At 29.0% G+C, this 72,089-nt stretch overlaps 5 protein-coding genes and 1 long non-coding RNA gene across 7 annotated transcripts; 3 read left to right on the top strand and 3 right to left on the bottom strand.

Moving 5' to 3' along the window:
• Window positions 1-19,513: 19,513 nt before the first annotated feature.
• On the top strand, window positions 19,514-26,863 carry HA1 (H[+]-ATPase 1). Its single transcript, XM_020680253.2, has 16 exons — window positions 19,514-19,797; window positions 22,045-22,164; window positions 22,263-22,499; window positions 22,816-23,577; window positions 23,659-23,781; window positions 23,873-23,977; window positions 24,076-24,220; window positions 24,328-24,492; window positions 24,591-24,829; window positions 24,928-24,960; window positions 25,054-25,135; window positions 25,225-25,385; window positions 25,501-25,674; window positions 25,790-25,972; window positions 26,062-26,243; window positions 26,487-26,863. The coding sequence occupies exons 1-16, from the start codon at window positions 19,747-19,749 to the stop codon at window positions 26,581-26,583; spliced, it is 2,859 nt and encodes a 952-aa protein (XP_020535912.2). The 5' UTR covers window positions 19,514-19,746; the 3' UTR covers window positions 26,584-26,863.
• A 1,104-nt stretch (window positions 26,864-27,967) lies between these two features.
• LOC105636462 (Tetratricopeptide repeat (TPR)-like superfamily protein) lies at window positions 27,968-30,043 on the bottom strand. Its single transcript, XM_012219739.4, has one exon. The coding sequence runs from the start codon at window positions 29,972-29,974 to the stop codon at window positions 28,025-28,027; it is 1,950 nt and encodes a 649-aa protein (XP_012075129.1). The 5' UTR covers window positions 29,975-30,043; the 3' UTR covers window positions 27,968-28,024.
• A 2,827-nt stretch (window positions 30,044-32,870) lies between these two features.
• On the top strand, window positions 32,871-33,677 carry LOC110009773 (uncharacterized). The gene is made up of 2 exons (XR_002284652.3): window positions 32,871-33,083; window positions 33,335-33,677. It is a non-coding gene; the product is annotated as an uncharacterized LOC110009773 (long non-coding RNA).
• A 4,584-nt stretch (window positions 33,678-38,261) lies between these two features.
• LOC105636463 (uncharacterized) lies at window positions 38,262-40,412 on the top strand. The gene is made up of 3 exons (XM_012219740.4): window positions 38,262-38,516; window positions 38,654-38,827; window positions 40,007-40,412. Exons 1-3 carry the CDS (start codon window positions 38,371-38,373, stop codon window positions 40,248-40,250), a joined length of 564 nt encoding a protein of 187 aa, XP_012075130.1. The 5' UTR covers window positions 38,262-38,370; the 3' UTR covers window positions 40,251-40,412.
• A 996-nt stretch (window positions 40,413-41,408) lies between these two features.
• On the bottom strand, window positions 41,409-44,489 carry LOC105636464 (nifU-like protein 3, chloroplastic). 2 transcript variants are annotated; one of them, XM_037637768.2, is made up of 4 exons: window positions 44,065-44,489; window positions 43,876-43,954; window positions 42,613-42,911; window positions 41,409-41,805 (listed from the first exon to the last, which is right to left on the bottom strand). In XM_037637768.2, the coding sequence occupies exons 1-4, from the start codon at window positions 44,122-44,124 to the stop codon at window positions 41,647-41,649; spliced, it is 597 nt and encodes a 198-aa protein (XP_037493696.1). In that variant the 5' UTR covers window positions 44,125-44,489; the 3' UTR covers window positions 41,409-41,646. The 2 variants fall into 2 exon arrangements, with proteins under 2 accessions (XP_037493696.1, XP_012075132.1); XM_012219742.4 differs by having other exon boundaries at window positions 41,409-41,761; window positions 44,065-44,486.
• Window positions 44,490-56,693: 12,204 nt separating this feature from the next.
• Window positions 56,694-59,934, bottom strand: LOC105636465 (CAX-interacting protein 4). The gene is made up of 3 exons (XM_012219744.4): window positions 59,800-59,934; window positions 58,181-59,158; window positions 56,694-56,985 (listed from the first exon to the last, which is right to left on the bottom strand). Exon 2 carries the CDS (start codon window positions 59,136-59,138, stop codon window positions 58,197-58,199), a length of 942 nt encoding a protein of 313 aa, XP_012075134.1. The 5' UTR covers window positions 59,139-59,158; window positions 59,800-59,934; the 3' UTR covers window positions 56,694-56,985; window positions 58,181-58,196.
• Between the last annotated feature and the right edge of the window lie 12,155 nt (window positions 59,935-72,089).

The raw sequence follows: 72,089 nt of genomic DNA, 5'->3' as shown, positions 1-72,089 counted from the left end.
TATCTGGATTCAATTATTGATGTGTTGAATAGATTGGCTGGATTCAATTCAGTTTGATATTAAAAGAAATTTTATTTTATTTTGATTTTAATAAAAAAAGTAAAATTTTGTAGGTTTGATTTTGGTTTTTCAGAAATTTTATAAATTTAACTTGTTTAATTGAAAATACAAGTCAAAATAGATATATCAAACTAAATCAATTTGGTTCAATTTTATAGAATAAACACGTCACTTTGATTTTTTCTATATAAAGTTTGAATTATTTATTTCACACTAATTCAATTTAATTTGATTCTGACATAATATAAATATTTATCAAAGATCAAGTTATGATTTACACACGCATGAGATTCCAATAACTATAGGGATCAATGCCGATATTTGGCACATAATTCTACATATAAATATATATGATCTTCTAAAGTGATACTAATTTTATCCGAAGGAGTGAAATGAAATGACGAAAATCGATTCTATCATTATCAATCAATGATCACCTTATTCATAGGCATTTTCGTACTTCATATCACTACTTGATCATAATTCATTTTTAACATTTACTCAATTTTCAAGCAATTTGCGTAATTTCTCCAAATTTTTATACTAAAAAATTCATGCATCAACAATATATTATTTTAACAATTAACCTTGAATTAAATATCAATATCCTTGCACCGTATCACTATCGAAATCCATGCCATCGAGCTTACATGGATTATCCAAGCAACACTAAAACTTGCAATATGTTTATCAAATCGTCCAAACCGATTTAAAATCACTATTTTAAAAGATTGATGATTTGATTTGATTTTATAAAATTTAAAAACTGAATTTGTAGTTCGGTTTATAGTCTTAGAGTCAAAACCGTCCATATCGAACCAAACCGTTTATATATATTCAATTCAATTTTTTAAATGAAAATTTTCTTCATATTGATTAATTTATATTGGATAGTAAATTATGAGATTAGTTATATTAATAATTAAATAATAATTTCATATTAATTAGATTAATTATAGATTAATTTATAAAATGTTCAAATGTTAAAGATTCACATAAAATTAGATTAATATATATGTATAAACTACATGCGTATAAAACTATATAATTTATATAACATTTTTCTATACTATACTAAGAATATACATGTAAAAAATTAATTTAAAAACTTTTAATAGCTATTAGAATTCATGTTAATTTTATGGCATAATTTTTATTAATTCAATTTTAATATTTAGTATAATGTTAATCTTTTTTTTTTTTTTTTGGTTAACTAGATGAATAAGGAAGTTTAATTTCTGTTATTTCAAACCGCACAAACCGCCAAACTAAATTAAACTACCACCAAATATTTGGTTTGATTTGAAACTTTTATAGTCTGGTTAAGATTTAATTTTTTTCAAATCGCCACTTTGGATTTGGTTCAATTATTATATTTAAACCAACCCAAATCGACCAACGAAACCATAATCAATTTTAAGCCTTATTTCTCTAATAACAATAATTATTTATGAGGATTACGCAATTAAAAACTAATGATACATAAATTAGAATTTAACTCTCTCTTTCATTTACTTAACTATAATGATAGCCTATATGATTTTTAATCTCATAATAATTAATCAATAATAGATATATTTTTTCATAATTTACTACAAAAGGATAAGACTTCTAAACGGTTTTGACACATCAAGAATTACTAAAAATCATAATTGTTTGCCCCTCAAATACAATTCACAATAGGCTACCCTGAGAATGCAAGATACTACTAGCCTGTAAAAACGATCTTCAAATAAAATTGTTCACACCTCAAAAAGAAAATTAGTACAATACCAAAATACCCTTCTTGAGCAATTAAGGGTTACCGCTGATAAACAGCGGGCAACGCCCAAACAAAACTAGAGTTAGAAGGAGAGAAAAAGGAAAAGAAAAAAGAAAGAAGATTGACTATGGTTATAAAGCTATATATGCTAATTCATCTACAACATAGGCGTAACTTAATTTGGTATTATTTAATGTAAATAATTTCTAAAACAAACTTATTCATTTGACATTTTATAATTATATTCAATATGAAAAATTTATTCATTTTACTCCCAAAGATTTAATTATATAAAACAAAATTTTATTAGTCGTATGGCATCTAAATTTGAATTTATTTTTATAAAAGAATTTATATTCAATACACATAAATTTTCAATTACAAGTATTTAATACGTGTAATTTTATAAATTAAAATATCTAAATTATCAAATTGAAAGTTGAGGATTTTTAATATAAATTTTGTCAAAATTTATGTGTCAGTTTATATATATAGAGAGAGAGAGAGAGAGAGAGAATTAAACCTAGTACGTACAGTTAAGTTGGTTAAAGAAGGATACGGACAACAAAATCCAAAAATGATCATGTCTATCTCAGAACCGACTATTCATAACCAAAGTAATTTATTTAATTTAGTTTTGAATATTTTATTACTTTTTATTTATGGAAGGCTGTTGAAAGAATTAAAAATAAACCCTTCTTAATAACTCTCACAAAATTAATGAAAACTAAAAAGAAAAATATGTTGGGCCAGACACAGTTAGGTAAAACCAACTGAACCAATCTTTTTGATTTGATTCAATAAAGCTGATTAAATCAATTCGATTTTATTCGGTTGGATTTTAGCATAGTCAGTTTGACTTTCCTTAACTTAAATAGGTTCAAATCCGTTTTAAAAAATAGCTAAAATTGACACGAACTTATCAAAATAAATCGATTGGGTTCTATGTAGATATCAATTTGTTTCGATTTCCATCTTAACAAATTTCGGGTTATTTAGTTTGAACATAACCGACCAAATTGACACCACAAGAGATATGTATTACAGTATACATGTTCGAAGTTTCATCTATCATATTAAATTTACTGAAAAAACATTTTTAATATATCAATGATTAAACAATATGTAGACCTTGTATTTGTTAATTAAAGCAACGTTGCAAATCCATATATAAGGTCTGTTCGGTATAATTAGTTATTTTGATAGTTAGTTATTTTAGTAGTTATTTTGATAGTTATATGAGTTAATTTTTCACGAAACGCTATTTTAATATTTAAAAATTAATCTAAATGCTATGTACCGAATAACTTTAAACGTCGTCTTAACCTCTAAAAGTTAGTCCAAACGCTATGTTACTTTGATACCCCGACTGTGGGACACGTGAATGAATCGAATCACATCCAGTATGGGATGGATTCAACTTGATCCAAAACGGACAATTCCTTTAATGATTAGAGTCCGACGTGACAGTTATCGAATAACTTTTTAAATAAATTTTAGTGTTTTGACTAGCTATTTAAAAAATTGTTGCGGAGCACAATCATAAATCTTGTTTCCAAACGCAATGACCATGACTATATATAATTGAAATTATTTAAAAGGTTTAATAATTAGTTAAGACAGGTGTGATTGCAAGCTCATCATCCACGCCATGGATAAAGAGGAAATTCAGTGAAGCTTTTTTAATTGCCTTTTACTATATATGATTACGTATAAGACCACATGAAGTGGTCAAATTTTTTTTTTTTAAGTTTTAAAATGAATGAAATTAAATATATAGTCCTAAATTTAAAATTTAAAATTTAAAAATTTCGTTTTTAAAATTTTTTTTACATATAGTAGTTTATTAATCTTGCGACCATTATTGGGGCAGGGTCTTTAATCAATAATCATCAATTTGATAACATAAATTTTTACTGGGAAGCATCAATTTATTACTTATTAATTTATCATTTCTCTAATTTAATTAATAAAACCCCAAATTATTTACACCTAAACCCTAATAATCCCAAACTTCAATTAAATCGTCCAAATATATTATGCACTCTAAAGTAATTTAGCCAAAACTCTAATTTTCTTATCTCCATAAGTAATTCAAGGTTTTACGAACTTCTCATAATGATTTCACATCACAGTTATTCAATTTGAACTTTGAAACCCTAATGTACTATAATTAAAATCTACATTTAAAATTTAATTAAATTCTTAAACTATTTTAAATAAACCCTAATTTCACCTTTAACTCCATAAGTAATTAAGACTTCTCTAAATCCACATAAAATAAATCCTACGACTTCTCATAATACTTGTCGTATTTCGAATTTCACGTCCCTTAAGAAAATTATTAAATTTGTCTAAATTATAATAAATTATTGAATAAATTGATTATATTTAATTTAATACTAATTCTCTAAGAAAATCATTAAATTGAAGTAATAATTATTGGTTATATGTAAAGAGTAAACATGGAAGAAAAAAGATTTATTACTCCTTGAAACCACAAATATTACAAGTATTTTGGAACAAACTATTTTCTCAAATATGATAAGTATTAAGGAACGGAGGTAGTAATTTTCATATTTAGTGATTAGTTCTCGTAAAATATATTTTATCAAAACCCATGTTTAATTTCTTTTACTCCAGTAATAAATGATAATGTCTGCAAGATTCCCACACCAAAATATCCAAATTGAACCATTCATAGGGACCTGAGAGCTATCCTCCAAACAGCCTTTTTCTCTTCTATTTGTATGTTTTCTTTCTCCAAAATGGTTGCATGCATTTTAAGACCCATCTTATATATTTATAGTTTCTCCCAAACCCTAAAAAAGAAAAAACAGTTTAAAATTGTTATAAAGTCCCCTAGTTTCTTAATTTAATTAAAATAGCCCAACAAAAACCTTATTTCTTCAATATCCATAAATTCATATCTTTTAGTCTTTAATTAGTCCCAATTCTCTAATTTTACTTATCCTTGTGAAATGACCAAAATACCTTCTAGAAATAAATTTTAATTACTTCCAAAAGTTTCAAAATAATTATGAAATCACTATACCAAATTGGCCTCCAAGACCTAAACCGTAAAATTCACATCTAAATAATTGTATTATTAGAATTAGAGTTTGGATACAGAAACTATAGACATTATAAGAAATTCGATCTTTAACGATGATTTTTTTTGGTTTTGGCCAAAGGTTTACATTAATTATTAATAATTTAGGGAGTAGTGCAAAATATACATATTTCTATTTTCTCTTGCTTGGGATGTTTGTGGAGTAGGTTTACATTGGTAATGTTTTTAGATTTGGTTTCTTGCTTTTGTTCCATATGTTTTTAGAAAATATATTTGTTTTTTTCTTCTTTCCTTTTTTTCCAATTCTTTACATTCGTTCATATTATGTGGAATTTCTTTTCTATTAATTCTAATTAAATTGAAATGCACATTATGTTAAATTGGTTTACAAAAAGTGGTGATATTATTTGAAAATTGTTGATTCGGATTTACAGTAAAGGTGTTGAAGTTTTTCGTGTGCTTATTTGCTCTTTGGTCTGCTGATAACCTTTTTCTTTTCTTTGTTAAATTATGTTTTTTAATATATATATATTATTGAGACTTCAATTTAAAAAAAAAAAAATTATACGTGGTCTCATCTATATCTATCTATGAATTTGAGAATTATCTTCCACCAATACCGTTTACTCATTTATCATATAAATATTGCACATTAAAATAATTGAGGTTAATGTCAAAATTAAATTAAAATTTTTTAGCTATTTTATATAATTAATTAATAACAAAATCATTTTTTTATTAATGACATAATTTTTAAAATTATATTTAATATTTTTTATGTTATCTAGAGAGTATAGGGATATAAGAGAATAATGGGATTAAAATTTTTTTTTTAGCAAAAAATATATATATATATATATCTTGAACCAATTGGAGTAAGAGGAGTTGCATGTTGTATATAAAATCAAATATTGTAAATTTTCATTTACTATTAAAAATATTGTTAATATCACGAGTAACAATAGCCTTTTTTTTCAATAATTTTAATTTTTTTCTCTCTCTTTTTAAAATATCATTCCTTTTGTTTTTTTTCTTTTAATAAAATGTATTGATAAAAAGGAGATGTTTTATATGTTTAATCTTTAAATGAAAAAAATATATGTTAATTATTAATATTATTAATAAAAATAAAAAATAATAAAATTTAATATTATTATTTAAAAAGTATTTATATCCGCGCGCGACTACTAAATTATAGTAAATGGAACTACAATAGAGGAAAGGAATGATATCCTTTTATCCTTTCATTCTTAAATGAAGTTTTTAAATTTGATTTATCTTTTAATAACACTATATTTATTAATCTGATCAGTGAAATGAGATGACAGAAATCTCTTCTTCTTCGATCTAAAATTTCAAATTTGAGAAGTTTTTTTAAACACTCAAAATAGTATTTTGCCTTTCTTGATATACTTACCCGTGCGAATCCGAATTAAACACTTCTTAAAAATTATTTCAAGTTAAAAAATAAATATATGAACAATAAGAAGAACACCTGTCCAATCTATACCACGATAAAAATGCCTTTTTCTCAAATCCTTTCTCTCCCAAAATAGACTAAGTCTCTTTCTTAATTGATTAGACATGGAGAGAGAGAATTATTAGCGAAAAGGAAATAAAGTCAAGATTTGAGGCTTTTGCAAGATTTTATGCTTTTCAATAGAATGTAATATGTTATAATTAAATGAATTTCTAATATAACAATATACTAAAAATCCATTTGATTACATAAAATTACTTTCGATTATAAAATATAATTAAGAATTTACACTTTTTTTAATAAGCTGTAATGAAATACAGTGACAGACCAAGATCTGGTTATGACAGTTACAAGATAAAATTTAAAAAGTACATTATTTGAATTGAGAAATTTCAAAAAATAGGAGATGATTTTAAAAAATGGCTAGATTTGGGGAGCCACCGTTGGCCCTCCTCTTCGTGAATATAATAATACAATGTAATCAAACTAAATATATTTAAGACTATGTTCGGTAAAACTAAGACTGTGTCAATAAATTTTTAAATAATTTTTAATGTTTTGACCAGACGCGATTTCTTATAGTGTTTGTTCAGTAACAGTTTTTCTTTTAAATTAATTTTTAGATATTGAGATAACATTTTATAAAATATTAACTTAATATTTTATGAAAATCTATTCAAACAATTAAATATTAGTAAAATAACTAATAACTATTAAAACATCTAATTTTATTTAAAATCTCCTAAACTTAGAAATTTCTAACCTTTCAGGTTTTGTAAAACCATAACCTCAACCAAGTTATGTAAACACATAAGGCTATAGGGACAACAACAATTAGTGGGCACAATTTAATTTATAATAATTATAATATTCTATAGAAAGTACCTTTTAAGGGAATCCAACGGTCAGGAGGTGACCTGGCCTAGTCGGTAGCTCCCTCCATTTGATGTGCTAAACGGGTAACAGAGTGAGATACATAGGACCTGTGAGTGGATCACGTTCAATTATTTGTATAAAAAAATACAAAAGAATTATGAGTCTTCTATATATTATTTTATCTTATTTCGAGAGTTTGTTTTCATTATTAGGTTGTAGCAAGTAGGCGGTGACTTCTCAAAATAAAGGGACCCACCTAAATTAAGTCAATCTCTCATTTAAATAAAACATCACTACCTTAGTTATTTATTGTTTAAGATTGCCAAAATAAATTTTTTGTGGGATAAAATAATTCTGGTCCCTCACAAGTGCCCTCCCTTGATGTTTTTTTTTTTTTTTAAATATAATATATATTAAGATTTCATTGATTATTCAAATAATGTAGGGTGGACAAAGCCTCTCTTCTGAATATCAGGCATCAAAAGAAATATCATAATTAAAATAGTATAATAAAATTTATTGATCTAATTAAAAATTTAAATGAAAAAATAATATGTCTTCAAAATGACTGGCTAAACAAAACTCTTTGAATTTTCTATACATGGTCTGATTATCTATAAACTAGTTGTTTATGATGAATATAAAGAATTTAAACTACTAAATTAAATGAAAATATAGACCACGATACTAGGTTTCAAAGGATGAATTCCAAAAAATGAAGATCATCATTTACTGAATAGTTCTCTATAAATTGCATATCTATCCTAATAAAAATAAATCAAATATAAAAAATGAACTAAATATTTAATATAAAATGGAAAGATCACAAACTCTATACAATAAGGAGAAAAAACCACAAGAGAAAATTGAAAAAATAAATAAAAATATAATTAAATTTATTTATGCCAAATATACATTGATATGAAATTTATTTAATTAAAAATATAAAAAGTTTGCAAAAGGAAGAGAAAAAGGAACGATAATATTATGTTAACGCCATAAATTGAAAATTATAATTCAATAAAAAAAAAGAAATATATATCTTGCTTTTTGACTGATACTTTATTTTTATTGGGTTACTATTTCAATCAAAATATTATTTTTCAAGTTTTTGAATACTGACTATTTGACCGTGTTTTTCTTTCACATTAATTCTTAATAGTATTTGTAAGAAAGAAGTTATCAATAGACCTTCGACATTAAGCATGTGTATGTTTCGAGGGTTATATATATATATATATATAATTAAATATTAAAACACAGCAATTTGCTTCAAATATGTTCACATTCAATTCAATTTGATTCGATTTTAAACCGAACCAAACGTATAATCACCCTAATTATATGGTTAGATTTATGTTATTTTCTTTAGTACAATATATCTTGTTCGAATCTCTAATTCCATTGAAAGTTGGTTATTATTAGGGCTTTGCAAAAACCAGTTAAGTCTACAAAATCGAATTGACCCATAAATTTAAAACTTTTTGTTATTTGTTTCGGTTTTTATAATGTAAAATCAAAACTAATCATAGATATTAGTTAAAACCAAAAATATTGTCAAATCGAATTGGTTTGGTTCCTTACTCATTTTAAAAAGTTTGATTTATTGGGGAGGGCTTTTCTTTTTTTTTTTTTTTTTTTTTTTATTATTAAATGTGTCCTTCCACTTTCCGTTTAACGGTTAGATAAGAGATTAATTTCTTTCAGACAAGGTGTAATTATGTTTAAAAATTCTTTTTAAAATGTTGATTTTAGCACTCAATTATGCGGTCTAACGGGTTAAAATATAGTAGGCTTTAATCACTAGATGAAATATTTTACACTAGCAAAAATGCTTTTTAGATAGAGAATAATAAGCACTAAACACTATAATCCAAAAACAAAATTGCAAGAAAAAGATTCAGTGTGACTCCCAAAGCCGACAAACATTTTTGATACATTCTATATATTAATCACGAGACAGATATTAGTCACGGGATTATTTGGTAATAGCAAGTTTAACATTTTTTTTTTTTTTTGGAAACTTTCACTATTTTCCCCTGAATCCTGAAGTAGTTACTTGCTTAGAACCAGCAAACAAACAAGAATGATAAAACAAATAAAAGGTAAAAGGAAATAAAAGAAAAGCATTCCATAAATATAAAAGACAAAATAGGAAGACAGAAAATAAAATTTAGAATTAGAAATGTCAATAAATAAGTGTCTCCGCTGAATGTACGGTAGTTAGACGTTAGTTGTGATTGCTTGTCAAAATAGATGCGTTTTGTCATATTTATTTTTTTTTTTTTGAAGATCTATCGGTTTGACGCTTAGTCAGAGTTAAAATTTTTTATTCTCTTATAAATGCGATCAGTGGATTGAATTTGAGAACTCTTCTCATATGCTCAGCTTGCATTATTCCAAAAACATCTAAAAAGTAAAACATATCCAGTTTGTCATATTTATTATTTCTAATAATAATAACATTTTGTAATTAGATTTTGAGAATTTGATATTGATATTTAATATTTATTAGCCTAGGTAAGTGACTAATTTTTTGATAGGCCTATCTAACCTTCCTAATATGCCTATTATCTTCTTTGAATCATAAATTGGAAGTCAAATTCATTCTTTAAGGAAAAAAAAAAAAAAAAAACTCATTTTATGTCATTGGATTACTAATTTGTTTTAGTTTTTTTTTCCTTCTATATGGTTAAGTATTCTCAAATTATTTTCTGAAATCTATAATTAAGTCTTTTTAAGAATGTATTTCCTTACAAATAATAGTGCATACAAAAATAATATTAATATTATTTCCAACGTACTCTCCAATAATGTCATGTCTGATTAATAAAGAAGGAAATTGTATTTTTATCATAATTTAATTAACTGTAATTAGTATTTTAAAGAGTTATTCCTAAAATGAAAAATTGAAATTGAATAGTAGACACAACTTCAATTATAGTGTGAAACTGCAGACAATTTGTTTATGGCTTGATGTAAAATTTATGGCTGAAGCATAATTTTTCCCCTGAACTTTTTTTTATTGATTTGTGCCCCTTAACTTTGCGAGGGATCACTTGTACCCCTTAATTAGTATTTATTTTTGTAGCTTTTTTACCCCTTACCACACTAGATCAGTGAAGCATGGAGGAAATCGCTGTACATAGCATAAACAGTAATCTTTCTATTTGACGTGTAAGAGACAACGCATATTGAACTTTATTTGCTTAAATCCAGCGCCTTTAATAAACTAATCCATCCCTAATCTTCTATCTTTTCTCTCTCATCATTCTCCATTCTCATCTCCACTCTTCTATCTTTTCTCTCTCTTCGTTCTCCATTTCTCCCAAGAACAGAAATAAAATCTTCTCGCGAAACAAACAAATACAAAACCAAAAGTAAAAACTTTTCCAACAACCTTACCGGTAAAACCAAAACTGATAATTGTTAGTGGTGGTGTGCCCACTCAAGTGGGACTCACACAGTTTGAAAAGAAAAAAAAATAATAAAGAGAGCAAAACGTGTTATTTAAAAATGTCAAAAAGTTGGCAGAAGGTTGGCAACCAATCATTACCTAAATGGAGAGCCGTGTGTAACTTACACACGGCTCTCACATTACCTCTCCTATAAATAGGAGAGGAGTTGCCTCGTTTGATACATAGCCACAAATTAATTTTTATCTGTGAAGAAAAGATTTGAGAGTATTTAGTTTTAAGAAAGGGATCTTAAAACTAAGGGTTTAGAAAAATAGTGAAGATTATTGGGGTGTTTTTGGAAAACACTTGTGAGTGCCACTATTTTGTATTACTCTCTTTGTACGTCTACTATTTTTTAACAGTGGAAGAAATATTCGGAGTTTGTCCCGTGGACGTAGCCCTAAACAATTGATGGTGAACCACGTTAATTTCTGTGTGTCACAATTTTACTTTTCCGTTGCCGGCGTTAATTTTCTCTTAATTGATTGAAAGGGCCCAACAACTGGTATCAAAGCTGATGCTCAACAACTGGTATCAGAGCCAATGCCTAACAATAATTTACCTTAATCCATTACTTAAAAACTTCCCATTCCAAATATGAAAGGATAATCATGAAGTTGAGAAGAAAATCCCAAATATTTAAAGAAATAAAAATAAAAATTAGAGATTTGAAGAGTTACTAAAGTTGGAAGTTTTATTTTAGAAATACAAATGCATGCAAACCCATTTGCGATTTTGATTTTGAGGCTGAAAAAGAAGAACCTTGAAAACTATTCAATGCAAATAACCGAGTCGGAGAAAGAGGGCGAAACAAAAAAGAATCTAGTTCAGAGATAAAAGAGAAACTGAAGTCGGGGTTAGAGAAGAAAGAGAGAAAATGAAAATAGTAGGAGGTGCAGGTCTTCAAATCTCTATTGCAAAGGCGTTAAATTCTTTTAGCTTATTCATTTAATTTTTTTGTCTTTCTCTTTTCTATTATTTCTTGGAAACTTCATTTTTTTAATTCATAAAATCTATCATTTTTCTATCCATTTTTTCTCTCTAGAATTTATTTTTTATTTTAAAATTTTTTATGATACTTATTTTAGTAAGTTTAATCACATTTTATATTTCTCGAAATATATTATAATGTTAAAAATCAAGTAAAGGACAATTTAAAAAAAATTAATTAAAATAAAAAAGTAAAAAATACATAAAACAAATTTTACATGTATTAAATGAGAGTCTAAATTATAAAGTAGTTATTAAGGTCATATCATTTTAATAATTATAATAATAATATTAAAAATTATTTTTTATATTTAGCTTATTTACTTTCTCTTGATAATGCATAATTAACTTATTTATAACATTAAAGAGAACAAAGAATTAAAAATATTTTTTCAGATAGGATAATCAATCTTTTAATTTATATTTTTTTAAAATATTGAAATGAAAGTTTTTTTTATTCATAATAATAATAATAATAATAATAATAATAATAATAATAATAATAATAATAATAATAATAATAATAATAACGGGTAGTTAAAAGGGTTTGAGTATAAATGGGTAATTGTAATCGAATTTGAGACGGGTTCGGGTATTAAAAATGAATTTCTAAATGGGTTTGGATATTTAGTTATAATCGGATTTGAATTCAGGTAATTCATTTTAAGCGGGTACCCGACCTGTTGCCATCCCTAATTGAGAGTAGAGAGAAACCAAAGTTTCAAATACCGCAATTAATATATTATATAACTATTCATAGCATGGTTTTAGTTTTAAATATATTTTTCTTTTCGCCAAATGTATAAATTCAACCTTTTAATTTACAAAAAAAAAATCTTTTGGCACCCTAAATTTTGCGAGATCCCTATTGTGCTATTTAGTTTGATAACATTATACTAGTAATAATAATTTTTAGCTGAATAGATAAATTCATTCTCGAACTTTGTGATTTTAATCTTATGGCACCTTCAACTTTTACTTTGACTTGTTGAACACTTTAATTGATAAAAATTACATCAATTAAACACTTTAACTTATAGAATTATTTCATTGTAACACTTCAATTTGCAAAATTATATTAATTAAATACTTATTACATATTTGAAAAATGTTAAAATTGTTGTTGTAGAAATTATGCTAATTACACGTCAAATCAATATTTTGGATGTAAAAACAAAACACGCCAAAAACTAGTATTATTAGTATGGAAAAATATGAACCCGGTTTTAATTTAACGGTGTCGTTTTTTGGAAAACAAAATACTAGGCCTAACTTTTATCTATTCAATGATGTCATCACCGCAAATATTTCTTCCATTCTCTCTGCAAATCTCTCCCATATCTCACCCCTTCTTTAAATGGAAAATCTTGTTTCCCAAATTTCAAGTTTGAATTGAGATAATTTGAGTTTCCAAATTTATAGAATTGTCTTTTGCCTCTATTTTTGTTGAAGGTTTCCAAATTCACAGATTTCTCAATAGCTAGTTTTTATTTTCCATTTTTGTTGAATGTTTCCATTTTTTACTTTACTGTATTTGCATCATTATTTTTTTAATAATATATTTATTTTAAATTAATTAATTAATAAAAGTGAAATTACACAGCTATTATAGCTTCCTACATCGGAAATTACATAGGTATATATACGAATGAATGGTATAAAAAATATTCTACATTTTCATTTTTTCTATAAAATTGTTTGTGATTGTATTTTTTAATTGTTGATAAATAAGTTAAAAAAAAAGTGAACAATCCGGTTTTAAAGTTAAAATTTCCTTTTAACCGAGTTGACCTGGTCCAACCGCGATCCATCCATCATCCCGGTTTAATGCCCAATCCAATTTTAAAAATTTAAATTTCAATTGGTTTAGGTAGTATCAATTTATAGAGTTTGAAATGGCTAAAATATTATTTTTTATAGAAAATAAAATTTCATATAATGTTTTAAAATTAGTGGAGAGTATAAAATAAGCAATTTTAAAGAAAATTAAAAACTAAACTTATGTACAGGCGTTAACCATTCATGTACATCAAAGTGTAGCTTAATAGTAATGGCATGTACGACTTGCCGATAAAATCATATTCAAATTCTATTCTCCAATACTTAAAAAAATCATTTATCATTCATATAATATTGAATTAAATTGAACACATAGTTCAGTTTGACTATTAAATAGTTTAATTTGCAATTTTATGAAAGTAATTTAAAAAATTTATTTGTGTTTTCTTTTTAGAACAAATCAAGTGAAACCTTAAACTCCTAGTGTTAGAACCTACGTGATGTGCGTAGTATTATTAAAGAATGAAATAATATTTTATAACATCATTTAAAAATAATAAATTTGTATTATAAATTGATCGTGAAATGCATTATAAAATTGTATCTCATTGAGATATGCGAAAAAATTGTAACGCTAAAATGTGTTATCATAAGTATCTTACGAAACCTTTCACCAAGGTAGATATCTCAAAAAGGGTTAGCATTTCAGGTTTGACATAGTTTCACCTAACATGCGATACAATTATGGTCAACACAAATACGACATAAAAATTAGGCAGGTGACACGAACATGATACTTGTAACCCGCTAATATCATAAGTAGGTTAAGTGAGTCATATTGACTCATATACGACTTGTATAGTCCATCTGATAATATAAGCAGATTAAGTGAGTTGTGTTGACCTATACACAACCGCTTAACCTGTTTATGATATTTTTAAATTTTTAATATATTTAACTGAAATTATATTTAAAAATAAATTTTCAAACAAAAATTATTCAAGATTTATAACTAAAATAAAAAATTAATACATTAATGAAGTTTAAATAGGGTTTTAGTTGGATATTTATATCTGACATTAAAATTATTTCTTTACCTTTAAATAAACGGGTCACTCGCCTAACTCTTATATCGACCCGTGACATGACATGTTTATATTTGTGTCATAAATGGGTGACTTGTTCATGACACGAACCTGTTTAACCTCAACCTTAACCCTTTTATTTCGTGTGTTAGGTGAATCTATATTCCCGTGTCATGACCCATTTTGACACCCTTACGCCAATGTATGCAATAGCAAAAGCCATGCACGGTATGACTTGCATAAAAAAAATGCACACATACACTATTGACGAATTTTTCAATAATGATAATAATTTTGAGAATTTAACTAATTATATTGAAATTAGAAATTAAGTATTTTTTATTTTATGTTTATGATTTATCATAAATGATTGTTTATTTATTTGAAATATCAATGTATTATACTTATTTAGTGTTGTGTGTCCTAAAGTGTGAATGTCTTACCTTTTTTAAAATTATCATATGTCGTACACACCGATCTAATATCATTTATAAACTAATATATATTTATTAATAATCAAATATTTATGCAAATATAGTAATACACACTTATCTTCATTTTCGGAATTTACTTTTCTTCTCTCTCTCCTGCATTATTACCAATGGCAATTTCTTTCTTTTTTTTTTTTCAATTGATTAGGAATAACAGAAGTAGAAGAATATTATTTGAAGTAGATGTCGTTTTCATCACAATAGAGTGTGGGACAGGACCAAGTAACTGCACATTATCTGATAATTACCTATTAATAAATTAATTAATGATAAACAGATGGTAATTTGTGATGTTTAATTAGTTGTATTAAGATTAAATACAAAATCCAGGAGTTCAATTGATATATAATAGAATTGGGTTGATAGGAATAAAGAAAGCGGAATTGAATATTGATATATGGTTAAATTGAAATACTATTTATTTTTTTAATATGAAAAGACACTTGATTTTTAGTTTTTAATACATCGTGAAAAATTGATATACATCATTAAATTTAGTTCTGGATGCAAAAAATGACAGGCAAAAAGATTAATTATTATTTACCTACAAAATCAAGTACTATTAAAGTTCTCCATCCATCCAACATGCTGCTCTTTCAAATTCGTTGTTCCCATAAGAATGATTGGATTTTAATCGTGTATGAGGGAGAGTAGAGAGATTTAACTTAGTGGGAAATGTCCAAAATTTAAAAATTAAAAATTTAAAAAAATGTTGTAAATATATATTACATTTGAAAATTTAATTTTGATCCTACTCTTTCTATTTTGGTTTTTCAATTTTGAATTTTTCATAATTTATGAAACTTTTAGAAAATATAGAACACAAAATCTTCTTACAACTTTTAGAAAATATAATGCAAAATGCTCTCCTTATATATACATATATATATATATATATATATATATATATATATATTCAATACATATGTAAATGAAATTTTTATTCTTTTCATAGGAATTTTAATATTAATTGAGACATATATAATGACTTTCTTTATTTGGAGAATTAACAAAAATCTAATAATATAAAGACATTCAAACAAAATTAATGAATAAAACAAATCCTATTTGGTAAAAAAAAAACATATAGAATAAATGTGAAATATTTTTAAGCATATTATTATATAAGTAATATCATTAATGATAATATACTTTAAAAAAATTAAAGAAAAATATTCATTTTATTTTCAAGCTAAATATTTATATATTTTTGAAATTGCTTGATACATATAAATATTTATCTATATGAATTTATGAATTAAAGCCCAATTTTTTTTACTTGTTAATTGGATAATTAAATTAGTTTTTATAATTATCTTTTATATACGCAATAATAGAAAATAAATAATAAAAACCTAAAATGAACTCATTGAATGATAATAAAAATAAATACTAGTATTAAGTTAATTTTATTTTTATAAGAAAAAAATATTTTGAAATTTATCAAGAAATTTATGATTTTATTAGTTTAAATTGAGTCAAATAGCCACATTTCAAGTCAAGTCAAAGGGTCAAATATATATTAACCCTTATTATCTTCAAATTACTCGGGCTCTATTCATTATAAATTGAACAAGGATTCGATTAAACTACGGGTCGAGGTCTTTTTTTTTTTTTTTTTTTTTTTTTAATGTAAATGATTTCATTAATTCAAATTAGCATATAATACATAAATAGAAAAATAAGAAGGGATAAGATCTACCCATTAAAGCAGCCAGACATGGAATAGGCTCGAGTTGCTAACAAGTGATCAATGTTATTCACTGGCTTCTTAATAAAAAACACAGAACTACACCTGCGAGTTGTAACTCAATTGGCAATGCAGGCCGGAGATATGAGAATAGCTTTCGGGTCTAATCGCTACTAAACACACCTGGAGGAAGGGGTGAAAAATCTTAACTGTGACTAAGCTCCAAGCTAGATTTAGTCGGTTCGGATACCGATAATTTTTTCTTTTTTTAAAAAAACACAGAACTATACATTAGTTCTTCTAAAAGCTTCTTACCTTCTAACACAATAGTGCTAAATAAGATTGATCAAAGGACTTGTTGTTCCTGGCATAACCTTGCATGCATTCAACCAAGAACTAGCCTAATTGAACAAAACCCAATCTATACTCCATGATAAGAATTAGAATGCTTAAAAGCATCAATCTTACATTTAAGACATCAAGCGATAACACACAGGGACACCATCAATTGCAAGCCTCCAATGTGAATTCTTTATTTTTGTCTGAACTTCCAATCTCTATAGCGTATACAAAAATTGTTTCAGAACATTTAGATGTAAGAGCCAAGAAACCCGTTGTAAGCATTTTATAACCACTGTGGACAATGTAACACCCACTCTTATCACCCTTCCATAGCCAATCATCTTCTTGGCAATAAGAACTTAGAGGGATCGATAAGATATACTAGATTACGCAAAAACCAATACTTCTTTCCTTTTGATCTTCAGAACCCACCTCCCCGAACTTCAAAGGCATTCAGAAATCTTATCAAGGATAGAGAGGGATGAAGACGCAGAACAACTACGTTCTATAGAAAGTTTACAATCTGGGTCTTGTAACCAAATATTCTCAAACACAAACTGACACTGGGTTCCTACACCAAAGGTATGCATCCTGTGTATGAAATCATCCATACACCGATCCTTTTGACTTGTAGTTAAAATAATTTTTAGAATAATAATTTTCATATTTTTTTAATTATATAGTAAGTATTTAATCAATTTAATTTTATAAATTAAAATATTTAATAAAAAATTTTATTAAATTAAAATATTTAATACATATAATATCATAAGTTAAATTATTGATCAGATCAAACTAAAAATTAAAAGATACTACTAAATTATATTTTACACAAAATACAAAATTGCATTTATTCATTTGATCACGAGGCCAAAATCATTACCATGATGTTGAAGACTTTGGAAAAACAAACAAAATAAAAATCTTTACATACAAATAAATAAATAATAATTATTTTTTTCGTCTTATTTCATTTAGTTGTTTTTTTATGTCTTAAAATATTTATAAAATTTTAAATTTTTATATATAAATAATTATTTTTCTTATTATAGTTTTATAGTTCTTCGTTAAATAAAAATTTTTTATTAATATTTTAATAACTTAAAAATAAAAAAAATAAAATAATTTTTATTAAATAAATTTTATATTTTATCTAATCATGAAAATAAAATAGCACGTACGGAGTATTTAGCAGGATTTAGTATTGCAACGTAGATGGGATTAATGGACCGTCAAAATCTTGACATTTATGGGAAGCAATTAAAGTAGATATGCCCTAAGGAAGGGCAGAAAGGTTTTAAAGTTTGGTACTCCCAAGGAACAACATCATCATCATTAATTCATCACCTACGGCGATATCACCATCACAGGTAAGAGGATAAATAATGATAACTTATGAATTAAAATAATGCCAAATTATGAATTAAAACAAAAAAAACTCAAAAATACTTATTAGTTTTTTGTGCATAAGCTTAGCTCTCACAACTTAGTATTTAGGTAAAAATCTTTTAAAAATGATAACTTATGGGCTTTTTTTAATTATTTTTAATATTATAATCAAATAGTGAAAAATAAGTTATTTAAATTTAAAAATATTATTTTTTGTGAAAATTATTTTAAAGGAAAATTATTTTCCAGAAATTTTTTTGCGGTGGTCATGATGACTGGCAGTGGCTATTTTGATTAACAAATCAAAAAATATATAATAAATTTATAATGTTGAAAAAAAATTTTTTTTCTCTTGAAAACGTAAAATCATTTTCCATAAAATGACTTAGTTTTTTTGGACCACTAAAAAAATATTTTTCGTTAATTTATTTTTTTAAATGCCTCAAATAACGAAAAATTATAAAAAATATTTCCTTGTATATTATTTTGTAAAAACAAACGGAGCCTTAAAGTAAACATCTTTCAACCATGTTAAACAAGGATTTTTCAGTTTTGATATATTTAATATATATATATATATATAGTGTTTTTTAGCTAGCCTAGTGTTTAAGTCGCCAGTATTTAATGTCTGAAAAAATATTTTATGAAATGTCAATTACTAAAACTGCGAATTTTCCAAAATTTGCAAATTTTTCTAATTTTGTCTAATAGTACTTAATATTTTAATTTTTTTTTTTTGATAAAGAAAAGAGCCAAGTAAGATTTTGAATCTTTAACATAACACTATTATTGATTCAATCCTCAATTATAATACGTATACATTAATTTATAATTAATTTTCATTTAAAAATTAAAAATGATTATTTTCTTTTATTATTATATTGTTTTAAAAAAAATATCGATACTTTTATGTGTATCAAACATTTAAAAAGAACAAAAAATTAATAAGGACCCACCTAAGGAGAGACGTTAAACGGCGGGTTCATATCGTCTGATCTGACGCTGTAGTGCCTTCTCTCTCTATCTGGTGTTATATAAAAGGAGAGGCATTCAGCCTCTGCAAGAACCCTCACCATCATCATCATTATCTCTCTCTCTTTCCTCTAGCCATTTCTTGGGATGACAAAATCTCATTTAATGGCTATTGCTTAGATTCTTCTTCTTCCTCCTTTATCTCTCTCTCTCTTCTTTAACTTTCTTTTGATATACTAGCATACAAGACTCTGTCTGCTACTGTTGTTTACTACTTTTGGGTATAGAAGAGGAGAGAGATGGCTAAGTCTATCACTCTTGAAGAGATCAAGAATGAAACTGTTGATCTGGTATATATCTTTATATATTTGTATACTTTTTTTCTCTTGTTTTTCTTTAATTTATATATGTTCAATTTGATTGATTTTCTTCATGTTTCTTGTGCATGTACAATGAGATCTCTAATGGGTTTGTTTCAGTTTCTTCAACTTATGATTTTTTGTTTCTCTGTTCGGTTCAGATCAGTTAAAAATGGCAGATTTTCTTTCCAAATTTTGATCTAAAAATTAAAATCTTAACATATTTGCTGATTCACATGAACTTCTTTTTTACCTTTAAGAATTGAAAGAAAATGAAATCTATCTATAAAGTTAATTCTCTAATGCTTTCTTTGTGGACCTTAGTTAACTTTAACAATTCTGTTTCGGTTTCATCTATTTTCTCTCTACCCAAACAGACCAAATTGTTTTAAGTAATATTCTGAAACTGGATCTTCTCATGTGAAAGAAAGAAAGAAAGTAAGAGAGAGAAAGATCATGACAGATAAGGATAGTTGGCTTTGCTTTATCTTTCTCCTCAGTTTTAAATGTCCGTCTCTTGTTTTTATTTTTCCTTTTTCTACGTATGCGTATCTATCTATATATGAAAATTTTTTATTATAACTTGGTAACTATTTATTTTCTAGATTATAGAGTTTAAGTTTAATTTAAATTGTAATATTCTTTAATTAATTAGGGATTAAAATTTCTAATTGTCTTTTAAAATTAGGGATTAAAGTGAATATTTATCCTACAGAGCGGAGAACTAGACGCCTTAGTACTTTATTGTTTAAGAATTTCCTGGATGTATATCATTCATCGTACGTTCAGTGCATATTTTTTCAGTTGAAAAATAATTTATTATTATTATTATTATTTTTTTAAGGAAGCTTTATTAGATTTACGAAGGTCTAATTTTAGAAAAATTCACAAATATATTAATGTTATTAATATTATTTTGAATTCATAAGGAAAATTATAAAGAAAGAAACGGAAGTTTGAAGATTTTTTTTTTGGGAAGTTAGATAAAAAAAAGTATTTCCTAATAAAAAAAAGTGCACCTTGTGTTTTTTCCGTTGGTGACTTTGAGAATTTTTTGGTACCAGTCCGTGGTACTTTAGCCTTTTCTCTGCATAAAGAAATAAGCTTTTTGTTTTTAACCGTTTCTTTTTTTAAAAAAAAAAAAAAAAAAAAACTCTCACATTCAACGGTAGTGACATTACTGCTTTTTTGGGATTTTTTTTTTATTTTCTTTAGTTTTTTTATTTCTCGTATTCAACAAAAATATTTTTCGTAAGTTGACAACTTTCTCCCTGATTCTCTTGGAATTTGCACCACATACCAAAATTTACTTTATTAATACCAACTTGCTGCGCGTGGAATACACGAACCACTCACATGGGAAGTTAGTGCAAGTGCTGTCTCATGTGACAGTACCTTTTCCCTGTTTTGGCATGAGTCAACGCTTTTTATGATTGGCTCTTTTATGACAACTCCTCGGTCCGAGTTAAATCTGAGTCGTCTCTTACCAACCTGGTTTGACTCACTAGGGTTATTTATTTTATCTTATGTTATTTGTATCTCCAAGGTGGTATAAGTTCAACCTTATAAAAGAAAGAATTTTATTAACGACTAATTTAAAATTATATTGAGATAAGTTAAAAATTGTTTAAAATTTTTAAATAAAAAACATGCTTATTTTCTTCTAATAATTTCTTCAGGTCTCACTTTGTTATGAAATATAAATAAATACTACCTCTGACCCGTTAGTTTTGACACTTTCTGAATTTTTAAAAGAATTTAGAAAATAATTAAATCATCTCATTTTTAGAAAAAAATAAGAATAATTAACTAAATTACCCTTCAATTACTTATTTATAATTAAGAGAGAAAATTTGATGGAGATATTAAAAAAAAAATAAAGTTGAAATAAAATAATTAGTACATTTTTTCTAAAAATTTTATCCTAAGTGGAACAAAAGTATAAATTTCTTTCTTGTTTTGTCCTATTTATTTAACCAAACAAGGTGTGTTTACATTGGTATTGATGATTAGAGACAAAATGAATTGATTTCTTTGTACTCGAAGTCTAATAGTTGTGTGTCCCGATGAATTGGTCATCAACTCATCAAAATTTGATGATTCTAATTTGGCTGTTTAGACAAAATATAGCTAGATTTTTTATTCTGGACTAAAAAACATCATTGAAAGATAACATGCACAAAAATTAACTAAGATATACTGAGAATTCTAATATCTTGGTAACATTACTTTTTTCAGGAAAGAATTCCCATTGATGAAGTGTTTGAGCAACTGAAATGTACCAGAGAAGGTTTAAGTTCAGAGGAAGGAGCCAACAGGCTTCAGATATTTGGCCCCAACAAACTAGAGGAGAAAAAGGTTGTTATTGATTATCATAATATAAATCTCAACTCATTATCAACTGCCTATACTCAATTCTTTGAAGGCTAATTACTCTATGCTTTTAATCCATATAGGAAAGCAAAATTCTCAAGTTTTTGGGGTTCATGTGGAATCCATTATCATGGGTCATGGAAGCTGCAGCTATTATGGCGATTGCGTTGGCAAATGGTGATGGGAAGCCCCCAGATTGGCAAGACTTTGTCGGTATTATGTGTTTGCTTGTAATCAACTCTACTATCAGTTTCATTGAAGAAAACAATGCTGGAAATGCTGCTGCGGCTCTTATGGCTGGTCTGGCTCCTAAAACTAAGGTAATTTCTAAATTAGCATGTGCCAGCTGAGTAGTTACTTTGTTTATTTATTTGTTTTAAGTTTTAACTTTACCTTATTTAATTGTTTGATTGATTATGTAAAATTTGATGTCTCGTTGACAGTGGAGGAAGTATAAAATGCTACATTTATTAATATCAAAAGGAAAAAAAAAATTATAGCTAAAATTTAGTTGTGTTTTTCAATAGTAATGTAATTTGGTAGTATAATCAACATAGTTTACCATTGGTATATACTTGAATTTTCATTGGAATAATGCGTCTAAGCTCCTCAATAATTCATGTGGTGCATGTTTAGGTGCTTAGAGATGGAAAATGGAGCGAGGAGGAAGCTGCAATTCTTGTTCCAGGAGATATCATTAGCGTCAAATTGGGAGATATCATCCCTGCTGATGCTCGTCTTCTTGAGGGTGATCCCTTGAAGATTGATCAGTCTGCCCTTACTGGAGAATCACTTCCTGTGACAAAGAATCCTGGGGATGAAGTTTTCTCCGGTTCCACTTGCAAACAAGGAGAAATTGAAGCTGTTGTTATAGCCACTGGAGTTCACACTTTCTTTGGGAAGGCTGCGCATCTTGTCGACAGCACCAACCAAGTTGGTCATTTCCAGAAGGTTCTTACTGCTATTGGAAACTTCTGTATTTGTTCCATAGCAGTTGGAATGTTAGTCGAGATCATAGTTATGTACCCAATTCAGCACCGCAAATATAGAGATGGAATAGACAATCTTTTAGTGCTTTTGATCGGAGGTATCCCAATTGCCATGCCAACAGTCTTGTCTGTGACAATGGCTATTGGATCTCACAAGTTATCCCAACAAGGTGCCATTACTAAGAGAATGACTGCCATTGAAGAAATGGCTGGTATGGATGTTCTTTGCAGTGACAAAACTGGGACCTTGACACTCAACAAGCTAAGTATTGACAAAGCATTGATTGAGGTGTTTGCAAAGGGTGTTGAAAAAGATCATGTGATCTTGCTCGCTGCAAGGGCTTCTAGAGTGGAGAATCAGGATGCTATTGATGCTGCCATGGTTGGAATGCTTGCTGACCCGAAAGAGGTAAAGTCAGATTTCTTGAGCATTCTAAAAAGTGAATTTGTGATTATGTGCTTGGCTTAAATTTCATGCATATATATGCAGGCAAGAGCTGGTATAAGAGAGGTGCACTTCTTGCCATTCAATCCAGTGGACAAAAGGACTGCTTTGACTTACATTGATAACAATGGCAACTGGCACCGAGCAAGTAAAGGTGCCCCTGAGCAGGTAACTTCCTAGTCTTAAAGATCATACAACTCAGTTTAACACTTCCTGAGAAATGTCATTTAATTCTTGTTCTGATTGTATATTTGTGTAGATCTTGAGCTTGTGCAATTGTAGGGATGATATCAAGAAGAAAGTTCATGCAGTTATTGATAAATTTGCTGAACGTGGGCTTCGATCATTGGCTGTTGCTAGACAGGTTTTATGTCCTAAACAGAAGTCCCACATTCTTCTATTTTGCTTTCTTTATTTCCATGGAGAAAAGCTCTTACCTCTATTATTTTACCATGTTTGCAGCAAGTACCTGAGAAAACAAAGGAAAGTCCTGGTGGTCCATGGGAGTTTGTTGGTTTGTTGAACCTTTTTGATCCTCCTAGGCATGATAGTGCAGAAACCATCCGCAGGGCTCTCAACCTTGGTGTCAATGTTAAGATGATTACTGGTAAGTCAAGTCATTTATTGATGAATTGCTTGGGAATTAATGCACTTCCTCCACAGCCTCTGTCTCTCTCGAATTTGTTGCTTACTTTACTGTCATCTAATATCCAGGTGATCAGCTGGCCATTGCAAAAGAAACCGGACGAAGACTTGGAATGGGAACAAACATGTACCCATCTGCTTCTTTACTTGGTCAGGACAAGGATGCAAGCATTGCCGCTCTTCCAGTGGAAGAGTTGATTGAGAAGGCAGATGGATTTGCTGGCGTGTTTCCAGGTGGGTAGTTATAAATAAGAAAATAGCCTCATGTAGAACTTGACCTGCTCGGATAATCTGTGCCTTCTATTATGCACTCATTTATTTTTTATCTGCAGAGCACAAATATGAAATTGTGAAGAAGCTGCAAGAAAGAAAACACATTGTTGGAATGACTGGTGATGGTGTCAATGATGCACCAGCTTTGAAGAAGGCAGATATCGGTATTGCTGTTGCTGATGCTACAGATGCTGCACGAAGTGCATCTGATATTGTTCTAACAGAACCTGGATTGAGTGTTATTATCAGCGCCGTGCTTACTAGCAGAGCTATCTTCCAAAGGATGAAGAACTACACTGTTCGTTGCATTCTTCTTTTCTTGTTCACCAAACATATAATTTAGTTCTTTCTTTCAAGTTGTAGCAATTATTGACTTCACTGCTTTACATTTTGCAGATCTATGCCGTTTCCATTACTATTCGTATTGTGGTAAGTAGCTGGTGGCTTTGTACAGAGTAATAATGTGTTTTGCTATTTTACACAATAAATGAATATGATTTGGTGATAATTCCAATTTTGCAGTTCGGTTTTATGCTTATTGCTTTGATCTGGAAGTATGATTTCTCTCCTTTCATGGTTTTGATTATTGCCATCTTAAATGACGGTGAGTTTTCAGTTCATTTACTTGTATATGGTTAGACCAGCGCATAGAATTCCAAGTATTTATCTGATGCAAAATTGGGTGTTTTCCAGGAACAATTATGACCATCTCAAAGGATAGAGTGAAGCCATCACCTTTGCCTGATAGCTGGAAACTAAAAGAGATATTTGCCACCGGAGTTGTGCTTGGTGGTTACTTGGCACTGATGACTGTCATATTCTTCTGGGCTATGCATGATACCGAGTTCTTTTCTGTAAGAGCTAATATTTTTTTTTTTTTTTTTGCCAACTTGTAATTTTAGTAGTGGATCATTCAAAGTTAAGTTTTACTGATATCAAATTTTGTAACTATGCTTTTAAAAAATGCAGGACAAATTTGGAGTAAGATCTTTACGCAACAGTGAAGATGAAATGATGGGTGCTTTGTACCTCCAAGTTAGTATTGTAAGTCAGGCTCTCATTTTCGTTACTAGATCTCGCAGCTGGTCCTATGTTGAACGACCGGGTCTGCTCCTAATGTCTGCTTTCTTAATTGCACAACTGGTATGCTTTCTAATCTCTATTTTAACATCAGAACAAAATTATTTCTGATTATTCACTTTATTTGATAAAGAGGCAAATCTTCATGCTTTAAGAAGCTATCAACTCTTCTTTTCAGGTTGCAACTTTGATTGCTGTATATGCCGACTGGGGTTTCGCAAGGATTAAGGGAATTGGCTGGGGATGGGCTGGTGTTATCTGGATTTACAGTATTGTGTTCTATATTCCACTCGACCTCCTAAAGTTTGCTATTCGTTACATCTTAAGTGGAAAGGCCTGGAACAACTTGCTAGAGAACAAAGTAATTATTCCCTCTTCAGTTTTCCCTACCTAATGAACTTGCATTATGGATTGAGAGATTACAACTTAATTTTACTTTACATTTAACAGACTGCATTCACCACCAAGAAAGATTACGGTAAAGAGGAGAGAGAAGCTCAATGGGCTCTTGCTCAAAGAACTTTACATGGGCTTCAACCACCAGAAACTGCCAGTATCTTTAATGAAAAGAACAGCTACAGAGAGTTGTCCGAAATCGCTGAGCAGGCCAAGAGACGAGCTGAAGTTGCAAGGTGTGTCACCATTCTTTAAACTTATAGCACTTGCTTGCATACTGATACATTGATTGTATTTATTTGGCTGTAATTGGGGTTCAAACAACAGCCTCATATTTCTGGTGACGACTGTTACCACTGAATTAAAACTCATTGATTGTCTATGCTATCATTTCCATTTCAACAGAAATTCCGTTTTTTCCATCACAAATCAATTGACTAACTTCCACCTTTTCCTTTCTCTTTAATCTACTATAATAGGCTTCGGGAGCTTCACACACTCAAAGGACATGTCGAGTCAGTGGTGAAACTGAAGGGTTTGGACATTGACACAATCCAGCAACATTATACAGTGTAAAAATCCTTAAGCCTGCAATAACATTGCTTGAGAAGGAAAGGGCTGCTTTTCAGTGACGAACCGAAGATCAAGAAAGCTAAAAAGGCCAAAATAGTTTAAAGCTTTAGATAGGGAGAGAATGTCTATGCTATAGTTCTCCTAATCTATTTTTCTTTACCTTTCTTTTGTACTTCAACTGCTGGAAGAAAGGCTTCTGTTTACCAACTTCTTGCTCTGTAATGTTACCTTGTCACAGTTTTTGAGTTTTAATTTTACTTCTCTTCTGCCTAATTTCTCATAAGGCTAATGTTTCTACCTATGATCTTCTATTCTGCCTAATTTCTCGTAAGGCTAATGTTTCTACCTATGATCTTCCCTTCTGCCTAATTTCTCGTAAGGCTAATGTTTCTATCTATGATGTCTTCTTTTCTCTCTTTTGTTTTACCTGATTTATTTTCTTTTGTTCTTTACAACGAAAGATCAAGTTCTAAACATACAGATCAATAAGGTTTGCCTGTTTAGTGTCATATTAGTTTTCAATTTTCGGTTTCTGTTCTTCAATAGTAAAAAGCTATAATACAGGAAACAATCTGAACAATAGGAAAAACCACTTCCTATGGTCTTTCAAAAACCAAACAGCTCTAGCATACAAGGATAGGAAGAAACAGACTAGAACAAAAGATAATAAAAAAGACGAGAGAACAAAAAGAGAATAAACCAAAGCTTAAAAGTAAGTTAAAATAATTAAGCAAAGCAGGGTTCATGTGCAATAGAGGAGAAAGACATAAAAAAAATGAGTTGTTTTCTGCTATGCTGTAGGATAAACAATAAGTTTAATGATACCAAGTACCCCAAGAAATAACCCAGGGTTAACAACAATTTTGAAACTCTTAATTTTTTACAGTAAAGAGGAATAAATTATGAAACCTAGAGTGAAATAACCCAGGGTTAACAAAAATTTTGAAATTCTTAATTTTTTACAGTAAACAGAAGAATAAATTATGAAACCTAGAGTCAATCTGACTCCCTAAATAAGAACAAAAAGAAAAGTTTCATGTTCAAAATATTTGATAGTCTATTTGAAATTGGCACATGGCCTCACATGCTTTCTTTGCTTTCCATCCCCATTTGCATTTAGAATCAATAGACCAAATAAATGCCCTCACATGATTATCTCCTAAGACAAGAAATCTATTTTTTTTTTTTATTTGTTTATTACTATTAATATTGTTATTATTTTTGACTTGTTCTTTGATTCTCTTTTTCAGGCCTCTTCTTCTTCATGGCCTTTCCTTTAATTCTAAAAGCTCATATTGGTACTTCATTCAATGGGATATTGTTATAAAATTCAGTATCAAATATCTTGTGATATTTTATTAAATGATAAAAATGGGACGACCAGAAATAATAAAATACAAAAAAGATTGAAACATTATGTATTTGTACAAATGCTTTACCAATGTTACCAATAATCATTACAAGAACATGTACCTTCTTTGAAGTGGTGAAAGCGATTTGTGTCTCTTAGAACAATGATCCTTCCTGTTATTCTTGACACAACCTTGACCCAAGAGTGACAATCTATACAAACACGAAGGTTCTTTGTAATCCTAATTGGCATTCCATCAGCAGTATTTACAAGTGCAAACATAGTTGCAAGACGCTCGCTATGCCCACATACCCACATTGCTTTTGTTTCTTCATTTACATCATGGAGAACAACACTTGTATCAGGGACATAACCAATTTCTTTCATAGCTTCTGACAACTCATTCCAGCTCTTCTTATACTCAACAGAATTACGAAACTCAAAACCCCCACCAGCAACAAAAGTGTGAACTCTATTCTTCACTTGTATCCAACTACATCCAGCCTCTTTCTTAATTCCTCTTATTTGCATTGTCTCTCGAACTTTATTTACAGAGTCCCACATCCCTGCATTTGCATAAATATTTGAGAGTATCACATAATTCCCAGGATTATTTGGCTCCAACTCAAACAATCGCTCTGCTATAGACTCTGCAAAAGAGATATTACCATGGCGGTGGCATGAGTTAAGCAATGATCCCCATATGCTGCCACTTGGTTTCATGGGCATGGTTTTGACTATCTCCATTGCCTCCCCAATTCTTCCAGATCTACCCAATAAATCTACCAAACAAGCATAATGCTCCAAACATGGTGATACCCTAAAATCTTTCTCCATCTTATAAAACAATTTCTTTCCATTCTCTGTAAGCCCAGCATGGCTGCAGCCTGATAATAATGAAATGAAGGTAACCTCATCTGGCTTCATGCCAGATGAAATCATTTCATCAAAGAACTCCATTGCTGCTCTCATGTGGCCATTGATTGCATATCCAGTCAACATAGAGTTCCAAGATGCCAAATCCTTACTTCTCATTCCATCAAACAGCCTCCTTCCATAATCAACCAATCCACATTTCCCATACATGTCAATAAGAGAATTTAACACCAAGATATCCGGTCGTTTTGCTGATTTAATAATTTGTCCATGTAACTCTTTCCCACTATTAAGGACAGTCAACCTTGCGCAAATTGGTAAAATTGTCGTAATAGTAACCCAAGTAAATTCCACTCTCTCACTTTGCATCATCTTCCTAAACAAATCAAGTGCCTCAAACAATTTATCTTGCCTAGAAAAACCTGAAATCAAAGAATTCCAAGAAACAACATTTCTTTGAGGCATTTCATCGAACATCTTCAAAACATCATTTAAACACCCAAATTGCCCGTATAAACTTAAAACAGCATTATTCACCACCTGATCAGGCTCTTCACTAGACTTTATAACCTGACCATGAACACCTCTACCGATCCTTAAATCGTTCAAATTTACACAGGCTTTTAACGCTACAGAAAACGAAAAGTTACCCGGTTGTACATTATGCCACAACATGTCAATATAAACAAGCAATGCCTCCCTAAAACGCTTATTTTTCAAATACCCAATTGCCAATGCCACCCAAACTGACTCAGGCGCGCCTTCATTATCAAATCCATTGTCAAAAATACTGCGTGCGTCTTCAAGACGGCTGCAAATTGAGAAAAGGGTAATGAGTTTGCTCTTTAAAGTGGGATTTTGAATGAGGTTATGTCCGTTTTGGTATTTTGATAGGTTTTGCAGATGCTGATAGATTCTTTGTCCGTGATATAATGATTTATGGGAAATACAGGCATGGAGAAGGAGAACATATGTCTCAGGATCAGTATACTTGGCTGGTGAAGATTCAATGCGACGAATTGCCTCGTCGAGATTGAAGGATTTGGGGAGAGATTTTAGGGTGTGATTAAGGAAAGGTTTTTGGGGTTTGGGAGATTTGGGACCTGAAATTACAGCTGCTTCGATTGGGCGGGTAGTGCCGCCTAAGAGGGAAATGGCGGGAATCATTATCAGAATTTGCAACGCCTGTAGTTGGACTTGGGTGTCCTACGTAGTCCAGACTCCGGTCCGGAGGATATTTAATAAAAAAACGTATAAATAATTAAACAAAATTTAAAAACCACATTTATAAATAGGTATTATTTTCACTTTCAATTTATTTTCATATAAATATAATATAAAAACTAATTTTGTGTAATACATAAAAAGCAAATCATATTTTACAACCTTTCACAAAAATCCTATTATACAAATTGTATTCTATCCTCTAATATTGAATTCGTCTTAAAGAATTCAAATTTTACTAGACGTTAATCAATTTATGGATCACGAATATACAATGATTAAATCATTATTAGTTTCGATTTAAATACATAAATTCACTATTGTGCTCTATTTAAAAAATATTATAGCACTCTCAATTTTTATTTTGATCTATTGAGTATTTCAATTTATAAATTTATACCAATTAAATACTTTAATTGTAAAAATTATTCCGTTGAATACTCAAACTTCTAAAATTATATCAATTAAACACTTATTAGATAGTTGAAAAATATTATTTTAAAGATTATATTGATCACACATTAAGTGAATATCTTCCATATAAATGCCAAAAACACACACAAAAAAAAAATATTATTGCTAATATAGAGAGGGATACAATTTTAGTAAAATTCGTAACTTCAGGAGCATAACAAGTCGCTCATAAAATTTAAGATGTTACAAGATCTGTAAAGTATATGGGTATTTTTATGCATTCGACCTATTAATTTCGTTCTAGAACATTAAAATATGAAAATTGAAGCTTCAATTCTACCCTAATAGTTATGGAGTCTCGTCTTTACCGCTTTCTATTAGTTCAGACGAGACTATATATAAATTTAGGTCCATGAGACAAAATGAAATAGGCCAGATTAAGAATTAATTGAGGTTTTTATATAATTTTTTATTAAATTATTTTTTTAATAAAAAAGATAATTTATTATAATTACCAATTGCAATCAAATAAAATTCACCAATAGAAACTTAATAAAATAAAATAAAATAATTATAATTGTTTTTTTTTTTTTTTTGGAATTTTCAACTTTTGAAACCTTGCAAACGCCTCTTGAAACACCCCCAATACATGAAGATAATTCAACCAAAATACTTGAGGGTCACATGCAAATTTTAAACATCAAGGAAAAGAAGATACGTAAGATAAGCATAAACCAAGAAGTTTAATAAAGGCAAACCATGAAAATAATACCTTGTGGTCTTTTTTTTTTTATATGTAGAGGCACAATTAGGGATATGATTGTAATTGTCATTTAGTTGTACAATCCTATGTTATCTATAAACAATAAGTCTGAGAAAAGACTTTATAGACCTGCCAAGAGAATGGAGTTGCCACTCGATTAAAATCTGGTAAAGAAATTAGATACAAGCCTAGATAGGACTAAGCATACTTCGGTTAAACCTATTGAGTCAACTAGTTCGGTTTCATATTTTAACACATATTTAATTTTATTATGTCAAAACCGAAATTTTTTAAATTTGATTCGATTTTCATGAAATTCAAAAAATAAGTTTAAATCATGAAAAAAAGCTAAAAACTGCTCGTGTTCGATTTGGTCTATTTATACTATATCGTCCAATTTGAAATTCATTTCAAAATTTTAGTTTGCTCGGTTTGGATCAGTTAACCAAATCAACCGTTTGCATACCCTTAGGCTTGAAAGTTGTTGGGCACTGGAATTAACCTGTTTAAATGTGAGGCTGGCTTCCACTATTTTAATTGGAACTTTTAAAAAATTTTAATTAGGTCAATTTTTATTAATTATGTAACATTTAAAACTTATTTATCCAACATACATATTATAATAAATCAAACAACATAAATTAAACAAATGTAATAATAAAAATTGTTCCTCCAACCTACATTAGGGATGTGCATAGTTCTTGGAGGATCCAAACCCAACCAAAAAAGCCGTACTGAATCAAATTGAAATTGAAAAAAAACTGAGATAAGAATAGCTGAGTCGTACCAAACTGAATGCAATTTATTATTTTGGTTCTTATAAAGAACCATACTAGAATCGCACTAGAATCAAATTGAATTTGAAAAACAGATTTATACATAAATCTTTTCTTTAATATTATAGTATATTATGTTATTTGTAGCAGGCATCAAATTTTATTATTTGAAAACAAAATCTTCATTAGTTTGTACTATTTATTATTATTACTAATTATGAAGTATAAATTAAAACTATTTAGTCCAAATAAAAAATTAATATCTAATGATTCTCATCATCTGTTATTACATATAATATTTTAACAATATGATAATTCATATATGTTTATTTAGTTTTTACTATATCTATAATTTACCCAAAAAATATTCTAATTATAAGTGGCACATTGTTAATTTTCATAAATGTTTATATAGTTTTGACCATTATTTTTTAATTTCTATCCTATTATGGTTTGATTCCTTTTCTTTTAATTAGCATATCTTGTAATTTTATTTTGATATTAGAATATATTTTTATATAAAGGAATATTGTGATGTGTTTTAAAAATATAAAAATTTCTAAGAGGGAAAACGAAACAGGAATCAGAACTAGAACAAAAAAACCAAAGAATCGGATCAAAATCCTAATTCTTCATTCCTTTGGTTTTGGTTTCTAAAATTGAAAGAAGCAAATCTTTTGTTTAGTTCCAATTTCTCTTAAGAACCGTATTGGAACCGGATTTGAATAACCCTAGCTTACATGACAGGGTGAAAATAAAAATTAGATAGGAGGTGTTGTGCCAAGATGGATATTTTACTGACATAAAAAAGAATTATGATTTGTCAACCAATGATTATTTATTTCTAGTGGACAGAAAAATTAAAATTACTATAATAGCCTTGCAATCGATGTCCTTGTGTCATAGATTGAGGGCTTCAATTAACGATGAGAGATTAGGGTTACAAATAATAAAAATTGAAAGAGGGGAATAGAGAGGCCAACTTGTTCTTCGTTGAAGATGGAAAATAGGTGTGCAAATGTAGGAAACCTTGTATCATTCGAACTTTTTGGACGGACTGAAACCTAGGAAGAAGATTATATGTTGTGCTTCAAGAGCTGTAAGTTTTCCACTTTGTATAAATATAACATGAGTGTTGCGTTTGGGTTTATGGCGATTCAATTGAGCATAGGCGAGGCAGAGTGCGGGTTGCGAGTCCTTTTCACTTGTTTTCGTTCATTTCCTTTTACATTTAGCATTCCTTTTGCAATTCTTTTATTAGAACTATAAATCCCTTCTCTTTTCTCTTACACCTCCTTATTTTCTTCGTCTAATCACTTTTCTTTGACATTCTTTTTCATTTGTTTCTAGGAAAAATTCTTATAAGAGGTGCAAACGGGAAAAACTCTATTTCAGATAGAATTATGCTGCTATTCTGTTAGTTTTTATGTAACTGCAGATTCTTCAACTCTTAATTTCCCATGTAATCTCTGATTTCAGCTACTACTTGGTTGTTTATGGTCTATGGTTTTGTTTTTATTTTTTTTGTTTTTTTTTTGTTATTTAATTTTGCGTTTTTAGTATAATAATCTGGTTTCTTAGTGTTGAAGAGTGATTTGCTTAGCAAAAAGTAAATTTGACTCTCAATTGGAGATTGTTTTATGTCTATTGTGGCTGAATTTATTTAATTCATTCATATTCTTTTACACCTTTCTCTTTTTTCTTCTTTTTATTTGTCACTAAATTGTGGATTTGAGGGATAGTGTATCTGAGGAGCTTTGATTAAAGCACAAATTAGGAGACTTGAATTTTACTTTATTGTATGCTTTTCCACATCAAGAAAATATCCATCTTGGTATAACACCTTTCGTGTTATTTATATTTTTGATTTTCTATGTAAGGTGTAGACACCTCATTTAAAATATTTTTTAAATTTAATCACTTGATTTCAAATGTTTTCGTTCAAATATCAAAATAGAAAATTTAAAAAATTGAACCTCAAATTTATAATTAAACCTTAAAATTAATGCTCCTATTTATAAGAAAACTGACAACCAAAATAAGTTTAACAGGCTACGATATATCTAATATATCTCCTTCCCACGATATCAACCTGTCAATCTCTTCATCGTCATGAATTTTTAACTGAATCAATCCATACTCAATATCCTTAGACGACATGATTAAGTGGAAAAAAAAGACTTGTTACCAGAGGAATAATACTATCATAACTGGAAATCATGATTAAATAGAAAAAACGCCTTTCAGTGACCGACGGTTAATAATTCTATCGCTAAATATAAAATAGCAACCAACTAGTGATAACTACAAACTGTTGCACAAAGCCTTGTCGCTAAAAATTCAGCGACTGATTAACAATTCCATCGATAATTAGTGACTAATATTTTCGTCACTGTATTTTATAAATCGTCGCTAAACATGTTTTATAAATCACCTAAAAATTAGTCACTATGTGGTTGCTGATTAGGCTATCGTCAAATGGTCACTAATCTATAGCTAATTTTGTCACTAAACTGTCGCTAAATCGATATCTGATATCTTTTTTCAATTATTTTGGTCAGTTGCCAATCCATTGCTAATCTATCACTAAAACTTATAATAAAAATAATAAAAATTAAAAATTTGAAAAATAAAAACTTTTCACTCGTTAAAAAAAGCAATATATAATATTAATTGAAATCATTCATATAAATTCATGTCACCAATGAGCAAAATACTAAAATACCATTAAAATATATAGAATACTAATGTGCATAAAATTTTAGTTATAATATAGTATGTACAAAATAAACATAAAGCATAAGAAAAAAGAAGTATAATATGGCGAACCATAAAGATCTGTAGGAGTCTGAGAAACAGATAAGTCAGGCGGAGTGGAAGAAGCTAGCGGATCAGAGTGAGCTATTGGGGTAGGAAGAGTTGGCGGTGCACTAGGTCGGTCTCGAGCATACATATCCATTAGCTGTTGCAACATAAGCTGTGTAATTTGCTGCAGTTGCACCTAAAGCTCAACTCGTAAATCCAGGATCTGTAGCACCCATTGCGGGTCTCGAACGATGAAAAATGGATGTCACATTTAGTGCTGGAGGCACCATTCTAAGCTACATATTCAAATCTTATATGCTGAAGATATGAATAATTTTTTATGTTTTTCCTTTGTGTTTGGAGTCTAACAAGTCTACCAAGTCCATTGTTTTACTTAGAAAATAAATTGGAAAAATTCATCAGAAAAATTACAAGGGTCTCCCCTAAAAATTCGACTTAACTAACAACCTATATTACAAGAAAACACTTCTCAATCCAATCTTAACAATTCATCAACTCTAATAATCAAATCTAGATCAAGATACTTCAATATCAATTGATCATTAACATTAAATTTTATATGATATCCACACATGATTCCATATAACATTTTTAACTGAAATCTATAATATAATATTCATTCATCATACAAGATTCTAAGTCATAATACATAATCTTCTTAAGATGCAAGTTAATACATAAATCTCAAATTAGATGTAATTTCCAATATTTCAAATATGTCATATCTAATAAATAAACTAAAACAGAATAAGCTATATCCACCAACATAAAGTATGTGGTTCTAGAGCTGGATCTGAACTCCAAATAGCACTTCCAAGTCTACAACTTATTTGTGATAAATATCGACGCGTTGAGTATAAAATTCAGTGGTGCTAAAAAATCTGAAACATCCAATGTTGGGATGGCAACATTCATATATATAACCATCCATTCATGCTCATAATCATAAATTCATTTAGCATAAAATTATTATTTCACATATAGTCATATCAAACATATTAAATTATAAATTTTCAAAATCAAATCAAAGATCATCATTTAGCATGTGAATTTATAATTATAGACTAAAAGCATAACGTATAAATCAATAAGGCATATGGCACATGAATAGCGTAAGCCCAAGTGTATGAGTATAAACTTATTAAAGCATATGTCATACATTATTAGCTTAGCTTAGTAATCAATCTCTTTTCTTTTTAAACTTATGGGGTTCATATACACTTTGCAGAAAAATAAAACAAATTAGATTTTAGAGGCAGAGGACTATAAAACATCCAAACAGAATAGAGGGCTTAAAAGCCAATCAGAATAAATAGAGCACGTCCGCTCGCTCATACAGAGGGCACTCACGTGTCAAGCATATGATCATAGTTATATCTAGATAATCAAAGTAAGACCATTATGTTGAGCATGTTCATAATAGAATAAATCTCAATCATGCAAAAAATTCACACCAAGTATACTAAGAGCCCAAAACTTGTTTTCTTTTCTTAAAACCATATAATGTCTCATACATCATTTCCTTCATTTACTTATACATTATCATAAGAGGTTCTTAACTTAAAACTCATAATGGCAGTAGAAGTTATGTTTTTTCATGAAAGCTTGTCGTAAGAAAATGTTTTGACATATATGCAACTATCCTCGTACAAATCACATATTTCTCATATTATTCAACCAAAATGTCATTTAAAATGCTTAGAAGTATAAATATATACTAAGTATGCATATACTCAACCATACACACAATTTTTCCAAGTTTTCATGTCATAGAAAAAATTACGTCATAAAAGTAATTTTAGCCATAAAAGCTTTATATTTCACATTCAACTCATTCAAAACACCTCATAAGCATAGATAAACATCACCATACTCAAGGCTTACTTGTACTTATTTGTTTTTCCAAAAATCTCTATGACTTAGGTCATAGTAAAATTCATCATTTGCATACATTTAGGCAATATAACATCCTCTCAACTTCTACCATGCATTCCAATTACTTGATAAACATCACATAGCAATTTAAGAGTAAAAGAAGTATGATGTAACTAAGTCATAAGGTATGGTCATCATATGTCCTTAACAAGCATGGATCTTTCTCCCAATTAATTATACTATAATCATTTTCAAGATTCTATTATAGTATCTATGCAATTACTTCACATAAACTCACTCGACATGGCAAAATCTCAACTTCAAAGTAATAGAAAAATGCTTATAATTTAGGATTTAGAAAAGATAAATTCATCAAACTCTAATTACATGCTTAAAATCATTTATTTAAGAGAAACACATTAATTAAAACAAAATGAGCCTAAGGGTATAGTCACCCTAGGTTCGACCAAAAAAGGGAGATGGGAAGGGGAACTTTTCTTTTATCAAAATCAAGGTAGTTTATAAATCATGTTAAAGATCAAATTCGCTATTTTTCAAATGGAAAAAACCATAATACTTGTCCCCAAGTACTTCAAATAAACTCATAAAAAAGTTATATAATTTATGTGACAAAAAATGTGATTTTTCACAAGATCAATTTGTCTTTTACATTTAAATCAACACAAGCCTTAATTATATACCTAGGAGCATAGCTAAACTCCAAACATACAATAACTCAAACAATTTCTCAAAATTTTCACTTTTTAAAATCATTGGAAAATACATGTAATATATATAATTTTTACCATAAAAATTTTCTTCTTCTCATTTAACTCACTCATAGGAAAATAAATGTAAGACTATCCTTTCCAAGCGAGCAAGATATAAATATGCTTTGTCTATCTCTAACTACATTATTTAGAAAAATGAAATGACAATTGATAATTGAAATTGTGTAGAGTTACGTGGGTAAATAGGAACGCTTGTAAATTCAAATTTCATTACTTGGAAAATGTAAAGAAATTATAGAGTTGTCCATGTTTTTAAGGTTGTCAAGGTTAATCTTCGTGTTTGCACTTTTGTCTTATGGAGCTTCTTCCACTTATTCCATCACTATGAGCTCTATTAATTTCAACGCTGAGAGACTCTATTTTCTTTTCTTTTTTTTTTAATATCAGGGGAGATGATTCAAATCTGGATAAATGCATCTATCCAGGGGTGGCATCAGGTTATATAAAGTGGGTCAATTGACTCCACTCAAATTTTAAAAAATATTTTGTAAAATAAGGTTAAATTGATAAAAAATTAAAAAATATATATATTAAATGAAAAATTTTAAATTTTTTAAGTGATCCTACTAAAAATAAAATTAAATACCACTGAAAATATTTTCTAACTCCATTACAGCATCTATCACTACGCTATCGTATTTTGTGAAAATGAAAAATTAGACTAGATATTTTTGCGAAGAAGAAAAAAAAGATGTGTTGCAATTCTTGAAACTTCGGTCCAGCCATTATGGTTGAACCACGTGGCCAAATCCTAATCATGAAAGGATAAAACCAATTAGTTCCTTCTTTATTCCTCAGAAAATCTCAGTAACCAGAGAGGCTTCTGCATTTCAAAGAAGAAACGTAATAGGAAAACTCAACCATAATAATTCAACAAAAGGTATCAGTTAGAATATGTCTATAGCTTCATCCCAACAAAGCTTCCTTACCAACGCCCTTACCTCACTAATTCAAAAGCCCAAAACAAAGCTACCAATTATTAATAGTATCTCCACCGTCTCATGTAGGCAATTACAAGATGACCATAATGATTCTCGCAGGTAATTTTGTTGTTAATTAACGTAATTCTTTGAATTCTTTAATGGGATTGCTCTGTTTTTTTCTTATCTTTCTTGGGATTCAGGGATTGTTTATTTATTACTAAAGATTGTGTTTTTGGGCACTGACTGAATTGCAGGGGAGGAAATGAGAATCAACTGGCAAAGTTAGCAATAGTGACATTGGCTGCTGGTGTGCTTACACTTGGTTCTGTTGGTGATGCATCAGCTGCCAAATCTGGTGGTAGAGTTGGTGGTCAAGCTTTCAGGTCATCAACTCCTAGGTCATCCCCTAGAATTAATAATAGCTCGAGGTATACAGAGAAAATATTTTTAACTGCACTATTTTTGGTGACCCATTTTTGGAACTCTTTATAGGTGCAAAGTATTATTGCATTGATGTTCTTTTATCTATTGTTACTTGTCTGGTACAAATGAACTTGGAAGATAACATTTATTCATAATAGATTCTGCTTACTTATGTTAATTCATTATGTATGTTAAGTTTCATAATAGTGAAATGAACTTCTTTTCTTAGTTTCTTTGGTAGAATAAAGTGAAATGAACTAATGAACTACACTCTTACCAACTAATGAATTCCATGAAATTTTATAGACTTCATTTGTACCTAGATAATCATCAGTGTGATTGCATGCATTTCGAAGTCTTGATTGCTTTTATCTCAAATTGTTAGGTTTGAGTTACTTAATAGTTGTTATATCTCAAATTGAATGGAGGACTGTACCTTGTTGCCAATTGCATTTGGATTTATGAATTTGTTTATCAATTTAAAGTAGAAATTGGTGATTAGATTGAGATAGCAGGGGCTAAAACTTATTTGAAACACATCACTTTTAAACCTAAAACTTTTTGGCGATTTTATTCGAGAAATTAATTTTGCTCATATCCAAATCCATGAATCTAAATGCAGCGTAAGAAAAGAAAAGGTTTTGCTTAATGAAAGATTTACAAGATAAACTTGGCAATTTGAGATGAGATTATGTTCTGACTTTAAAAGAAAGGCAAAGTTCCTAGTTTAGGATATTCTACTTTGCTTTCCAGCAGGAAATGAAATGACAACAGATGAACGTGGAGTTGGGTTACTGTTTAACCAGTATTCTATAGTGGTTTGTATTAGATATCTATACACTTGCCTCTGTAAGACTATTAACCAAAGAAAACCTTTAGAGAACAAATATTGTTTCTACTTGACATGAGGCATAAACTAGGTGTCCTGCAAAACTATGCTTCATGGATTTGGTATTATCTGTTTACTGTGACAAGTATTTAGAAGGTTCAGCCAATACTTTGTTTTACTTTTGTTTGGATCACTATCATGAGGAAAAATTCCCCTTTCCTTTGCTCTTCAAATTATTCCTTTTTGGATTATAACTTTCTGTTAAGCAGTTTACCATGTTTTTTCTTTTTGAGTGAACTTACCATGTATTTGCGTTGCTCATTAATGATGTAATTTGGTCATTTTCTCTTGGTAGGACCAACATTTACGTCAATCCACCAATAGCTCCACCTTTAGTGGGTGGTTATGGGTATGGTTATGGTGTGCCATTCTATGGTGGTTGGGGCTGGTCGCCATTTTCGTTCTTTGCACCAGGTCCTAGTGTTGCTATTGGCATCGGAGGCGGCTTTGATACTTTGGTGCTCTTCGTGGTTATTGGTGCTATTGCCGCAGTGATCAGGAAATTCATTGGATCAAGAGATGAAGATGAGTACCAGTAATGGGAAAAAACTAAGTTTTCTTTATATTATCAAACAGTAGGTGTAAAATGTTTTTTAAGTGACCATAACACGTTCTAAGCTGGTCATTGTTGTAATTCAGAATATTATTGTAACATGTACCATGTAATGTAAGTATGATAATATAGAAAAAAACTTTGAACAGTTCTGCTAGTCATATCAGTCAAACTTGTGTTTATGAGAAGTGAAATTTGTTGCAGATAAACTTGAACAGAGAGATTGTGATAGCAGTAGGAACCAGAAAGGACTATTGTCATAACCAATTAATGTTTATCCACGGTTGCGATTTTGATCTCCCTGACGAGAAATCTAAGCCTCCCTCCAAATCCAATGGAGAATCCTTGCTCTGGGAATGGTAGGTTGATACAGGATTTCTTAGGGATGGAAATTATAATAAAACTACAGTGATTTCTTGATGGGATTACCACCATTCCACTAGATCCCATTGCAATCCTGAACCGGTGATGTTTTAGAACTAAGAGCCATAGAGACTCGTAAGAAAATGAAAAATGGAAAGGAAAAGAAATAAATTAGTGAATCCAATTGTCTGAGCCTCCTGCATCCTAACTTCTGGGGCAAAATTTTTGAGCCCCTAAATGAAGTTATGAAATTGATATGATAATTTTTTTAAGAATTAGAATGCAAGAAAGAGTGGTTTATATTTGAACCCAGATCGAGAATTTCTCATCAGAAAATTGGAGTTTTTCTTTTCTTTTTTTTCTTTTTCTTTTTTTTTTTTTTTTTTTTTTTTAAGAGTATGATTGCGGTTAAAATGATTAATGGTGTTTTATCGTCTTCCCTCTCTCTGGCTCGCTTGTGCATTTTATCCAATCTGACATTCCCCTCTTTGAAGAGATATTTAGAGAAGCTGATTTTAGTACAGATTGGCTTGTAAGTTTTGCTTCTATTACTGGTTTAGGTATTCATATTCTCAATCGGTACTGGTGTCCTTCCTTGGTTAACACATGATGTTGCAGACATTGCCGTTCTAGATGGTGTAGTTCTTAGCTTATCTTCATCTTCTTATGTACCAAAAAAGTTATCTTCTAATAACTTTTTGAGTTGAGTCTTATTCTCCATCATTAATAGGCATAGAGTCTATGATCAAAATTTCATCAATTTTCCAGAGGCAGCCTTCCCTTGCCACAACTAGATCCTTTCAAGAAATTAAGTATTTCCCAGGTTCATATTGATTACATGATCAAAATTTTAACAGAAACTACATATGGATACTCTTAACATAACATGCTAACATTCTATTTTCTCTTTACAATAAAATTATGGCTCTAACCATTCCTTCATCAGTCAATCAGCTGTACAGCTGCAATGACAGGTATCTTATCTCTCAATTTTTGCGTCAAAGCGACACGGACTGTCATTACCCCGGCCGCAGGACCACTAAGCCGAACCTTGACAACATAATCATCAATTTGAACAAGTTCAAGTACTCCACCTCCTGTCCCAGAGAGGTATGGTCTAATCTCAGAAAGAACCTGAAAGTAACCAATTTGAGCTCTTCAGTTGGAGTTCCATATATCTTCCAGCACATACACATAAATAGTTCACAATCAATTCGGAATCAACACCAAAATTAGTTTCACTGTCAGAGTTTCTAATAACTCATAAGAAATGAAGAAAATGGCGACAGTGATGTTGAAAAACAAAGACGCAATTGACAATTTCATTCTACTTGTTAAACTTCCTATAAAAATGCTTGCTTTTTGCAGTCTGCTATTCTATTAAATGTTTCAAAGATAGCAGAGCTATGAGATGTTAAAGTTCTGAAACCAAAATGTATTAGGATCCATTTAGATAAATGGTCATTTGAAATGAAAACATATTTTGATTCAAGTTTCAAGTGTAGATTCATAAAAAAATACACATAATGTCAAATTCAAGTACCCAATCATTTGAAATAATAATTTTTCTATTTCTTCTCCTCCTAGTTGAATTTTAATTTTTTTTTTTATTAGTTTTATGACCAATAAAATTTTCTCTATTTATGCATAGCCTATTATGAATTTAGTATTCATAAGCTGAATTCCTGGTTCAGCCACTGGCAACATCAGTGAGTGAAGTGGACATTTGAAATTTAGCACATACTCTGGAGAAAATATCAAAACTTCAGATGCATTAGTTTGCTAAAACACCTCAAAACAAATGATTCTGTGATTATTCTTGTTGAATGTTTTCTCTAATCTCTACATCATAACTCAGAATGCAAGACCTTAATCATTCTAAAACTCCAATTGCATTTAGTAACAAGATAACTATAAACATGAAGCAGAAGAAATTTAAATATATGCAATGCCAAATGACTAAAGAAAAGCAAAACTGCTCCAACCTTTTCGACATTTTCCTCATTTAGCTCCAGTCCTGTTTCAGTGTCCATTATCTGCTCAACAGCCATGATTTCTGGTATTTTATCCCGCAAGCGAGTTTCAATACCCATTTTTAGTGTCATTGTAGAACTTGGACATGATCCACAAGCTCCTTCCAGCTTTAATACTACAACAAGGCCATCTATCTCATGTAAAACCACATTGCCACCATCAGCCATCAAACCAGGCCGCACCTCATCTAAAACCTTCTCCACATTCTCTTCAGTTAATGGAAGGACGCAACTTGGTGAAACCACAAGCCCTTCATATTAAATTATAAAGCACACAAAAATTGCAAACTCAATCAAATTTTCACATTCCAATTTCAATAAATAATATTGTTAGTATTACAGTTTCGCTATTTGGCTCATAGGAAAAATAAGGAAATAAAAACAGTATGTTTTATGCCTTGTGCTTTCATTTTTCTTTTTTTTTTTTTCGGTCCAGTAATATTGTTAAAGAATCCTACAACAGCTTAAATTCTGTGGAGTACTCTGTGTGCTTAACAATGTGTCAGCAATAAATCTTTTGTTTGAAACCTTCCAATTGCTTATCAAATCTTCTAATTCAGGTTTTCATTTCAAACATTCTTGAAATTAAACAAATGTTCAGTAAAACATGCAAATGGTCTCAGCTTAGACTCTATTTGGTTCACCTACTTGCTTTCGATGTTTTATTCCTGAGAAGTAATTTCCCAAAATTTTTATTCTCTAGGGAAAAATTGTAATTATAATATACTCTATCAATATATAAATTCGGTTTCACATGAGGGGGCAGGAGCAATTAAAACAAGAAATTCATTATGATTTCCAAAAATGTAAGGTTTTTTCTTTTCAGATACATCCATTTTGTGATTTAACCAAATATTGGCTTTTGTTTTCTGCTTGGAAATTAGCAAACACCACAAAATGCAAGCTAACGAAACCAAGCCTAGAAGATGAAATGAGGCAACAAATAAAGCAAAAAGCACAGCTGTAGAATTCCACCTGGAGTGACAGTCACCATTCCAAAAATCATGTAGTTCATATTTTTTGTTAATACCAAAAATGTTCCAACAGAAGTTGGAGCAGAGTTTCCTTATTTCCAACGAAACAACAATTCCTATCAGATTATTAGCTACCCAATAGAGAATAAGGAATGAACAAGTCTCTATCTAGACTAAAATACAATTTAATCATCTGGGGTTACAAAAAATAGACCAAGAAAAGCAATTACATAACAAATACCTGAAAATTTCCTTCTGTTAGGAGTCAGCTTGAAGGATAAAAAATGTCTGCTATGAAATTGTCCTCTAAGGAAATCACTCTGCCTTGAAGAAAAACCCACATGAGAATATAAACAACAATTCAAAATTACCAGTTAAAAGATCTTTCTCCACATTTACTAATGGAAAACCAATTAGAAAAGAGGTATACCTTGAAGAGTGGCAAGTAATACCGAGTTTTCTTAGATAAGCAAAAAGAAGGATTCAACATTGAGAATTGCTTGCAAAGCAGAAAGTTTTATTATACTCTATTTACTTATTATAACTAACGGTAATAAGCCCTTCCCATTTGTGTGTTCTCTCTAATACAGAAACGGCAACAATGCCAAATTGCAATGGATTTGTTAGTTCTTTTAGTATTTCTTTACAACGAATTGTTGTTTGTTTGATGAATTTGTTTTCTAGTTAATGTAGCAGTGAAAATGGAAGGAAGGAGTTGGGGATGTTTGATAGAGAAGCTTGATCAGTTAACAATGGTGGTGAATGGCTATGGAAAAAGAAAAAAAAACGTCAAGAGATTGTGCTGTGTGGACAGAATCCCTCACCTATTAACCTGGGAAAGGAATGAAGCCACGTTGGTTAGTTTCATTTCTTTTATATGTTTCTTTGTTTACGTGGGCTGCCCTGATTTTGAGTTCCAAGTTTTTGTCCGCTCAAAGGGCCCAACTTTAAAATGAAAAGAGATCTTGTAGTGAATGTCATTCAGTTTGAATTTGAAATTTAAATTAATATTATTTGCGTTATTCAATTACTATTTTGCCCTTTTCTTTTTTTTTTTTTATTTTAGGGAGCTACAAAACAAAATATTTCAGTATTTCTTTTTTTTTTTTTCAGTATTTTTGTTTGTTTCTCTCCTTTTGTGCTGCCGTTAATAGAATGATCTTTTTCGGTCTTTAAAATTATATTACGCTGCTATTACATTTTCTTATTCTTTTTTCTCTTTCACAATTGCGTTTTTTTGATTCACAAGGTTTCTTGATTTTGTTTTTTAATTATATTTTTCAGCTGTCGTTTCTTATTATAAATAATTTTTTTTGTTTTTATTCCATCATTTCAGCGATCGTATATCGTTGCTATTGTTGCGATAGTCATTGCCGTTTCTTTCTTGTACCCTTTTATTTTTTATTAGGGCGCTATAAAATAAAATATTTAGTGTTTCCTTGTCATTTCTCTCTTGTAAGGGTACTTTTGCTATTATTTTTTTGGCCAAAATTATTACTATCTTAATTTATATTTCTTTTGATATTTTGTAAAAATTGAAACCTCATATATGACATTTGTTAAATTGCCCCAATTGAAAATCCTACTCATAAATTTATACCACCTCATCCCAAAATTATAGTTTTCAAACAGTTTTAAATAAAATTTAGTTAAATTATAATTTCTTTTTTATTTTTCCATCTGTGCTTAAAGACTCTAAAAATTGTATATTAATAATTTCTTAAAACTTTTAAAATAGAATAAATATTTAGTATAGTAAGATTTCAAAAATCTTAGGACTATTTCTCTAGTAAATTCAACTAACATTAGTTGTTTACAAGAAGTATTATATAGGCTTTTGACAAAAATAATGCTCTTCAAAAACTATTTGCCAATTAATCTAATACCATGTAAAAACTATTTATTAATATAATGTTTGTCCTGATATGGAGAGAGAGAAAGAGCAATCCATACTGACAAGCAGTTAGCAAAAAGTAATTAATAAATAAACAAATCATTTTTATTTTGTGTTGACCAATCCAATTGGTGGTTGCAATACAGGAAAAAATTTTAAAATTTTAAATTGTCTTTTCACTAAAATATACAGTTCATTTTAACATGTCTTTTCTTTTCAATAATCCATATTGTGGTTTTAGTGCAAATATGAGATGTAACCATTAGTGAATAAGAAGTATATAGAAAAATAGTGCAAATATAAGATCTGACCATTAGTGAATAAAAAGTATATAGAAAAATAGTATTTTGTTAAGAGTCCACCAGGTTAACTAGTGGTTTTCATAAAAAAAAAAATATTTGTTTACTCAAAATATTTTTTTGTCAGTAGACGATATAGCTCAAGTCTCTTCCCTATGACGTATAACTATTATGAAGTTTGTCGCGCGAATATGCCTGGCAAATCATCTTTTGCACCATAACCTGAGTGGAATATATTATTTGCAGTGTTAGAAATCCCATCAAACACTCATTACACTCCAATGATGGCAACCCATCATACCTATATTTCTTTCTCTAAAATACATGAGGCAACGCCATTTCAATATACAGTACCTGCTTTCAATACTTCTGCAGTGTCTTTCAGCACACATGATGGATTTACATCTCATACTAGACACTCATTTAATGATGTCTTTGAGATGATGATAGTATTCGATCAACAGACTCATTTGACATTTCATAGCCCACAACAACCATCTATGAATGTGGTTCAACTCCTCGCGTGAGTGCCAATATAAATATTTAGCATGGAGAAGAATATCAAGACATTAAAGAATATACAGTTCGCCGAAACCCACGTCGTAATAGGAGGCCTCCAAGGTGTAGTACAGGAGGACATATGGGTAGACATTAATATGATTAATTTTACATTTATTAGTTATTAAGACATTTTTAACATAATACAAGTTCAACTCGAAGCATTTTATTACTCTTGATAATTTTTAACTGTGTAAGGAAACTTATATTGTTATTACTTAACTTGAAATAATTATGAACCAAAACCACCATATCATATTAGTGTTTTGGTGAAAAAATATTTATTTAATATTTTGAGTAAACAAATATTTTTTATTGAAATCACTAATTAACCTTGTGGAATCTTAACAAAATATTATTTTCTCATGTACTTTTTGCCCACTAGTAGTCATATCTCATATTTGCACTAAAACCACCAGATGAATTGTGTGTTTTAGTGAAAAGACAATTTATAAATTTAAAATTTTTATTTTGTATTGAAACCACCAATTGGATTGGTATCTCAATACAAAATAAAAATTATTATTTATTCATATAATGACATTTTGCTTACTGTTTGTCGGTATTGAAATCACCAATTGATATGGTGCTTTTAGTGCAATAATCTCTCTCCATGGTAGGACAAACATTAAAGTTTTAAAATGCATTAGATTGGGAAATAGTTTTTTAAAGATCATTATTTTTGTCAAAAACCCTATTATATAAGGGTGTTGTGAAAAATAAAAAGAAAAAACATTTCTAAAAATATAAATGTAATATAAATGGGACTTTTATTCCGGAAAACTCAAAAAATATGTCAAATATTTTCACTTTTGAATACTTTTAACTCATAAAATTACACTTATTGAATAATTCAACTTAAAAATTTATATATAAATAGTTAAAATTGGATAATTTACATTATGACAAATTAATATAAAGTATCACAATTTATTGAATATATATCCGGTAATTGAAAAATATGTATTGTATATTTAGTTTCACTAATTGAAAGGTTTAATTAATGGGCGAACTTAAAAGTTGAAGAGCCGTTGGGGTAGGATTAAAATTTTGATTAAATCAACAGAATGAACCATTTTCCGTTTAGTTTTTAATACATATGGTTTAATTTAGTTCGATTTTCAAACCCGATTTAAACTGGCTAATTCAATTGTTTGAATCATGAATTGATTAATTTCTTGTTTGATTTTGATAAATACTTAAATATAGTCTATCTCGTTGGTTAACCAAGTACATCGATGGGGTTTTGACCAGAACCAAGCAAATTTAAGCGAGTTTGACTAGATCAACTCGAGTTAGATCTAATGCTTTGTTACATTTATTAATATATCAAATGATTTTAAAATTTCTTTTTGAAAGTTTTAATAAAAAGTATTTTAAAATTTCTTTTTAAAAAGTTTTAATCTTTACGATGCATGCAATGGATTGTGATAAGTGAAATGACAAGTTGAAGCATCGTAGTAGGTACCTTTAGACACTTGATGTTTAAGTTAGAAAGAGGAAACGGAGAGTTATAATGCAATAGGAGCTTGAACAATGTCTTTTTGACGTACGACGCATGGTCCTTTATATAGAGGCGTGAAGGACTCCTTTTAAGTTATTAATTAAGGGTATTTGACATCTACTGAGCTTCGATTAATTAGTAGTTCAAAATCTAGATTAAGCTTTTATTTCTTCTATTTCCTTGTTTTTGCAATTATGACAATTTTCTCAAATTATGCTATCTTTTGTGCCTTCTCCCTTTCTGAGCAGACATGGCCATGGTTCCGGAACTGCCAGTTCCAGTTCTGGAACCAAATCGTAAATTGACTGTTCCGGTTTCGGTTTGAAACTGAACGGTTCTGATTTCGGTTCCTTAAAAGTTCTAAAACAGACGATTACGGTCAGTTCTCCGACCGGTTCCGGTGAATCGCATAATTGTAAAATAAAAAAGTAGAGAATATTTTAAAAACGGTCGATTCTCGACCGGTTTTTTGGCAAATCGCATAATTGTAAAATAAAAAAGTAGAGAACATTTTGGAACCGGCTGGTTCTCTAACCGGTTCCAGTTTCGATTCTTGGAACCGTCGGTTCAAGGTTCCCAAAATGGTGGAATCGGAATCGAACCGTAAGCCATCGGTTCCAATTTTGATTCGGACTGATTTCGATTCTCACCAGTTCGGAACTGACGATTCCAGTTCCGAGAAGCGTAATTTGGCCACCCCTATTTCTGAGAATCTTTCCTTAGAGACTCGAAATACTAATAATGTTTCTCTCACTTATTGATATGGATTTTATTGCAAAAATGGTTCCTACATTTTGTGGTTGATGCAGCTTCCATAGGAACGTATGTTGTTCTTAATATAGTTTATGAAATTAAAGGCTATTTATTTTTTGCTAGGTTGCATAGACACGAATACGGAATATGAGACACAATAACTTTTGAAAAAGTACGATACCAATGCGCTTAAGACAAGCTACACCAAATAAGTATAATTTATTAATAATTTAAATAAGTAAATAATCATTTAAAATAAGTAATAAATATAAAAAATACTTAATTTTTTATTTCAAAATTGACAGCTTATTTCGCAAGTGTACGAATCGCTACAAGTAATATATGATGAGTAAGATATCGTTCCCACGAGGATTGTAATCCAAGTACCAAAATTATGTTATCTCATTATTATTTAAACGATAATTGAGAGAATTGTTTTATAAATGTAAAATAAACAAGAGTCAAGTAAACAAAAATTGATTAAAAGAAATCAAGGAATTGAAACTACTAGGGGTTTTGATTTCACTTAATTCTTTCCAATTTATTTCATTAGTTCATTAATCAATTTAATTATTCAAGTAGGGGAAACAACTCTAAATTCACTAACAAGCTCTTCCGATGTATTGCTAGCTATTTTAATTCCATTTAATTACCTATCTTCCAATAGCGCAATCAAATATGAATTAAATCATTAAGTTATGTAGTTGTTTATGAATTTACAATTTAAGGTTGATAAATCATAAAAAACCCCCATGAGTCAAATCATATAGCTTCCGCATCAAGTTATTATTCTCATGTGTTTTATTAACCCTTTTCTTATCAAAGATCCTTCTTCCGATAGTGATAATTGAAATAAATCAATCTAGGGGAAAATTCTGCCTAGAAGCATTAAGTTTATTAATAAATCATAACTTGAATAATGAAAAATAAATCTAATTGCATAAATTGGAAAAGAGATTAAGCTACATCAAACCCCTAGTATAAGAATTTAGTTACACATGGTACTTAAATAAAACTCAATAATACTTGATAAATATTCCATAATCAATAAGAATAATGAAAGAAATAATCAAGATTAAGAGTTTAGAAATAAGAACTAGTGATAAATTGCTTGGATGGTTTCCTTGAAACTTTACACAACTCTTGAATACTTAACTTCTAAAGAAAATAAAACTATGTACAAGACTAAGAGAATGAGAGATATATGAGATGGAAGATGAGATGATTTGGGATCCTTCCTCTCTTTATATAGATTTCTTGGGAGAGAAATTCTACATTGTTTAGGGAATAAATTCCACCTTGTTTAGGAAATAAAGTTCTCATTAGGCCTTAAATTTCTCTTAATCTTGTCTCTTCCATGTGCATAGATTGGACCTTGGTTTGCATGTGAGGAAAGTTGTCCAAGATTAGCTCCATAAATTGGTGGAAGTTGGTTGGCAACTTTTGACTAAGTTTAGGATTCCCTGCTTGGCACGGGCGTGCTGGTTAGCACGGTCTGGGGCGTGCGCGCCTCTGGAAGTCTTACGCAATAACAGCACGGGCGTGCTGATTAGCACGGGCACTGTAGCACAGGCGTGCTTAATGAATTTTTACCTCATTTCTTGCAAAACCCTGCATTTTTCCTCAAAATCAAGTGAGTTGTGTTTCAAGGAAGCTTTTAAATAAAAACATATCAATATTACATAAAAACTAATTTAAATAAATTAAAAGTAATAGAAATTTTAATCAAAATTACAATAAAAATACTATAAAAATAATACTTATCAAAATTCTCCAAACTTAAACCATTACTTGTCCTCAAGCAACAAAACTAAAAACTAAGAAATCTAGCTTAATATAGTAGGGAATAATTATTCACAATTTCAATAAGTATCAAAAGTCATTAACATGAGAATGAATCATGTATTTCCTATGCTAATTATATTCTAGCAAAAATTCAATTTTCAATAAAACACATTCCTTAATTTAAACATAAGTTAACAAGATTTTAACACCAACAATTATTCAACTTATGATAGGTAGAGTATGAATTTTCACAAAAATCATTTAACCTTTAAATAAGAGATTTAAATATAAGTTCAACATTTCCATAGGCAAAATTAGTCATCTCTTCTCCACAATTGAAATGCATACAATTTAAAAGATCAAAAGGTCTTTATTTAGGTTGTAATGGGGTTTTAGGATATAATCTTAGCTAAGTAAAGAAAAGGATAATATGGTATACAAAAGTACAAATAATGTTTAATATCAGGATTTTCATTTATATTAAAAACGAATTTTTATTTGTAAAGGGGAACTAACTTTGAAGACTCTTACTAGCTTGAAATTAGAGCTATTTTTGGCAAGGTATCTTCATAGCACTTTTGATATTTTCTCTCTTGCTAAAGTTCCCCAAACTTGAATTCTTGATTAATTGCTTCTCTTATGGGTTTTTTTTTTATTTTTTTATTTTTTTATTTTTTTTTTCATTTGCTAGTATTAATGAAATTTTCTCCCTTTGTTGCTATGTTTTAATAAAAATTAAATCCTTCAATTTCACATTATTGCACTTAGGATAGAAAATTAAGTTGGTTTAATGACTAGGATTAAATATGGGTGAACAATAAAAATTTGATATAGGCTTCAAATTGGTTGCAAGGGTCATACTTTCTTAGGTGGTCTAAGCTAGATATAAGGTTTTTAACAAAGAATGCCTAAATCATTTCTTTCTAAATGTAAGCACAAAAAAATTTGTCTTGAAGAAAATTCGAATTTGTTCTAGGAATGCCAAGGTTAAATAAATTTTGATTAAAACACATCTATTTATCATAAATTTTCACAAAGTTAATGTTTATAATCTTAGAAACAAATGGTTAAATCAAAGAAACATGTTAAGTTAAAAATTTAAATTTAAGCTGAAAAATAATTAACTTCGAAGAACAACTAAATTCATCACAAGTTAATAAATTGAAGATAATTTTTAAATTTGCTTACAATTATTCCAACCATATTAAACTAATGAAATAAACAAACAAAAAAATAAAATAAAATTTTAACTAAAATTTTCCTTTCCCCAACTTAATCTAGCACATTGTCCCCAATGTGTGCAAAAAATAAGATCAATTCCCCAAATTTATCATAAATCATCAAAACAAGGTATAAGAATAAAATAAAGTTGAGAACACCTTACCACCATTGTATTGAAAAATACAATAAAAGACAGAAAAACAACAGGCATGGTTCCAATGGCTAAATTTTGAAAATGGGAAAGAACAACATAACACAATAATAATAATAATAATAATAATAATAATAATTATTATATAGGCATAATTGTTAAGAAAAAAATCTAAAAAAAAAATAATAAAAATGGAAAGGAAGCATGCACTGTAGCACGGGCACTGTAGCACAGGCGTGCTTTCTCCACTCCAAGAGTCAGAAGCTAGAACGGGCCAGGGCGTGCACTGTAGCACGGGCGTGCCACTGTAGCACGGGCTGTATAGCTGTAGCACGGCACTGTAGCACAGGCGTGCTTTCTCCACTCCAAGAGTTAGAGGCTAGCACGGGCCAGGGCATGCACTGTAGCACGGGGGTGCTGGATAGCACGGCCTGGGAGGTGCTAGAGCTTGACTCTTGCACTTTTTTTTTTTTTTTTGGACCTGCAATATGAGTATAAAACACCAAAATAAAAGAAAATAATGGTTTAAGGATGGGAGAACAAAATGAAAAATATAAGTAAAAATAAAAATAAATAAAAGAAAATAAAATAAAAATTTGCAAAGGAAGAGAAAGAAAATGATGGGTTGCCTCCCATTAGCGTTTTGTTTAAAGTCTTTAAACTCGACTTTTGAGAAGTTTATCAAATAACGGCATTCGCCTATAGTATGTATCATGTAGTATCACATATGGGTCTTGGTTGAAAATGCCCTCAAGATTGGCTAATTTGAGAAAATTTATGCTCGTCATACCAACAACATCTTGCTTTGAATGATGAACTTGGGGAAAAACCTGTATTAAATCATGGAGAACACAATTTATTAAATGTGGTATTATTGGAAAAAAGGATCTTCTGGTGGTGTATATATAAAGACCATTGATGAGCTCAAATCAATAGTCTCAATTATTTCTTCATCCACCAATATTGCTTTCTGCTTGTTTTCATTTAAGTTCTCATCCAATGTCCCTTCCGATTGTACCTCACCTTTTTCATGGTCATTAATAATCATATCTGAAAACAAGAAATTGAGATTTAATTCGTCTTCAAAGGAGTTGCATTTTTAACATGTAGGCTTTACTTCTTCTAAATATGCAATTTCCCATGAAGTTTTCTCAGAATTACGCTCCTCATCTCGATATCCATTAATGGCCATGGTTATCAATTCTGCTGCTTGTACCTCCAAATTATTTATTGCTGTTTGTTGGATTTTAAAATTCTCACGAGTTTCATTCATAAATTCAATGTGAGATTTAGTAAGGGCAGCAATCAAATCCTCTAAATTTTTTTGTTTTTCTTCTTCATACTCAAAATTTTGAGGATATTGGTGATTCCAGCCCTGCAATGAATGATCCCGATGCTAATGGTAGTCAAAATCTGCCATATCATTTAGCATGTAAAGTACATTTTCATAGCTGCTTTCCAGAAGGTGAATACCGGTTGCAGAAAATTCATTATCGATCCAACTCTTTGTCTCTTCATCTAGTCCACAATAGAATATGTAAGGGAGATATTTATTAGTAAAATTATGATAAGGACATTTTTTCAATAATTCATTAAATCTTGCCCAAGCTGCATAAAATGGCTCTAAATGTTGTTGAATAAAACTTGCAACTACTTGTTGATGAAACATCTCAAAAATATTGTACAAGAAAATAATGAAAGTAAATATCGATAAAAACAAAGAAACAAGATACTACAAATAATATAAACAAATACTTCAATTAAAAAAAAAAAGAACAAAATGTCTAAATTAATAGCAAGATAATTCGTATTGATATTGGTATTGCCAATCCCCGGCAACGGCGCCAAAAACTTGACAGCTTATTTCACAAGTGTACGAATCGCTACAAGTAATATATGATGAGTAAGATATCGTTCCCACGAGGATTGTAATCTAAGTACCAAAATTATGTTATCTCATTATTATTTAAACCATAATTGAGAGAATTGTTTTATAAATGTAAAATAAACAAGAGTCAAGTAAACAAAAATTGATTAAAAGAAATCATGATTAAAAGAAATCAAGGAATTGAAACTACTAGGGGTTTTGATTTCACTTAATTCTTTCCAATTTATTTCATTAGTTCATTAATCAATTTAATTATTCAAGTAGGAGAAACAACTCTAAATTCACTAACAAGCTCTTCCGATGTATTGCTAGCTATTTTAATTCCATTTAATTACCTATCTTCCAATAGCGCAATCAAATATGAATTAAATCATTAAGTTATGTAGTTGTTTATGAATTTACAATTTAAGGTTGATAAATCATAAAAACCCCCCATGAGTCAAACCATATAGCTTCCGCATCAAGTTATTATTCTCATGTGTTTTATTAACCATTTTCTTATCAAAGATCCTTCTTCCGATAGTGATAATTAAAATAAATCAATCTAGGGGAAAATTCTGCCTAAAAGCATTAAGTTTATTAATAAATCTTAACTTGAATAATGAAAAATAAATCTAATTGCATAAATTGGAAAAGAGATTAAGCTACATCAAACCCCTAGTATAAGAATTTAGTTACACACGGTACTTAAATAAAACTCAATAATACTTGATAAATATTCCATAATCAATAAGAATAATGAAAGAAATAATCAAGATTAAGAGTTTAGAAATAAGAACTAGTGATAAATTGCTTGGATGGTTTCCTTGAAACTTTACACAACTCTTGAATACTTAACTTCTAAAGAAAATAAAACTATATACAAGACTAAGAGAATGAGAGATATATGAGATGAAAGATGAGATGATTTGGGATCCTTCCTCTCTGTATATAGATTTCTTGGAAGAGAAATTCTACATTGTTTAGGGAATAAATTCCACCTTGTTTAGGGAATAAAGTTCTCATTAGGCCTTAAATTTCTCTTAATCTTGTCTCTTCCATGTGCATAGATTGGACCTTGGTTTGCATGTGAGGAAAGTTGTCCAAGATTAGCTCCATAAATTGGTGGAAGTTGGTTGGCAACTTTTGACTAAGTTTAGGATTCCTTGCTTGGCACGGGCGTGCTGATTAGCACGGGCACTGTAGCACAGGCGTGCTTAATGAATTTTTACCTCATTTCTTGCAAAACCCTGCATTTTTCCTCAAAATCAAGTGAGTTGTGTTTCAAGGAAGCTTTTAAATAAAAATATATCAATATTACATAAAAACTAATTTAAATAAATTAAAAGTAATAGAAATTTTAATCAAAATTACAATAAAAATACTATAAAAATAATACTTATAAAAAATAATTAGTTAAAATTCTCAAAAGTAACATATTATTGAAAATCACAGCATCTCTTACTTATTTAAAAATGAATTGATAATTTCAAGAATTTCACATAGTTAAAAGAGATCAAATTAATCTACAACTATATTCTACATATTTTAGTTTGTTAAAAATAATATTGTGGACTCTCTTTTTTATAAGCTTTCTGAATTATTGATTTTGAATCAACATTGTGAATTAGTTCTTAGATTTGATAACAATAAATATGTAATCAATTACAAATTATAAATTATAAGATAGAGTTTTCTCACTCTTTAATGTATCTTTTAATTTTTTTATATTAACAACTAACAAATTATATATTTAAGTTTAAAATTTTTGTTAATACATTTATCTAAAAGTCTAATAGAATTTTTAAATTTGTCCAATAAATATGTTCAAAGTGTTCAAATGTATCCTTAATATGTCCAAAATTAATAAAATAAAATAAATAATAGGACACATTTTTTAAAGTGTCTGACGTAAAAAGTATCGGTGTTGAACATGGATGTGTTAAATCTTTTAAGATGTCTATCTAACTTAGATTTTTTTTTTTTTTTTTTTTTTTTTGACATAAATCCATTTCATCGCCTCTCCTCTTTTGAGTCGCCTCCCTCTTTTTCTTTTTTCTCTATTTTGCGATTTTGCCTTCGTCATCTCAACAATGACCGATCTTATTGTGCTACTTCGAATTAAGCTTTATTTTCTCTGTTCTTTGACCGCGTTTCACGAGAAAGATCTACTGTCCCTCTTCACATTTTTTTTTCCGACGATTTTCTCCGATCAGATAGGATAATGCTCGCTTTTTTATTATCTCTAAATCTGAGATTTTCCTTCTATTCTTCAATAAGAGTGGGAAGTTGAAATCTCTAATTCCTTCGAGGGAAGGGTGGGTCATGGTTTTCGATTGCATGAGTTTTCTATTTTGCCTGACATGAGATTTTATGTACCTCAATCTATAATTTCTAAGCATTAGGGATACGGATAGCTTTCAAATTTTGCTATATCATACACCCTCGTATGATAACATTAAACAAAATAAGCAAAAACGAACAAATTAAATTGATCTAGTCAATTCAATTCAATTCTATTTGATTTTAAAAATTCAGTTTGATTTTGGTTTTCATTGAAAAAAAAAAATCAAAATTTTCATGTTCAACTTTCATTAGGCAAAACCGAAAACTTCAAAATCCTAAAAATCAAACTAATTTAATCTAAAAATTAAGACAAAACTGAAATTCATTTTGGTTTGATTTGACTTTTTTATATGTAAAAATCTTATTTATTCATTTAGTTAAATTCAATTTTAGCTAAATTAAGCAAATGCTCAGCCCTAAGCACTAGTTTCCAAAAACCAAACCAAATGGCAGCAACCTTACAAATCAGGTGTGGTCTGGTTGGTTGATCGGTGTTCTTACCTCTTGTAGAAGATGTAGGAAAGTTATTATCAATTTAATGAATATTATTCGAAGGGAAAGACTGTCCATATTCTGCAACCCCTAATATTATTCCGATCCATTGAGCCTTCCATGTATCCAAAAAAAAAAAAAAAAATGGCAGCAACCTTGTTTATAAAATGAATTATTCTAGGGATAAAATTTAAATTTCATAACACAACTTTCCAGATTGATTGAAAGCTCAGTTTAACCACATGATTTAGTTCACCAAGAGATAATAGCTCAGATACAAATACTTCAGTATTTATGATGGCTATTTATAATGCTCTAAATCTTTATTTATAATGCTCCCAACATTTTCTTTCAAGCGAAACAGAAAGAGAAAGAACTGCCTTACAACATAAACGAGTTTAAAATTGCTCTTAGAGAAGATCAAGCTGCAAAAGAAACCTCTGATATGGAGCTCTGGATATAATCAAACTTCTCCAAATCCCTGCAAAAGAAAAAACAAAATTTTCAATCCAAAATAAGTCAGGCAATCTTAATATCATCTTTACAAACAATTTTTATTTTAAAATCAATTATTTAGCATGTTCAAATAGATATTAAAGGGGAAAATATCATTATAATTCTTTTCCTTAACAAAAGTATACTATTTACATATCCAACCATCTTTTCTTATCTCCACTCACTTTTGCCACTTTGTCTAGGTAATTTCATCTAAATGAGATGTTAAACCTGAGAAAGCATAGAAAGCCTTTCATGAATGGAAAGGCTTTCGTCTCTCTCAAATCCAAGTAAGAGATACAAGAATAATCTTTCAACAAAGAAATTGACAATTGAAGAATACCATTACTCTCACAACATGCCCTTACTCGGTTTTTAAAGATGAAAAGACAATGATACATTACAGATGCTAAAAATTAACTTTTCTGCAGCATATACTGCGCAAAAACACCAATCAGATGACAAAACTAATGAATAAAAATCTTTTAAATCATAGATTATACAAGGATGGTCCAATGTGATACTCTACATGACAAGTGGCAAAAATAAAATCTCAGTTGGTTAACAATTTTACCGATGCTGAAAAATTATCTTCTTGATAACGAAAGTTGATATCTCTGTTGACTCCCATCCCCAATACCAACTCTACCTCTTCCCCTATTCACTTAGCCTTCCATTTCTACACAGAGCAAAAGTCTTATGGTGTCCGCATAAAGAATGATATGGCATTGTTGAGGGTAAAAAAATCCTTAACTAACCTCTCCCATCAAGTGCCAAAATCATGATTTTTATCTAATATGGGCTAAATATATAAATTCATCCTTATACTTATCACAAAACATCTCGTGTCACCCTAAACTTTATGGAAGGCTTGTTGTACCCCCTAAAATTACAAATTTTAATAACATTGTAAACTTCTCCAAATTAACAACAATTCTTATATGCAAAATAATTGATTTGATGTGTTTAATAGGTCAAAGTAAAAATTCAGCATGACACAGTTTTTTATGATAAATACAGAGGTGAATTTGTGCATTTGGCCCTATAATATGCAACAACCAGGTATCTCCATTTCATAAGGAATACAATCAATAATCAGCACCAAACAAGATGTGTAGTTAAAATTATCCAAGCATATTTATGCATCGGTAAGAAATCCAACTAGGAACTCGAATCTTTACCTTCACTAGCAAGTGCTCACTCAATCTCCTCATGATGGTTCTTGCTCCTCTTCTCAGACCGCTTTGCAGCCCTCCCAACCCGTGGTTCATTTGAGACGCACACATTAGAATTAGATGTCAATGTTGGCTTCCTGCTTCTCTGGCTGTGCCTTAAGCCAGAGTCATCTGATCCATCTGAATCAGACTCATTAGAATATCTATGACTTCTTCTACCCCTCTTCTCTTTCCTACTCTTCCTCGTATGTTGCTGCTGCTCGCTCTTTTCCTCAGAAGACTCATCCCTCTTTCCCCTAGTCTCCCTCCTTTTCCTTTCACCTTCATCCTCAGAATCATTTGTCCTCCTCTTCTCACTCCTCCTTTTCTTTGACCTTCCTCTTTTCTTCCTCTCTCCAGAATTAGAATCCAACAAAACTTCATTAGAATTCTTGTCCTTCCTAGATGACCTTGCCTTCAAACTGCTCTTTTTGCCAGATCTTCTAGCTAGAATCCCTTCGATATCTGAATCAACCTCAAAATCTGTAGTATCAATCTTGTCTTCCACTTCCTCAGTAGCATCATTCCTGATAACCATAATCTTTCCATTTTCCTTTATTTTTTCCCACACAGACAAAACTGCAGCCTGAACTACTTCTGGGTCCCCAACACTCAAAAAGTTTCTACACTGAAGACCAAGATACCCAACACAATTGCCTTTCCTGCAAGCACCACAGGCCTCATCAGGATTGGAATTTGTGATATGGGCAAGAGCTAGGAGACCTTGGAAGTTGGCACAAGCATTAACAGAGGTAGGTTCAACATTTGAGGACCCGTGTTGGGAAGAACTTTTGGAGTCATCCTTAACAGGTGCATATGGTTCATAACCAATTACATTTTGCCATATACAATGGGTCTGGAGATCAGCACTGCTACGAACCCCGTTGTTTGCAGGCATGAGAACCCTTCCAGCTGTGGCCGACATCTTAAGCTTTGGAGAACAAGCTACAACCAAAAAGGGAATACAAAATATGGGTTTTCAATCAAAATCAAAAAGCATTAATAATTCGAAGATGCAGGTAATTGACTTAACTAATCAAAATGAGAAAACAGAAGGAATACAATCAAGCAATTCGTTACAATTTAGAAAAGCAGCTTTAGATTTTAAATTTGTATATGTTTCACATTAGTAAAACAAAATCTGCATAATAAATTTGATTTTTTGCGATTATGCATGCCAATCATTCTACTCTAACCAGGTTTTCACCAAAGTTCTATTAACGTCAGATGCTCTAAGGAAAATTATTTTTATCTAAAAGTAATTTTAAAAGGAGATTAAGCCATAACACCAGATAGGCAGATACATGTATTAAATAATAGTTTATAAGAAATAAATAAATAATTAATTAATAACTCATAAACGTACTGTACACAGATTGAGATTGAGATTGAGAAAGCCTATCTATATACTTTTTATTCTAGATTTTAAGAGTTTAAATGTCAAAATTTTCATATAGCCATTTTTACCAATCAAAACAAAGCACGACAAAAGAAATATTGATTCCACAGCAATCTACGTCGACAATTTCATAAATTTAGAGAAAAGAAGAGAAAAGAAAATTTAGAATAGGTCGGAATGAACTTACAATTTTGTGATGAGCCGAATTCGCCTTGTTGAGAGAGAAAGAGCCAATGATCAAGCCGTAAATGTAGTAAGAAGGGCTCAGGAACGGAGGTGAAGGGAAAGACAATGGGAACCCATTTTGGCTTCCTGCAAAATGAGGGAAAGCAAGGAAAAATAGGAGAGTATGATTGCTTATATATGAAAAGCAATCTAGACACGTCACCTCAAACTTTGCCTAACAAGCAAAAGCAAAATTTGCTGTAATTACGTTGTGTTTTTACGTTTTTTGATAAATTACTGTATATGTATGTCTAAAGGGCGGGTCATGTCACGTGTGTCCAAGTGTTCATCTAGACACATTTCGCTATTGAAGGTACAATGACTTTATTGCCACTCATTTCCCATTTATCAACATTATTGCCATCTATGTGTTAGAAGTTGTCATTCATACTCTTGACAAGAAATCTGAATATTTTTCCCACTTCGATCACATACTCACACGTGTGCCCAACCGTTTGACTGTCTTTTCGCAACTTAGCTCACCATCACTACACGTGTTATTATCTTGTCAAATTTTCCTTGTTTACGATATTTAACACTCTTTTATTTATTTTTTTCCTCTCATAAATAAATAAATGCATCTATGCATGCTTTAGAAATTAAGCTCCTAGGTACACATTTATCATCATAACTGTTTAGATATCTTTTTAATTATAATGATGTGATTTTCCAGCTAATTGATAATTCCATCCTTATGGTTTCAATTTGCAAATTATTATTCTTGATTATTTAATAACTAGATGGTTCTCCATACTTCGCACGATTATATAATAATTATTTTTTTCATTTCAAATATAAGATATATATGTTGAATAAATTATAGAAATTTATTTTTTTAGGAAAAAAGTGACTGAAATTAGATATAAAGTCTTGTAGGTATTTAAAATAATATAACAACTTTATTTTTTGTATAGATTTATCTAATTGCCTAAAAATAAATCCTTTAAAATTGCACACACTTAAATCCCTGCAAAAATAAATCTAAACTAAGCAAAATATAAAATGAAAAAATAAAACCAAGTAAATGACTCAAACAAAGTGATGAAATAACACAATATTCTTCTTTCAATCGACAATAAATTAAAGAAGTTAAAATAAAGAATTAATTTAAGCTTCCAACAATAAAAAGAAATTTAAAAATAAAAAAAAAAGAGAAAAAATAGAATAGTGAAACAAAAAAAAATCTTAAACTTTCTGTTTATATATTACGATATATAAATATTCGAATTCCCAATCAGCCAAAAAAAAAAAGTTAAAAGCTAAAACCACTAATTTAACGTCAACCAAATTCTTTGAATTTTAAATTAAAATAAGAAAAACCACGTAGGTAGCCCTTTTCATGATAAATTCAGTAACTTTTTTCATGATAAATTCGATATAGTCATACAAACAATAAATTGAATTTAAAGATCTCAAATATTATCGATTTGAAAATACTCAACTTATCATAAGAAAAAAAAAACTAAATTTGTATCTTTATAATTAATAACAAACTGAAAATCAAAAGAAAAAGAAAAAAAAAAAAGAAGAATATTACTCATCATCTTATCTTATTATTTTTAAACTATATGAGATATTCTCGAACATTGATAGGTTACTTATCGTGAGAAAAAAACCAAAATTTATACCTAATAATTTACTCAAATATTAAAAATCATTACCAAACAAACTAAAAATAATGTGTATTTTGAAACACATGGTTTTTGAACATTTTTCAAATTATTAAAGTTTTAAACATACTATATTTGATTTGAAGTTTAGATTACATAAAAATAAAAATTTTATATTTGTAAATTATGAAAATTTAAAGATTTAGACATTGTATTGTTTTTCTATCATATATTTGATTTCTACCAAAAAAATAAATAGCATATTTGATTTGAATTTAAAAATTAATAAAAAAATATAATTAAAACTAATAGCATATGTAAATAATGAAAATCTAAAAAATATAATTGAAATATTTAAATTTGTTATATTGCCATAATTAAATGAATTTAAAACTCATAAAATGAAAAGACAATCAATTATTGAAAGTAAATAATGGGAGAGAAAAAATGAATAAAAAAAACACTCAAAAAATTCAAAGAAAGATAAATCACAATACTCAAATATTAGGAGTTTCACTTTCATAAGAAAGTGTCATATCAATATATAGAAAAACATAATATTTCTCATTTATATATATATATATATATATATATATATATAATGATGATGATTTGTTTACGTAAAAAAATATATGAAAAACTCGTGAAATTTAATTTATAATTATATTACTTAATAGATAGAATTTTAAAAATTTAAAAACACGAAAAAAATGAGGACATGATTATATATATTTGAAGAGCGTGGAGATTACTATTGTGGTAATATAGTAATTTACATACATATCGAAGTCTGTGAATCAAACGCAGCAAATGTAGTTTAGTAGTCATATTTCGGAAAATTAAAAGTCAAATTTTATAAAATTGGAAGCTTGAAAACTACTAAATATAGCTTTCATTTTGTTATTATAATTAGTTATAGAGCTTGCGGACAAAGTGCAGATTCATTTTACATATATATATATATATATATATATATATATATATAAACACACATTAGAATATGAAAATTGAACCCAAAACAGGAAATAGTTCATTTCATTGGTGAAGGATTACAGAAGATTACATTTACTTCAATTTGCACCACATCGTTCTTTATTGCTTTAAATTTTTAAATTTACGAATATTTAAATTTTTTATATTTTTTTTATTTTTTTGATTGAAGCATGTCTATATCTAGATTCATTCATTTCTCTATGCATTTATATATTTATATTTATTTATTATATTAAATGTGAATAAATTTAAAGAGAAAGTTTTCAAATACAAAAAGTCAAAGTTTTGAAATACTAATTTTTTGGTAGAAGGTAGGGAAAGTTGGAAAAACTCCAGTTAGCGTATATTTTTTAAAAAAATCATAGAATAGGTGATTTTATAAAAAATTCTTCATTTCATGTACGAGACAAAATCACTAAAGTGGACGATTCCTCTAGTGGTTAGAACTAAGGCATCATAAATGGTATTAGAGTTGAACCCCTTCAGTAGATATATAGTTCAAGACGAATCAATCATAAGTTGGAAGGCCTATGACAGTCTAACTTAGGAAAGCAGTCTGATGAGGCGGAGAGTGGTGTCAAGCCTTCTAAAATTATTATAGTCAGAGTATTTTAAGAAATAAATGTAACTATATCTTTATTTTTATTTTTTAAGAAAAAAGGTGGATAAATATATATCATAGAAAAACAGAAAAGGCTAGCTTAATTCTTACAATTATGTCAAAAGATTGAGGAATTTCCTCAATCAAATTTGCTCATCTAGATAAGCTAAAAAAGCATACTTACCTTGTTACAAGTTCTACTAACATAAAGAAACTTGAGAAAATGAAAAATTATCTAACAAAGCAAAATATTGCTTATTTGTATCCTCTTCCACCTCACCACAATATGATAAATGAATTTTAAATTTTAAATTTATTCTAAACATCAAAAATTCATTTACAAATTAATTCTATTTACAGTTCATTTGTAAATACATTTTACATTTTGAATTCGTTAATAATAAATGGAGCGAAATTAACTTTTTAAATCTATAACTTCACTTGGTATTAGAAAACGAAAAAAAAAAAAAAAGTTAAGCAATTATGCAAGTAATGAATGAAATCAAGTCAGATTGCATTTCCTGCAAATATTACAATCACAAAGTGAGAATTGAATTTTTTAAAAATAGATGGATTTGATAATCCCTTACATTTATTAAAAACATATGGATTTATTAATCTATTTTCCAAATAAAGGAATGAAATGATTAATTTCATCAAATCAGGAATTAAAGAAAAATTATCCAAAATCAATATTAAATATAAATCAGGAATCAAGTTTGAAATTGGATTTGAATTTTCTTAGCTTTGTATATTTATGTTCACACAAAAATTTGAAAATATTTTTATTATTGTTCATTTGTTTCAGAAAAATAACCTATTGCTAATTTGAAAGTATTCTCCAAAAACTTATGTTATGTTATTTAGTTGCAATATAAAATTTTTATTAAAATATTAAATAACACGAGAGAATACATAATCTGCATACGTAAGCCAATTTCTTCAGTTCAATTTAACTACGACATCGTTTGGTAGTTGGCTAGCCCTTCAAATTTCATTATAGAAAGGCCAACCCAAATCTAAATTCTGGATATCCTTAAAGTGGGCTTCTACACTTTCAACATTTTCGATAACACATTGGGTTTATGGGCCGAGATTTCTAACAAACAATAAGTAAAATTTAAAATAAAATTTTGCATCCATTACTAATTGGGATAATCTTATTTTTGTGCTTCTACTTGTATTTTTTTTCTATTTTGGTGTCTGAATTGAAAATTGTGATAATTGAGTGTTTAAATTTGTATTTTTTTTTTTTAATTTAGTGTCTCTACTGATATGGATAATCGGAATGTCTAATAGGACTAAATTGAACCAACATTTACTTATATGTCCGCTTATATGAATTGACATTTCTTTTATGTAGGCCGACAGTATGGTAAAATTAATGAAATTGCCTATTTATCTCAATTTATTACGCCTAAATACCTTTTCCCAAAACTCTAACCTAAATCAAAATGCAAAAAAAAAAAAAAAAAAAAAAAAAAAAAAAAAAAAAAAAAAATCAGAACCAACCATTCCAATCTCAATGAATAAACTTTTTATCAGTTTCAAACTACAACACGAATCTAAACATGCCTCCTACGAATGAGAACCTAGAAAATTATTATGCTAATCAAATTCTTCAACTTAGACTTTAGCACATAATTACAAACAAAAACCAAAATAAAATAAAACCCAGAAAAGTTTCAAACTTTCCGAAAAAAGCCAACACTATAATTAGATCTACTTTACCATTACTAACATAAACTACAATTTATATAAACACGTATTAGTATAAAATGAAAAACCCATACACTTGCTTCTACTAGCAAACACAACAAGTCCACTAGTGCCAAACCCATCACAACACACTAGGACAAACTCCTTAAATCCCAAAAAATGACTCCGCAAGCAGCACAAAATCATCATCCGTCATGGTCGTCGCTTCAAGTGAGCCTTCTCGAGCTAAGGACATGCCTTTGCCATAGAAGAACAGAAGAAGAGCGGGGGAGAAAGAAAAAAAAGGGAGGCTTTGCCTTGAATCGTGATTTAGGTTAGTTTTTTTGGGGAAAAAAGTGTTTGAGGTGCTATTAAATTGGGGTAAATGAGTTATTTCATTAATTTTGTCACTCAGTCAGTCTATATGGAAAAAAATGTCAGTCCATATAAGCGGACACATAGATGTCTGTGAATTCAAATTGTCCATATCAGCAAGAGACAAGTTCAGGTACTAAAATAGAAAAAAAAAAAAAGTACATACACAAAAGTTAAAAATATATATATACAGTTCACTAATTCTGTGCCTTTTGAGTTTAAAGCTAATTTGATGAAACTCGATGAAAATTAAAAAAATTTAACGGTGGTTATAAAACCGCCAGTAAATTGAGTGAATTAATTATTTATTCTGTCAATTCCATCCCATCTTTCAAATTTTCTATTAGATTATTATTTTTTATATATATTTATAGTTGATTTAATTTATACGAAAATATAATATTGTGATTTCTACTTCATTCTTGAACTGTTTTCCTAATTGACGAAGTACCTTCTTTTTTCTTTGAAAAAAAAAAAAAAAAAAGTTTGTAACTTACAATACAAGAATTTACTAATTTAAGACTTCAATTTCTTACTGTTATATATCGAAATTATCCCCTTCTTTTACCACGTAGGTTGACCGCTTAAATGGTTTTAAAATTGATGGTTTTAGTACAGATGATTTTGATTCTATTTTTATTATTTAAAATTGAAAATAGATAAATTTTTTCAAATTTTTTAATTTTTGTTTCGGTTTTATAGCTTGAATAAATAATAATAATAATAATAATAAATGATAATACTATTTAAAAATACTAAATCAAATTAATAAAATGTCTTAAATTTATTGTAAAAATATATAAAAAAGAAGTTTTTTGGAAACATTTTTTGCATGCGTTCAAACTAGAATCGCCGATTTCAAACCAAAATCGTTAATTTCATTTTAAAAAAAATGAAGAACCGAATTGGACTGTAAACACATGGTTTCAATTACAGTTTGGAGTCGAAAACTATTGATCACGATTTAGTATCGATTTTGACCGATTCGATTTAAATTTTTAAAATCGAACCATAATCATGCCTGGTCAGTGCTAAAAGAAATTGCTCTTCGTCTTTTTATCATTTAATTATTTATTTTTATTCCACTAAATTTGTTGTATGCTGAAAAATTCCAATAATTTTAGACTAAAATCTATTTAGTAAGCGAAATTAATGAGAGAACATTAAAAATACATTTCAATATAAGCAAGCAAAGATTATAAGTATGATTTATGGGATGCCAGGTTGTAAGAAAATGGTATGTATGAGAGCTTCAACAAACAGATCCAGCTTATGGGGCAATGAGATCAAGGTCAAGATTTTTGTCTCCTCTCTTCCCTTAATTCTTAATGTCTCTCACATGTCATCCAAAATTAGGTGAAGAACCCCTAATTAATTACTTTCATTAAACAATTTCTTTTCTCAGCTAATCACAGATGGAATTATGATCCAATCTGTTTGATTGTCCAACATGTACTTTGCACTTTATATCTAATGACAAAAGGAAAACTAAAAAAAATTATTAATAATATAGTTTTGGACAACAATAATTGAAGGACCAAAATTAAAAATTAAATATATATAGAAATAAAAAAAGGCAGGCATTAGAAGAACGTGGGAAGAGAAGATATTATAGTAAAATGAGAGGGTATTGGATCCAGATAAGATAAAGCTTTTAGTTCAAAAATGGAGAGATTCCTTTCTTCTTATTATTATGATTATATTTATGTTGATTGAGAAGTCACTCTCAGAATCTGATACATTGAATTTGGGAGCTGAGGATTTTAAGAAAGGCATTTTAGAATCTTCTCTTCATCAGTGACATTTTTTCTCTTTCCACTAAATTTTAGGTGTACTGGTTAACCTTTTCAATAGAAAAGATACTCGTCTTTTTTTTTTTTTTTTTTAAATACTATGATACAATAATATTATTATAATGTTACAATTTAAACAGATTGACATATATTATCTACCAACATCAAATTTCTCCTGCATATTTTCCACTATGAATATTGTTTTTCAATTATCGATAAAATTAGTGTGAGTGGAAGGAACTCAAATTTTTAAATAAAAGGTCGAATTTTCAATTTTTGCGAATAGAGAAAATTTCCATTGAGAACGCTTACTTCTTATTAGTTGATCTTCAATTTTCATAACCAAGGTAGAAAATTGCATAATCTTCACAATCTATATAATATGTTCTGATTTAACATATATAAAATTTCTAATTTCTTTCATGAATTAACAAGTAGTGAAGTCTCATTTCGAAATCGGTCAAATGGTACTTAAATTATTTTCTTTAGATCTTTAATTGTTTCTTATTGAATACCGAATTAAGTATTTTGATGTTATAATTAAAGATGGTAGATTTCTGTTGTAAGAGGTTAGCCAAAGCTATCAATTGTTTTTGTTAAAAAATCAACGAACTTTTGTTAGGGCGATTGATTCTATGACTAGTTTCCACGAGTAGAGTACTGTCCCGTGTTCTTATTAATGATGTACTGACTTTTGATATGATCTAAATAAAGTTTGGGTATATTCTTAAAATATATATATATATATTTACCATATTTTAATTATTTCCGTTCAACTGATTCCAAATGTATGGCTTCAAATCAAGTTAGTTAATATGCATTTTGTATGATAAGCCATCATTGTTGACAATTTTTAATTAATTGAATCTCATTTAAAGAAAGATTAATAGTGATGATTGAGACAATCCATCCACTTAATTATACATCATCAAGGCAGATGTTCTCCAAAGTCGTCATGGCAACTAGCATTGTAGGCCTAAGTTTAGCCAAAATCACCAAGGGGAATCGGAAATGTCATCCAAAGTCATTATAGCCATGGGCAATGGGAATTTTGAGGAGAGACCAACTAGCTAGGAGATAACAAAAGAAATTATTAGCTAGGTAATTATGCAAATTGCATATTATCCCAAAGCACATGTATACGTAGAGTCTCTTTTAATAGCTGTTAGCCGTTTTAGCTACATTTAGTTGTTAGTTGTTTGAGTAATTTTTCATAAAATGCTAAAATTTAAATGTTACATAATTTTATAAAATGCTATATTAACCTTTAAAAATTAATTCAAATGTTATGTTATCGAACACCATAAAAAAAATAGTGTTTAGCATTTCAATCTATCAAAACACTAAAAACTGCTTAAAAAGTTGTTACCTAATACAACCATAATATATTATAATCATGGTAAGAGGAACAGGAAATAGGCAATTAAACTTATTGATTTTAGTAGCTTAAAATAGTGTTTTAAGAGATTGATGATGTTAAACGATTAAAATATAACATGACTTAAGAAAATCAACCAAATTTCAATTGTAAGATAAACTAAGAAAATAGAATTCTTTGATTCATATTGCTAAAGGTATGTGTGTATTAGTAGGTAGATATCAAAATCAAGAAGTGGAGTTGTCTTTCCACACTAAAAATTGCCTTCAAAATGGCATGCTTGTAGAAAGCAAATGTAGAAAAAGAGTCGATTGCTTCTTTGATTAGTAATATATAAACTTAAAAGGCCTCTTGAAAGGATCTCAAATCACTATGTGACCATTAGATCTTCTCCACTTTGGTTAATTAATTAACTACATAAAGTTATGAAAGCCAATTCCACGTTTAGGTGTGTGACAAGTGTCATTTCAAAGAATTTGTGATCCCCCACACGACACACGACAACACGACACGTATCATATCTTATCAAAGTTTGAGTGAGACTTTTTTTTTTTTTTTCTTTTTATGCATTTGTAGATTGTGGGAAAAATTATTTATAGAAGATGTATATATCCAACAAATTTAGGGTTTTTAGGTAAAATTAATTATTTTGGTAGCTGTTAGCTATTTTAGTAGCGTTTATCTATTAGCTGTTTGAGTAGTTTTTTTATGAAAGTTAAAAGCTAAACGTTACATGAGTTAAATTTTCATAAAATGCTATTTTAACTTCTACAAATTAATTCAAACGATATATTACCGAATAACTTTTTAAATAACGTTCGGTCAAAACGCTAAAAACTACTTAAAAAGTTTTAACGAATATAACTTTGATAATAATTATCAGCGACAGATTTAGAAATTTTTTTCGATATTAATATTAAGATATTAAAATATTTTATATGTAAAGGCATGTCAATTGAGTAATTAGACTATATAAATATTTTTTTATAAAAATTAAAATAATGATATTTTTTAAATAATAGTGATAGTAGCTATTGTTTCAAATCAAGGTACAAAAAGTTAAGAAGGGAAACCAATGAAATTATGGGGTTTGACATAGTGAAGCTATAAGACATTTGAGAATGATATCTAGTTTTCAATTTGTTTGAAATATATATAAAAATTCTAATAATAATAACATAATATATGTTTGGATACAGCCATTAATAAACGTCAGGATAAAGAAAATGACACACTACTAAGATCCTAATCATGCCTTTATTTGATATGGAGATTTATCATGCTTGGCTAAGGTTATTAGCCCTCACCTTCTTTTTCCTTTTCCTTTTTCTTTTTTTTTTTTAATATTATATGTGTCGATAAATTACAACCAATAAAATATTAGTTGAATGATAAACTACAAAAACTAACATATATATATCTGAACGAGCTCATAATAATTATAGACGCTTTCAAAAATCTTTAACCAAAAAGCTTAGAGATCTTGAAGAATTATATCATACTGATCGCAAAATTACAATAAAGTGATCTTGTTAGATTATTAGACAATATGAAGAAAAAATTTATAAATACATGCCAACTTAAAAAAAAAGTCCATTTGAATTGATAAAGTACCATTCTTGCAACTAAATAATTCTTATTATAAAATAAAATATAAAATTAATGATTGTATTTATCTTAATTTCAATATGAAATTGTGTTTTAGTATTATAAAAATTTAGACAATATAAAAAGAAAATTATAATTAATACTTAAAATTATTAAAAAATAAGCTGAGTGTATACAACGAATAATTAACATGCAAAGGCAGATTTGACCAATAAAGAGAACATTCATTTATAAATTTATGATTTAGTAACTAAATTTGTTAGTTCCGCCACTAATTAAGCTCAAGATTCTTAATTTGACATTCAAAATTTAAATAATGTATTTTAATTTGTGATTATATATATAAAAGAATGAAAGGGATCAACAGCCTTAAATAATTTAAGTACACTCTTAAAATTAAATAATAGTAGTAATTAATTAATCTTTTGGGACAAGGAAGAAAATTTGGATAATAACAAAGATTAGCATTTGTATAGATGCACACGTTAAGAGATTCCTATCACAACTTTTCATTAATTATGTCGGTCCATGGCTTCACAAAACCATATTATTATTTGTGTATATATAATTTTGAAGCTGAAAGAGTATTTGATGGGATTCTATCACCCAACTAAATAGTTAATTTTAATTGCAATTGATTAAATTATTGTTATATAATTGACATATTAATTAATTAAGATTTGTATCTTCTTTTTTGCTTAGCATATACGAGGCAGCTTGGAAATAGATCATTGAATATACTAAGTGTTTTCTAAATTTATAATTAATAAAAATTAAGTTTTTGCGGTGTTCTTTTTCATTGGAGACTTTTATGGCTGAAATAACACTGTAGGCTACATAACGGAAGATAATCCAATAGGGGATAGTCCCTTCGCTAATCAAATTGTGGAATGGCTCTTCAAATTGGTGAAAATAAATTATGGTTGAGACTCGAGAGGACTCGAACTCGAAGCCTCTCACTCCTCACATAAGTCACAATATGATTAGTTTTTCCATGTATTATTAGTACGGTTAATCATACAACTCCAGTACAAAAAGATAAATTATTTAATATAAAAAACCGATGATCTTTTTTTAACCTTTTTATATTTTATTTTTTTAATACTTCAAGAATAGTATTAATTTTTGGTGTTTAATAGCTTAAAGGTTAAAATATAGTTTAACTAACTATTGTTTCTTCTTCTTGTCTTCTCAAAAAACCATTGTTTCAAAATGCCTTGCTTCTGTCTTTTGTGCACAAGCAATTAAGGTTATTTTTAACCAAGCTTTTTTTCCTCTTCTCAAGTTGAGAGTTTTCTCTTGAGAGTTTTCTCTCTTGTCTAACAATTTTCTTCAATATGCATTCTATTGTTTCTAAAAAAATAGCTGTTTGAAAGATATATATATATATATATATATATATATATATATATATATATATATATATATATATATATATATATATATATTTAAATTTTCTCATGTTTAGCCAACTCAAAAATATTAGTGAATGGAAAATATTTCCTACTTAAAAGAAAATAAGCTATTTAAAAAATAAGAGGAAAAAAAATTTTCTAGTCATTCATAAATTTTTTATTATAATTTTTTAAACGCGCATTTTTATTAATTGATTCAGTAACCACCAATAATCACTATTAATCATCATCGACTGATACTAGTCAATAGTTAATCACTAATATATGTTATCAGCCGCAGTCGACGTTGATAATATAAATCACTTTATGCATTTTTTTCTCAAGTTTTTATACAATAAATAAAATATTTTATAATCTTATGAATTATTTTTTTTTATCTTTTTAATATTATGGGTATTTTCAATATTACAATTATATAATAGGAAATAAATTGTTTGAAAAATAGCTTCCGTAGAAAATGTTTTCTTGATAAATATTTTATAATAATCTATTTTATATAAAATCGAGAAACATAAAAATGTTAAAAGTAAACTAAATCTAACCAATTTATATAAAAATTTCAATTATTAGTTTATCTTGATTTGATTGAGTTTAAATCGAATTTGCACAAAGAGTGTAAAATTGATGGTTATGTCATTTTATTACAAGCACAAATCAAATATAATGGTTATGTATTTCGTACATAAATGTTAGTCTCACTTTAACATTTCAATCAAAATTCTCCACCGTTGGTTTTGTAGGATTGGGTGAACTCGGTTTCGGAACTGCCGGTTGCAGTTTC

This window comes from Jatropha curcas, chromosome 8 (assembly GCF_041381405.1).
Source record: "Jatropha curcas cultivar XTBG-Jc1 chromosome 8, XTBG_Jcur_1.0, whole genome shotgun sequence".
Lineage (NCBI taxonomy): Eukaryota > Viridiplantae > Streptophyta > Magnoliopsida > Malpighiales > Euphorbiaceae > Jatropha > Jatropha curcas.
Note: the sequence above shows the minus strand (reverse complement) of the source record. Positions and strands in the feature narration are given on the sequence as shown.

Coding starts and splice junctions, on each gene's coding strand:
- HA1 (XM_020680253.2), top strand. CDS start 19,747: ATGGCTAAGTCTATCACTCTTGAAGAGATCAAGAATGAAACTGTTGAT. Junction 23,978..24,075: donor CATTGGCTGTTGCTAGACAG/GTTTTATGTCCT, acceptor CCATGTTTGCAG/CAAGTACCTGAGAAAACAAA. Junction 24,221..24,327: donor CAATGTTAAGATGATTACTG/GTAAGTCAAGTC, acceptor TCTAATATCCAG/GTGATCAGCTGGCCATTGCA.
- LOC105636462 (XM_012219739.4), bottom strand. CDS start 29,974: ATGATTCCCGCCATTTCCCTCTTAGGCGGCACTACCCGCCCAATCGAA.
- LOC105636463 (XM_012219740.4), top strand. CDS start 38,371: ATGTCTATAGCTTCATCCCAACAAAGCTTCCTTACCAACGCCCTTACC. Junction 38,517..38,653: donor GACCATAATGATTCTCGCAG/GTAATTTTGTTG, acceptor ACTGAATTGCAG/GGGAGGAAATGAGAATCAAC. Junction 38,828..40,006: donor AGAATTAATAATAGCTCGAG/GTATACAGAGAA, acceptor TTCTCTTGGTAG/GACCAACATTTACGTCAATC.
- LOC105636464 (XM_012219742.4), bottom strand. CDS start 44,124: ATGTTGAATCCTTCTTTTTGCTTATCTAAGAAAACTCGGTATTACTTG. Junction 43,955..44,064: donor ATTACTTGCCACTCTTCAAG/GTATACCTCTTT, acceptor TCTTCAAGGCAG/AGTGATTTCCTTAGAGGACA. Junction 42,912..43,875: donor TAACAGAAGGAAATTTTCAG/GTATTTGTTATG, acceptor TTTAATATGAAG/GGCTTGTGGTTTCACCAAGT.
- LOC105636465 (XM_012219744.4), bottom strand. CDS start 59,138: ATGTCGGCCACAGCTGGAAGGGTTCTCATGCCTGCAAACAACGGGGTT.